This window comes from Salvelinus alpinus, chromosome 17 (genome assembly GCF_045679555.1).
Source record: "Salvelinus alpinus chromosome 17, SLU_Salpinus.1, whole genome shotgun sequence".
Lineage (NCBI taxonomy): Eukaryota > Metazoa > Chordata > Actinopteri > Salmoniformes > Salmonidae > Salvelinus > Salvelinus alpinus.
The window spans coordinates 16,282,623-16,335,695 of NC_092102.1; the positions used below are offsets into that span (position 1 = coordinate 16,282,623).

Here is a 53,073-nt window from a genome sequence, read left to right on the forward strand (position 1 = left end):
CTGCTGCCATCTTGTGGACACTATCGGAATTACAACCAGAGTGATGGCTATTACTGTGATCTTTCTCTTGCATTTCAAAGATGGTGGTAAAAAAACACTGGTTAGTTTTTTCTTTGTATTTTCTTCTACCAGATATATTGTGTTATATTCTCCTACATTAAATTCACATTTCCACAAACTTCAAAGTGTTTCCTTTCAAATGGTACCAAGAATATGCATATCCTTGCTTCAGGGCCTGAGCTACAGGCAGTTAGATTTGGGTATGTCATTTAGGTGAAAATTGAAAAAATGAGGCTATCAAAAAAAAGCTACTTTTGGTAAGAATTAGATATGTGCATACTGGCTATGCTTAGGCAAAAACATTCTGAAGGGAAAAAAGTGGATAATTTATGTTGTTATTCAATAAAAACAGAAATTTTGCGCCACTATAAGGGCAAAACGCCCCTGTCTATGGGGCAAAATGCCCCCTTAAGATTCGTGTGTTAAAATCAATTGTTAAGGAAAGATTTGAATCTGAGAGCAGCACTCCCTTTATTTCGATCCGATCAGTATTGACACATGGTCCAACAACGTCCGTTTTCTCTGCCTACATCTTTCGGTCGTTGTAGGAAAGATCATTAAAAGCCTAAATTCCATCGTTATCGGGAAACCGGGCCCAGAACAGAACACAATACAATAATAAGCATGAAACACACGACGGTGTTTGATTGGCTGTGGGGTGGCTAACTCCATTTTGGAAACAGCTGTTTGAGAAGTACCCTTCCCTCATTGTTTCCCTGAGGTTCCCTGAGAAACATCCCGCTTTCGGATACTTTTTATCACTAATCCAGACCAACATCCTTATAAGATTTACACAACGTGTTGCAGATGAGCCCGGAAACTTAATTGGTGTTTGATCCGATTGTAACAAGTAGATAAGAAAGGCTTGCGAATCAAGGTTAGTAATGTGTATTTTGGTTACAGTATAACACATTGTTGTGAAAATGATTGTAGCGGCACGACCTCGGCGGATGTGCTTTTAGACTAAGAGCAATTAGCCTACAATTCTTATGTTGATGCAGGCCGTGTGTTCGTCAAAGTGGCCAACATTTTGGGACTTGAGGGACGTTTTATTTGATTCTTTGCTCATTGGAGTTCCTATCTATAGCGGCTATATTCTCTGACCCGAAAATACTGTATCGTCTGGTGAAATAGATAGCCTATCAATGCCTATTATTCTCTCAGTATTCTGGGCGATTTATGTACTAGTCCAATATTTCAACACTCGATTCAGTTTTAGCGTATTGCGCACCATAATCAGGTGAACACATAAGTAAATTCAGCACCAATAAACTGATCTTGTACAATGACAATTTCAAAAGAATGGGCGTTTTCACACTTGGCCCCTTTCAGCCAATTTGTTTTAAGTCAGTGCAGTTCGAGTCATGTTTTGTGTGCAGTGTGAACATTCCAAAGGAACCCCGAAAAAACGTGTGCTGTTTTGGGATATTGGTTAGCGACTGTCAAGGATGCACAAAAATACCTAAATATATGTGGTGTTTTGATTAATACATTCAGATTATTAGTTTGCAATGTGTGTTCTATATGGTAAGCGAGCTTCATAAACTGTTTATTCGATTGTGGGGTTTGAATAGTGTGAGAAGAGTACAACATATTTGGTGAGAATCACAAAATAGCGTGCAAAATAAAGGTAATTGCTTTCCGGGATTCCTGGGACCCAATTGAAGTTGACATTTTAAATGGTTAATGTAAAGGGACCTAGGAAGAAACCCAGAGGAACCAGGCTCTGAGGGGTGGCCAGTCCTCTTCTGGCTGTGCCGGGTGGAGATTTAGTACATGGGCATTACTGCCAGATTGTTCTTCAAGATGTTCAAACTTTCATACATGGCCAGCAGGGTCAAATAAGTGTCATCTATTAGCTTCCAAAATGTAAGTAGGTATATCTAGCTGTCCAATAACACGTTCTGACGTAATGGCTTGTCCTGCATTGAGTGAATGTTGGAAAAAGATATTGGTTCCTTTCATAGTGAATGCAAAGGGGACTCAGACAAAAAATTGTGAAGTAAACTGGGAAAAGAGTTGAGTCCTCATTCAAAGGCAAGGGCAGCATCAATGCAAAGAGAACTGAGTTTTTATTTTTGTTTACCCCAGAGTTCACTTTAAAGAGGATTGCTATTGGTGTTTTCACATAGTCCTCTTTAAAATAACCATTCTCAACAAATGCCCTCTGTTAAGATCATGATCATCACATTTGCATATGCAGTTTACAAATTGCCTTGACAGAGGGATTTCTTGTGACCAGGTGCTGCTGGATCTGGTCATCTGTATGACCACATGATTATCATTTGGGTGTGTTGGTGTAAATGGAGATGTTGCCTATTGACCCAGTAGTAGATGAAGGGTGGACCTGGGGTGTATTAATTAGTGCGAACTGTAACCAAAAACAATAATTTCTTAGTGGACAAGTTCCCTTGTCGTTTGGTTTCTAGTGAATACACCCTCGGCATGTTTCTGGTAGAAAAATATAGCCCTCTTGCTTTGGTCAATGTTCCCTCTTGGTCCTGTAGGGATGCAATGTGTATTTGCAGGGTTTTTGTTCCAAGGCCAGCAGCACAATCACTTGATAAACAAGACAATTAGCTGAATCCGATGATATGAACTTGGACAAAAGCCTGCACACACCTCTAAGACCAGGGGTGAAAAGCATGAGTCATTTTCTATCTTTCAGATGAAGTTAAGGCTTCACGGATCAACAATAATGCTAATGTACTGTAAGCCTGTACTGTGTATCTGCAGTAGCACCAGCAGAACCACTCTGTTCTTTCTTTTACAACTCCCACTTCAGCTAATGGATGTCATGTCTGTGTGTATGTTGATAGCTGCCAAGGTAACAGTAACATTATTAGCCAGGAAAAATTCAGATTGAATCCCCTGTAGAGTAGGCCTACTCTGGGTGAGTGTAAAGTACTGTGTGTGTGTTTTGTTGGGTTAGCGATGTGGGTTGGTTGTTGTGTATGGTTGTTTATCGTTTTGGGTGTGGTGGCCATCACTTTCTTCCCTCAGGAAGTACATTATTTTAGTCTCTGGTGTAAATCTGGTTACGTGGGCGATCCCACGCCAGGATAGGCTTATTTTTGGTATCTCGGGTTGTTCTGGCAATTCTCACAGAGAAACCTCATTGGGAGGAAGGATGTTTTAAATACTTTTTACATTTGTATCAGTGTTTGAGAAAATCGTGATGAAAGTGGCCATTTTAGACCCTTTTTAGAGCTATACATGCAAGACCCTATGATCCGTGAACTGTACATGATACAGACAACATCTTGGTGTCATTATACTCCTTATCGTGTGCTCTAAAATATAGAGTATGTTGAGGTTCTTCAATAACAATTTTCACATACATTTTCTCAACATTAAACATTCATATTACTATCTCAAAAGTACCTTTTTTAGACATATTGTTTGGAACAAAATACTTTTCAGACATGTTACATTTCCATAGTGGGCTCTCAGAATATCTTTAATAGTACCTATGTCAATTTCTAAATATAAAATTTGTCATACACCACCGGTCAAATGTTTTAGAACACCTACTCATTCAAGGGTTTTTCTTTATTTCTACTATTTTCTACATTGTAGAATAATAGTCAAGACATTAAAATGATGAAATAACACATATGGAATCATGTAGTAACCAAAAAAGTGTTAAACAAATCAAAATATATTTTATATTTGAGATTCTTCAAATAGCCACCCTTTGCCTTGACAGCTTTGCACACTCTTGGCATTCTCTCAACCAGCTTCACCTGGAATGCTTTTCCAACATTCTAGGAGTTCTCACATATGCTGAGCACTTGTTGGCTGCTTTTCCTTCACTTTGCGGTCCGACTCATCCCAAACTATCTCAATTGGGTTGAGGTCGGAGGATTGTGGAGGCCAGGTCATCTGATGCAGCACTCCATCACGCCCCTTCTTGGTCAAATAGCCCTTACACAGCCTGGAGGTGTGTTGGGTCATTGTCCTGTTGAAAATCAAATAATAGTCCCACTAAGCCCAATCCAGTTGGGATGGCGTATCGCTGCAGAATGCTGTGGTAGCCATGCTGGTTAAGTGTGCGTTGAATTCTAAATAAATCACAGACAGTGTCACCAGCAAAGCACCCACACCGCGTCTCACAAAGACATGGTTGGAACCAAAAATCTTCAATTTGGACTCTAGAACAAAGGACAAATTTCAACCGGTCTAACGTTGATTGCTCTTGTTTCTTGGCCCAAGCAAGTCTCTTCTTCTTATTGGTGTCCTTTAGTAGTGGTTTCTTTGCAGCAATTCTAGCATGAAGGCCTGACTCACACAGTCTCCTCTGAACAGTTGATGTTGAGATGTCTGTTACTTGAACTCTGAAGTATTTCTTTATGCTGGGATTTCTGAGACTGGTAACTCTCAAATAAACTTGTCCTTTGCGGCAGAGATAACTCTGGGTCTTCCATTCCTGTGGCGATCCTCATGAGAGCGCTTTATGGTTTTTGCGACTGCACTTGAAGAAGCTTTCGAAGTTCTTAAAATGTTCCGTATTGACTGACCTTCATGTCTTAAAGTAATGATGGACTCTCGTTTCTCCCTGCTTATTTGATCTGTTCTTGCCATAATATGTACTTGGTCTTTTACCAAATAGAGATATCTTCTGTATACCACCCATACCTTGTCACAACACAACCGATTGGCTCAAACGCATTAAGAAGGAAAGAAATTCCACAAATGAACTTTTAACAAGGCACACCTGTTGGTTGAGAGTGCCAAGCGTGTGCAAAGCTGTCATCAAGGCAAAGGGTGGCTATTTGAAGAATCTCAAATATAAAATATATTTTGATTTGTTTAACACTTTTTTTTTTGTGGTTACTACATGATTCCATATGTTATTTCATAGTTCTGATGTCTTCACTATTATTCTACAATGTAGAAAATAGTAAAAAATAAATAAAAATCCTTGAATGAGTAGGTGTTCTAAAACTTTTGACCGGTAGTGTATGTCATTAACCAATCACATCCCTCCTTTTAGGAGTGTACATTCAGCAAATCACCAGCAGAGTTCTCTTTGAATCCATTTTCCCATTCACTGTGTTGGTGGTGCTCATTTATTTTACCTTCAAAATTACTAGTGAGCCCTCTGATATATGCTCTGTAGTTGGACCAGGCTGGAGGACATTTGGTTGTGTGTCTGTTTTTAGCTCCTTCACTTTCTCATTACCAAATGACTGGCAGGAAGATAAATGTCTCTTACTGCACAAAGACATCATAGATACACACACACACACACACACACACCTCGTCTGTAGACCAGACTTAAGATTTGTCCGAATGTGCTTGTGTGCTGCTTCTTAAGTCTCTAACTTAATCGTGGCATTACTTTAGTTAAGTTGAGTCATGATTTTCATATTATACATCACTTTGTGTTTTCAAACGTTTAAGGAAGTCAAGATGCTAATTGGTTTAGCAAAATAACTACGTAGGCTTAGTCATTTAAGAACATGTAAAGGGTTAGTTAGTGCTAAGCGGGTATGATTGAGGCCCTCTTAGAATAACGTTAATGATTGACTTTAAAAACTCATTAACATGACTGGGTAACCTGGATAAATAACTAGCAACTAAGATTACATTTCTCAATAATCTTCATGTACTACATTAGTAGTTATTATAGTGAAGAGCTGGTTTGATTACTTATAACAAACCCTAATGATTACCCAAGTTTGCTGTTTCAAGGCTTGCTGCTTACGGGGAATGTTTTGCCTTCACTTCCACCCTGCTCATTCTGTACAAAGCAAATCGAATCACTGGACATCCTCATCCTGGTAGATTTGTGGGAGAGGACAAGGCTGAGGCTGCGAGACCTGATGCAGCTGTGGATATGTTTTAGCCCTGGTAAGTGATTGAGATGTGTTTGGTTGGGGAGGACATTTACTGTAACAGGTGTTGGAAAAAAGCTGCACCCTACTCGTTTTTTTTGTGTAGATACCAGTTCAGTCGCTATACACATACATGCATAACAGGGTGTTTTCCAGTATGATCCAATAACAGATTGCCTTATTTGGCCACAACCACAATAATAAACATGCATTCTTTCCTCTCCTCTCTTCCCTCCCCTGTTTATTCTAAGAAGTAAAGCATGGTGGTCCTGTTCAGTCCCATCCTCTTTTTACTTTTAAGTCTGACGGGGTGGTTTGGAGAAGCCAGTCCATAAACAACTCTAGCAGAGTTGTATGTTAAATATGGGAGCAGAAATATACTTAGTCTGTCACCATGATCCCTTTCTACCACTGTGATAGTGAACAGAGCTAAAGAGACTTCTAAATATTCCCACTCTCTTGACTCTCCTTCTCAGAGTTATCTGCTTGTCTCGTCTTTGCAATGGGGCCTGTTTTCGGTTTCCCAAAAAACATCTTAAGGCTAACATGCTGACCAGACCGCGTTCGCCATCGTGCGCAATTTGATTTTGTCCACCCACACCAGACGCGATCAGGACACACAGGTTGAAATATCAAAACAAACTCTGAACCAATTATATTAATTTGGGGACAGGTCGAAAAGCATTAAGCATGTATGGCAATTTAGCTAGCTAGCTTGCTGTTGCTAGCTCCTTTGTCCTGGGATATAAACATTGGGTTGTTATTTTACCTGAAATGCACAAGGTCCTCTACTCCGACAATTAATCCACAGATAAAACGGCAAACCAAATTAGTTTCCAGTCGTCTCCTTCCTTCAGGCTTCTTCTTATTTTGGACTTTATATGGCGGTTGGCAACCAACTTTCGGTGCATTACCACAACCGACTGGAGTGTGGACCTCTTTTTTTTGTTGTTGCTTTATTTAACTAGGCAAGTCTGTTAAGAAGAAATTCTTATTTACAATGACGGCCTACACCGGCCAAACACGGACGACGCTGGGCCAATTGTGCGCCGCCCTATTGGACTCCCAATCACGGCCGGTTAAGATACAGCCTGGATTCAAACCAGGGTGTCTGTAGTGACGTCTCTAGCACTAAGTTGCAGTGCCTTAGACCGCTGCGCCACTCGGGAACCTCAGTTCATCTTTCAATTACCCACGTGGTTATGTGCTACTAACATCCAACGAGGAGATGGGAGAGGCCGGACTTGCAGCGCGTTGAGCGTCACAAATAGAAGCAAGTTCTATTTTAGTGCCTGGCCACTCAGACGCTCACGAGCAATGTGTATGCAATGATTGAATAATATGTATGTGTACAAAATAAAATGTATCGCGTGTGGTGTGGTCAGCATGTAAGTTGACCGTTTAGAACCTTTCGTAGGAGCATCATTAAATCTCAGCGCTGTTTCCCAAAATCATCGTTATTAAAGGGAAATGTCAACGTTTCAACTTCATATCCAGCATCACCCCGACATCAACATATGTGAAAATGGAGCGTTCCTATGTTTTGTAGTAAAAAAGATAGACGATAAGTGTTTCCAATGACATCGGTGTGCATCGTGTAATTTTAACCAATTATGAGTAGGCATTGCCTGGTAATTGCATACTAATTGCACCACAAAACATAATGTGCCATTTTCACATACAGTATGTTGATGTTCGGGTAGTGCTGGAAATTATGAATATGAAGTTTCAATTTTCCTTTAACGTTTCACTTAAATGCTCGTAATCTTACACCTGCCTCAGGCCACTCGTAGAACAGCTGTGCATCATTAGATGCTTATTTGTCCTCCCACGTCACTTCATACACAGAAGATCTCTGCTAAACATAGAATCACATGGTTTAGCCTTCTCTCTGTGACCGCTGTTAACTTTAGAACAAAGTTGACTACAAACACAAAGTTGCCAATGTCTTTGCTATTGATACAAACAAGCAACATTTAAAGAGATGCTTCAAATGAAAACCGATATGACTGCATTCAAATATAAACAGTAGACTCTTGGCCTTTTTCAATCACTATTGCTACATGTAGGCTACTCTCTGTAATTTGTCTCTATTTTTCATATGTGTGTAGCCTAATGTGCGCAATGATGTGCCAAATCTGAGATTTTGTGCATTTTTATTGAGTTAGCATTAGAATAAGACACCTCAATATTTGCAGCCGTAGGTGGTAATATCTCTAGGAGCTGATCCGTCGTAAGTATTGTGAAATAATTATAATGTTAAGGTAAGATTTGAATGGAGATAGCTGATCCGAGAGCAGCACTCCCTTTCTTTCGGTCCTATCAGTAGGGTAACTTGTGGGAAACTGTCCCCCTTAAGGGAAATGTCTGTTTTCTGACAGGAAAAAAAGCTATGTTTGGTAAGACACATTTTGAAGGGAAATAAGGCGGCAATTTTATGTTGTTGTTCAATAAAAACAGATTTTGCGCCACTATAAAGGCAAAACGCCCCAGTCTGTGGCAAAATGCCCCTTAAAGATTAGTGTGTTAAAATCAAAATGACCTGGGGACATTTTGCCCCACTGAACATTTTTTTTCTCTGACCATTTGGAGTATTTATCTTTAGGCTCCCATACTGGTATATATAAAAAACGTTTATGGATCTAATTTATTAGATTATTAATATCTATATATCCACCTATGACAAAATATTAGATAAATGTACCTCGATCTTTTTGTTGGAGTGACTTAAGTTGAGATGAGACATTTTTAGTTGAGCAAAACTAGTGGAAAAATAATTGGTAACAAAGTGGGTTCTGCTGTTGAAGGGAAGATGTTGTCGGGGAAACCCGGGCCCTGCTTGACACCTATACATGTGCATTCTGCTTAAAGTAAACAAAAAAGGGGATTATTGGTAAATGTTTGGAAAAAAACATGTCATACTCAACTTTACTCTTGCACATGTTCAACATTGTTAGGTAGGCCATATCATATTACATTTGGCGGAATCAGATATGTGTTTGTTTAGCTGGCTTAGAAAGATAGCACGATTACATTTACTCTAAAGAAAAGCAGCACAAATTGTACTTTCTATCACGGTTGTTTTAGTCACTGTTGTTTTAGGAACATTTCTTCAGGAGAACTTCAGAGCTTTTCGATTCTATTTAATATCAGGAACATTATCTTCTCCAGTGAGTCCCTGACTGCATCCAAAATGGAACCCTATTTCAGATATAGTGCACTACTTTTGACCAGAGCCGTATGTGGAATAGATTGCCATTTCAGAAGCACCCCTGTGCCTCAACAAATGGGTGGCCTGGCCCGTTAGCTTTTTCCTATAAACTCATTCTGCACCAGTCTCTCAAAGTACATACCTTTTTTTTTTAATCCTCATTAAACTTTTTGATTTACGATGGTAAATCGATGGTGATTTAGCAGCATGGGGGGAGACCAGTTCCAATATGTATGAGGCTTTTCTATGACGTCCAGAGATGAGTGAGTTCTTTGGACTGTTATCATCAGCAGTTTTCTAAAGCTGTTAACACCTGCTTCTGACTCAGCCTCAGCTGTGATTTGTGGCTGTCCTCCACACGCACACACGGACTGGGGAAGCCCCTTGCTGTATAGATCTGGCAGGCCATGTTGCTACAGTACACTTAAAGAGCTCGCCAGCTTGTAGCCCTAAAAAAACTGAAATAAGTTAGTATTTTCTACCTCTGGTTCGTTGGCTATTCCTATGGGGGAAAATAATAGTGTTTTGGGATATACGCCGAAAATAAGGTCTGAGGTTAACACAGGCATAGAAGATCTTATATGTTTTGTTCTATGAGATCAGTCAGTTAACATTAACTTTTTATTAATTATGAAGCCTTTACGTGCTCAAGTTATTTACTAATTAGTCGCTAACGGCCAGAGATATGGAACTTCAACATTAGTCGCATAATTTTTCACGTTACTACGCTGACCACGCAAACTAGTCTACGCTACACTAGTCTGCCAAAAAACGAGTTAGCTTAGTTAGCTTTCTGCTTACCAGCTTGAACGAAAACGCAAGGATGGTATATTGTTTTACTCCAGGCTGCAACCATATTTCTTCAGCGGGAAGGTGCTTGTTTTATCGCTTCCTGAATGATGTTGTCCAGAGGAGACATTGGGTCCGTCTGATAAGGCAAGCGAAGCCTGTTAGCTAGACGTCAAAGGCATGCAACCAGAATTATAGTTTTATTTTTTTAAATGTTAGCACATCGTTAGCGTTTTAATTGTTTTGATTACCTAAATGTTTCAAAATGTACACATTGATGTTAGCTGATGAAGATTATTTTATAGAACAAAACTTATAAGATCTCCTAAGCCTGTGTTTACCACAGGCTTTATTTTAGTCATTTATCCAAAAAAAACATGAATTTCCCTATAGGCTTTGGACACTGAGCCAGGGTGGAGTTAGCCTCGGTTAGTGCCTACAAAAATACGCCATTACTATTGCTCTCTGATCTGACGTGTCTGGCTGACAGGGTGGAGCAGGGTTATAGGGTAATCTACACACGTATCCCTCCAATGTATTCTGGAGAAGAGAATATAAAAGCTTATTTAATTGTACAGCTCCTTTCTCCTCTCTATTTCCACTCATGGACGACATTCATTCACCAGAGGTACTATACACTTTCTGCTTTTGTGCTACTTTGCCCTCAAGATGGAAGTCACTTTATTCCATTGTGGTCATGTGGTGTGGTTGCATTGTGAGAAGACAACCATTATGTATCTCCACGGGCCCTACATTGTTATAATGCATTAAGCCTGTGGTCCACAGGCACTGATATTGACCTAGCTTTAGGTAGCCTGTAACACACTGAACTAGGCCAACATAGAGAACAGAATGGCCTACTGTAAAGAATGTATTCTACCTGTATTGTGAGACTATTTTATTCTTGTTCATGACCTTAACTTTGACTTCTGGTTTTGGGCATCAAGGAGGATTCTGATATGCCTTGGAAGAACCTATGAAGCAAGATTAATAATTCACTTTGTTAGTTCTTTCCACATTACGTGTGGGGTACAATTTGACGTCCTCGGGATCTTTGGCCTACTAGGATTTAAAAAGATTCAAAAGGCTGTTTAGATGTCAATTAATGTATGAGTTTCCGGGTAGTCATAATTCTATAACGCGAGTGGATGTCAGGCCTGCCATTGGTGTGTTACAGTAGATGATGTTGATTTTTATTCATTGGGCCTGGGAGCAGCAAGTTTTTCAGGGAAGCTGTTTTAGTTGATTAGGCGCCTTGAGAATATGTGGAAGTTATGAAGGACTTCCTGAGATGTGGTGAGTCATGTGAGGGACGACGGGTGAAGCCCCAGTGATGTCATCCTCCAGCTGAAGGTCCTAAAGCAGAATGGTTGTGTTGTTCAGTAGAGTCCCTTTTGAAACAGTAAATTACCAGCTGAACTTGTCAAATAAGATCAAAGATTTTGTTTACTGTTGCAAAAATGTTTTGCTACAGCGTGCGCTACTGAACACGAACCAGGCTGCCCACTAGGACTCCACATCCCCTGGGTCTCCCTGTCACTGTTACTCCCTCAGAGCACTACTCAGCTCACCCCACCACTTATTGCCAACACACAATGATCCAAATGATCGTTCAAGAAATGCTAATTGGATATTGCCAATCAACATTGTTTCTACAGCATCAAAAGAGGGAGAAAACAGATTGCATTAAGTAGTGTATTATCCCTTAATGATAGGCTAGGTCTGTAGCTATGGGAACGATTGGGCTAGATTTACATAGGGATTTACATAGTGAGCCACAGGGAGCAATGAGGGCAACTGCAGTTGTGAGGTTCTGAAAAGGCCCTTAGTTACTCTTCTAAATTAAACTTGGCAAAGATGTTAGAGCCTTAGCCTCCCTCTCAGTCAGTCAGGGAATTTGTTACTTCACAAACGCAAACTGCTGCAAGTTCTCCCTCAACTCACACCAGGCTATCTTTCTGATTGAACTTCTATACTTCTCACTACTACCAGGGGAAATTAAGTATTCGCACTAAAGTCCAGCGGCCTCATAAAAAGAGGAAGGATATACAGAGCACATACTTGCCACCAGTTTTCAATAGCCACGGTTTTATTGATTTTATTTATGAAAGAAACGGAAGCGCTGTGTAGAACAACAATGCTAACCCTGTTGCTGGAGGAAATACAACTCCTCAGTGTTATGGAATGGGCTGGTAGTCCACACAGGCAGGCAGTAGCTGCTGACGGCATGAGAACGGCCAGCTCCCAGACTCTCCCAGTGTCTCGGTGAAGCCCTGGCTTCGAGGAGGGGAAGGAGTGGCGGCACTGTGCCATAGCTGAGCCACACTTAGCAGTCCATCGAGGCTCTCTGGGAAAGATAGCTGTCTGCTTTACACACACTGAGTTTGGAGTTCTAAAACTTGGAGTTTGTTTACACTCTTCTTCCGATTTATTTTTGGTAAATTGTAGAACTTTACTATCTTTTTCTGTCTGAAAATTTTGAATGAATGTGGGATATGGTTTGATTATAAAGACTTTTTGGTGTTTGGCTGGACTTGGCATTCCTGTTTAACTTAGGGAAGTTGAGTGTCCTACTCAGCTGGTTGCGCATGGTTTCTCCCTGTTCGTTGTTTTGCATCCCAATATCAGCAAAGCATAACCTTTGTTCTGCTATTTAAAAGGGAAGAGCTCTTGTTGTGATCATTCTTATTGTCTAGCTAACATGTTTAGCCTATAATAATTACACCTTCATTTTTTTCTTCTCCATTACTGTAGCTTAAATATAATGAACAGATCCCCAAAGCAACCAGGCAGGAGATAAGAATAGTCACAGAACAAGTCATAGCTTGTTGCTATGAGGGAGTTGGATTAAGTCATGTGTAGCCTAGGCCTCCTCCCCTCCATCAATAAATGCAGTGAAATAGTTGACCGACTTCAAATTGGGCAGGAGACTGCCCTAATGGGTTTAGAAGACAGCAAGGCGGCTTTTCTTTGTGCAGGTTATTGCAGATAATGTAGAGTTTATTACAGTGATCAGGCTTAAAAGGCTCCGGTGTGATTGGACCAGCATCTCTCCCTAATGGCCAGTGAAAGCACTATGGTCATTCTGCTGACTCATATTAATTCTGTTCCTTGGCTGATCTCACAGGCTACAATAACATCTGCTAAATATGTGTATGTGACCAATACAATTTGATTTAATTTGTTGATGATTATTGGTGCATGCGTGTGTGGCGGTGGTCCTATTACATCATGTTGTCTTGTCGGTGATGTTCATATACTGTAAACAAAGCCCTTTATTCAATCAAGAGCCTTCTCTCGCTCCAGCCTGGTTTGAAAGACATAGCATAGTAAACGTAAACCCAACTGTATGTTACTTTTGGTAAGGGGAATACCTAGTCAGTTGTACAACTGAATGCCTTCAACTGAAATGTGTCTTGCGTTTAATTTGAATCAGAGAGGTGCAGGGGGCTGCCTTGAGCGACATCCACGGCGCCCAGGGAACAGTGGGTTAACTGCCTTGCTCAGGGGCAGAACGACAGATTTTGGCCTTGTCAGCTCGGGGATTCGACCCAGCAACCTTTCAGTTACTGGCCCAAACCTCTAACCACTAGGCTACCTGGTTGCATAAGACAGAAGGTTACTTAAGGCCAAAACGAAAGTACGGTTGGCATCTAGCAACCCAAACGTTGTGTGTTAGAATCTCATCACGAACAACTTTAGCATTTTGTCTAATTAGCAACTTTGCAACAACTTCATCTTACTTTTTAATTACGTCACAACTACTTGGCGTGTTAGCTAACTCTTCCCTTAACCCTTTTACCTAACTCCTAATCTTAACCACTAACCCAGCTAATGTTAGCCACCTAGCTAACAGCTTTAGCCACCTAGCTAACATTAGCCACAACAAATTGGAATTCGTAACATATCATACGTTTAGCAAGTTTTGTAACATTGTACAAATTGCAATTCGTAACAAATACCATACGAAATGGACATCCACAAATTAATATATGCCATGCAAAACGTAACATATACTAATTAGTCTCTCAGATTTACGTTTACTATGTTACATCTACCCCTGATTCCAGGTTGCTCTCTCCCCCTCTCACAAATTCAACTAGTGATGTATTGTAAACGGAGCCAATGAAAGCTCAGCCTCTTGTTCCGAGAATCAAAGCTTCTTCAGAGATTCACAGAACATTGTAAACACACATTAGTGTCTTGCAGTAGAGCGAGCACTGAGCTAAACTAACAGATCACACTGACTGTACTGCACTCTACAGTAGTGATTTCCCGTAGAGATTTAAGGTGTTTTGTCTGGGCTGAAAGCACACATTTGACCTCTGGTAGTGTTAAAAGCTGCAGCTGGGTACAGTTTCCTCTCCTCCCCTGCTCTACCCTTTCAGGGCAATAAGAGAGCCCTTTAGGCTAATGTATAGAGTTACCATTGTGACTTTTAAACTGTGGCACTGGGAAAACAAACTGTTAAACCATAGACTACAGCAAAAGTGAAGTGGTGAACTGAGGTAGAACTTGGTTACGGTAACAAACTGCTTGCCTCAAGCAGACAGTGCCATACATTATAATAACACGTCTATGTATACTCTATGTAGATAATGCGCACACACACACAGTAGTTTCAATAAGATGCTGCAGCGTTCTTAAGCCTCCACAGCAGCGTTGAACAGAGCAGAGTAAACGTGCTAAAGATCAGAACATCCCTCCATGGAAACCAGCTTGTTCATGATCGTGTGTGTGTGTGTGTGTGTGTGTGTGTGTGTGTGTGTGTGTGTGTGTGTGTGAGGCTGAAAAGCAGCATGTGTGGGTAAGTCCTCATTAGACCACAAAAATGGCAATTAGATAAGGTCCCAAACGCTGTTGCAAGGCAGACAATAACAACTGAACATCTTTCACCAAGAAAGTGCTGCATTAGCAAGTTTTCTAATGTTGATCTAAGGTACATTTTAAACACAATTTCTGTCTGCAGAGAAAATAGATTAGAGGAGGTATTTATTTTTATTTTTGGATGGATGTTTTTGTGAGAAGCATGGTCATGGTACTAGCTGATGGGTGGATGATGAGTGCTCTGGCTCAGCCCAGGGAAGCCCTACACTCAGTGACATTTCCTGGGGTGCTGTCCTCTCCTGGAGGGGAGGACGGATAAAACCTTTCAGACCATGACAATTTGACTAATAAGGTCACCGGTCCACCCATTACGGAGTGTTGACTTGAATGGAAATGTCTGTTCTAGTAATCTAATTCTATGCGGCTCTCTCTCTCTCTCCCCTGCAGCTCATTCCTAATTTTTCAAGCAGCACAGACACAGCTGCCCTTATCCCATACCGACGGACACTGGGTACTTATAATATTTATAATATCTGTAGAGAGGAAGCGGTTCTGACTGATGAGCTCCTCTGAGTGATACAGAAGGAATGTGAGTGGAGTTACTGTGTCACTGCTAAAATGGAAGGAGAGAGGGCTGTTGCTGCCAACTTAGTTTTTCTCCAGGAATTCTTCAGAGTTGAATCCGTTGACACGTTGTTTATTGGCAGGCAAAGTTGCTTATTTGTGGCGACGTGACCTTGACTATCAAACTATGTAGAACTTTGTTATGCTCGAGATTGACATTCAGATCTTTTATCAACTCTTTGTAATGCTGTTGGCCGTGCCACGACGAGGCTCTTGACCATAGGCCATCCATGGCTGATTCTTAATGGTGGTTGGAGGAGGAGGGAAGTGTGGGGAGTAGGATAGGTCCACTCGTCCAGCTGTCTGTAATTGTCCGACACACCGGGCCAACAAATTCGTAGCTTGGCGTCCAACATTTTTTGCTACATGTCACAGTTGTTTCAAACAATGGTGAGTGCAGCGTTCAGTCTGGTTTAACCAGCTAATAGATTCAGTCTCCTTTTCCAGAGGAAGGCCCTACTTTGAAAAGTAGCAGATTGTCTTGTCTTTCTGGAGCAGCTTCTTTTCTCCTCCACCCTCCTTTTCTCCTAGGAACCACCAGTTGTATAGTGTTGTAGTCCCTGGCAGGATCCATGACCCAATTTTATATGGGCTAAGAAGAAAAAGACAGAGCAGGGAGGAATCAATAGCTAATGTGAGCTGAGCTCAATGCGCTCTTTACTTGAACTCATTATTTTATTTTTCTCTCCCCCGGCCGGCCTCCGCCCTTTTGAATGGCTTTTTAAGCACAGTCAGACACTTTGGGTCATATTGATCACTTCTTGTGTTTTTACTTCAATAAAAGCTCCTTATTTCCTATAAAGAAGAACTTCCTGCAAGCTTGCGTTGTTTGTGTGGGTAGTTTTTAGACGGCCGTAGTGAGTGATGGGCTTGAAGGTTTGAGTCCCAGATCAACGCTCCTGTTTTTTTGTTTTTGTAATTAGGTTGGTGAATTAACACTGACACTAGCTGAACTCCTTCACTGTTGCTACAGAATGGCACAGACCTGTATGGCTCAACATTGACAGAGTCATGCCCCTCAGACTAGTGTGTCAACCAGAACCAAACTGTGGTGCCTCAGATATTTATTTTCCGTTTTTACACAGTCCCAGCTGCTATGGTGGATGCATAACCAGGCTACTACCGTGTTTGGCAGGACTTTGAAAAGCCCAAGTGTGTATTGATGTCCTTTGCATCATCTGTGTTCTCTCTCTCTTTCCCACTTTCTCCATCTCTTTCCCACTTTCTCCATCCCTCTCACTTTCTCCATCCCTCTCTCTGCAGGTGTAATGAGGTTTCTGGTCATGGACAGATGATGGATGTGGAGACAACAACGTCGTACTCTGACTTCATCAATTGTGATCGTACAGGCCGCAGGAACGCAGTACCTGACATCCAGGGACAGGGGGCAGCAGCCAGCACCAGTGAATTAACCAAAGACATGGAAGGGATGGACCTGAAGGCTACAGGTGAGCATATATGCTATATAACCAGGAGGTGTCTTTATGGTTTATGATTTGATTAGGATCCCCATTAGCTGACGCAAATGGCGACAGCTAGTCTTCCTGGGGTCCAACATATAATAAAAAATACATTAGACAAAAATACTTTACAATTGACATACCTGTAAAACATGAACATAGATATTAGACTTACACAGTGCATTCGGAAAGTATTCAGACCTCTTCCCCTTTTCCACATGTTGTTACGTTACAGCCTTATTCTAAAATAGCAATACCCCATAATGACAAAAACAGTTTTTTAGATTTTTTTGCAAATTTATTACGACTAAAAAAAACGATACCTTATTTACAACAATACGACTAAAGCATAATAATGTGTGTGTGTGTGTGTGCATTTATCGGTTACACATGCATGTCAGTAGACTGTGCACAGTACATAAAAATTAGGTCACATGGAGAGGCATTATGCCGTGAGGTGTTGCTTTATTTGTTCTTTGAAACCAGGTTTGCTGTTCACTTGCGCCGTATGAAACAGTTTATGTGGAAAAAGATCCTTTGTGGTTGCTGTGTTTTTTAATGGACCATGTTTCCTCTGTCTTTCAGAAGGAGAGACTGGTGCATCACCAGCCCCTGAGGGTGAAGGGTCAACCAGCCAAGAGGCCCAGGGAGGCAAGGGCCCATCGTAAACCACCTCACAGGAGAGGAGAGAGGGACACAGACAGGAAGGGACAGCAGGAGACACGGAGAGAGGGGATCTACTGGTTGTCCTGCCTGCCTGAATCCTACTCCTCAACAGTGATGACATAATCTCTCACTGTGTAGCTCTGATGGAGCTTTGCTGGTCCAGTTGCATGATACTTCTTCTCCTTTATCAATTGGCATTGTGGGAAATGGAGTTGACAGAACTTGACAGTTGACAAGTAGGACTACATCTGATCCTGGCCTATAGTTGCTGCTGGAATACAGTGGTAAAGGAAATGTTCTCATATCACTATGAGAAAGCACAGAACTTTGGACCGAACTCCCATCAAGAAGAAGAGCTATACAGAATCTATAATCATGTGTTACTCCTTTTGTTTTGTGTACGTTTGTGGCCCAGTTAAAAATGTTCCTTAGTTTACCCTTTCTTTTACAATAACACATGAAGTTGCAATTACAATGTACTGTAATGGAGGTCATATTTATTTCAAATGGTTCTCTGATACCTTTGTAATAGGAATTTCTTTGTGCAATAAAATGTGTAATAAGTACTAAGCTATATGGAATTGTTTTAACAAAAAAAAATGTAATTTGTCTTTACTGCTATTAGCCCATACAAACTCATTGAATAACAGATTCACTACTAGGAACAACCGTCCCCCCAAAAATCGAAAGGAAGTTTGTTCTGAAGTGCCTATCTTATATCTGAGAGAGATTAAATATATTTTTTACATTGTATTTAACCCATTATTTTGGGCACTAAACAGTCTCCATATATACTTCCATTCTTTTTTCCCCCAACTGGTACCGAGGGACCTTTAGACAAGTCTTGTGTGCATCCTAGAACAAAACAACCGACATATTCGTGAGAGTCACCTTTTCACAGAGTGGTCATATTAGTGTGTAGCCCAAACAGTTCGGAGGCTACAGACAGAAGTTGGCAGATCAGCTGTACTGACTTCAGACGAGTCCCAAGACGCTTGTGGGGGTCGTAGAGCAAAACTGAGAACCCCATGAGTCTCATCTTTCCATCGAGGGGTCATAATAGTTTTGCAGGTCTGTCACCTTTCACCGCAGATGCGGAAGTGCGACATCGGCGGATGCGGTGGATTGAGACACATCCAATGCAAAAAAACGGATGTACTACATGACCAAAAGTATGTGGACACCTACTCGTCGAACATCTCATTCCAAAATCATGGGCATTCATATGGAGTTGGTCCCCCCTTTGCTGCTATAACAGTCTGGGGAGGCTTTCCACTAGATGTTGGAACATTTCTGTGAGGACTTGCTTCCACTCAGCCACAAGGGCATTGGTGAGGTCAGGCACTGATGTTGAGCGATTAGGCCTGGCTCGCAGTCGGCGTTCCAATTCATCCAAAATGTGTTCGATGGGGTTGAGGTCAGGCCTCTGTGCAGGCCAGTCAAGTTCTTCCACACCGATCTCGACAAACCATTTCTGTAAGAACCTCGTGTTGTGCACGGGGGCATTGTCATGCTGAAACAGGAAATTGCCATCCCCAAACTTTTACCACAGAATGCTGTAGCATTAAGATTTCCCTTCACGGGAACTAAGGGGCCTAGCCTGAACCATGAAAAACAGCCCCAGACCATTATTACTCCTCTACCTAACTTTACAGTTGGCACTATGCATTGGAGCAGGTAGCGTTCTCCTAGCATCCGCCAAACCCAGATTTCTCCGTCGGACAGATGGTGAAGCGTGATTCAACACTCCAGAGAATGCATTTCCTACTGCTCCAGAGTCCAATGGCGGCAAACTTTACACCACTGCAGCCGACGTTTGGCATTTCGCATGGGGATCTTAGGCTTGGGTGCGGCTGCTCGGCCATGAAAACCCATTTCATGGAGCTCCCAACGAAAAGTTATTGTGCTGACATTGCTTCCAGCGGCAGTTTGGAACTCCGTAGTAAGTGTTGCAACTGAGGACAGACGATTTTTACACGCTATGCGCTTCAGCACTCGGCGGTTCCGATCTGTGAGCTTGTGGCCTACCACTTTGGGCTGAGCCGTTGTTGCTCCTAGATGTTTCCACTTCACAACAACAGCACTTATAGCTGACCGGGGCAGCTCTAGCAGGGCAGAAATTTGTCAAACTGACTTGATGGAAAGGTTGCATTCTGTGACGGTGCCATGTTGAAAGTCACTGAGCTCTTCAGTAAAGCCATTCTATTGCCAATGTTTGACCAGGGAGATTGCATGGCTGTGTGCTCGATTTTATACATGTGTCAGCAACTGGTGTGGCTGAAATAGCTGAATCAACTAATTTGAAGGGGTCTCCACATCTCTCTTAAATTTACAGATTTTTATGGGGACTTTTGTATTATGCTAATTATACTGAACAAAAATATAAACAATTGAAGACTTTAATGAGTTACAGTTCATATAAGGAAATCAGTCAATTTAAGTAGTCATTAGGCCCTAATCTATGGATTTCACGACTGGGAATACAGAAATGCATTTGTTTGTGACAGATACCTTAAAAAAAAATGGTAGGGGCGTGGATCAGAAAACCAGTCAGTATCTGGTGTAACCACCATTTTCCTCATGCAGCGCAACACATCTCCTTCACATAGAGTTGATCAGGCTGTAGATTGTGGCTTGTGGAATGTTGTCCCACTCTACAATGTCTGTGCAAAGTTGCTTGATATTGGAGGGAGCTGGAACATGCTGTCGTACACGTCGATCCACAGCATCCCAAACATGCCCCATGGGTGAAATGTCTGGGGGGGTATGCAGGCCATGGAAAAACTGGGACATTTTCAGCTTCCAGGAATTGTGTACAGATCCTTGCGACATGGGGCAGTACATTATCATGCTGAAACATGAGGTGATGGCAGTAGATGAATTGAACGACAATGGGCCCCATGATCTCATCACGGTATTTCTGTACATTTCCATTGATATTGATCAAATGCAATGGTGTTCATTGTCTGTAGCTTATGCCTGCCCATACCATAACCCCACCGCCACCATGGGGCACTCTGTTCACAATGTTGACATCAGCAAACCACTTGACTACACAACGCCATACACTTTGTCTGAGGTTGTGAGGCTGGTTGGACGTACTGCCAAGTTCTCTAAAACAACGTTCGTGGCAGTTTATCGAAGGGAAATGGAAATTCTATTATCTTGCAACAGCTCTGGTGGATATTCCTGCAGTCAGCATTCCAATTGCACACTCCCTCAAAAAAAAAAAAAAAAAACAAAGTGGCCTTTTATTGTCCCCAGCACAAGGTGCACCAGTGTTATGAGCATGCTGTTTAATCAGCTTCTTGATATGCCACACCTGTCAGGTGGAGGGATTATCTTGGCAAAGGAAAAAGGCTCAGTAAGAGGGATGTAAACACATTTGTGCAGAGATTTTTTAATTATGGAACATTTCTGGGTTCTTTTATATCAGCTCATGAAACATGGGAACAAAACTTTACATGTTGCGTTTATATTTTTGTTTAGTGTATATTTAGGGGGTTCCACTCTTTTTTCTTTTTTTTTTTAAACAATGGCGTTAGCCCCTTCAAAGAAACACATGACTGGTGGAAGTTTAATATTTGCACTTATAATTATGACCATAAACAGCTTTGTGTGCATTGGAATGGTCACAGGAAGCCAATGTTTACATTTCGGCCAATAGGAAGGAGCACCTGAACTTCCATTTACAGTAAGTCTTTATTCGATAAAGGAGAAGAAGCACGTTTTAGTGAAGTGTTACTCATTAGGAAGCTATCCAAGTGCCTGGGTCCTGCTGATTCTCCATATGTGTGCATTTCCAGTAAGAGATTCAATACGGAGGTTGCCATGAAATGTGGTTTTACATTTGAACTACATTGTGTATAGTGAGGTGATGTCCATGTTGTAGTTTTATTCTGATATGTTTCATGAATGAGAAGACCATTTGATGCAAAAGTGTTTCATTGTAGACATTGCTCGTATTTTAACGTCATTGTCCTCCACAGAAGAGATGTATAATACATTGAATTACTTTCAAATTAGTAAAATGCAAAAATATATAAAATGTGTTACGCTATAAAATCAGAGAAAAACATATTACACAAGTTATTCTTAAAACTGTAAGACCACTTTAGTAGGCGGTCTTACAATGAGATGGCTAGTAGATATAGTTGACCACTAGGTGGCGAACTAACTACAACAACATTAAATGTTTAGAAAAGATTTGGTATAGAGCTGGTAAACCTGATGCATCCCCACATTTTTTAAAGTAAGTCGTGGGCATGGTGATTCGAACGGTCTATAGGGCTCTCTCACTTGACCTAGGCACAACTGATAAAGAGTACACAATAGCTTTCCTTTACCACCAGTAGATGAAAAGTACTTACCTTTAAGCATAAATGGATAGTACACATCTATTACATTCAATTAATGATATATGATTTTCTAAAGGATACAATAAGTACTTTGAGAATTGACTGAGGCATATAAAGTGCTTGTTGTTTGATGAGGGCTGTTTCACTTTGAGGAAGACCAAACAGATTGAACTGTTTACCATCAGGTTGAAATAAATCATTTAAGACCATATTTATATTTCTGCACCAATTCCACAGTACGCTAAACAACTGCTTTATCAGTGGGATCCACAGTTAGATGGAATACTGATTAACAGTTTTTTTTCATTGCAATGAGAGCGTTTAAGCTATGTACAGCAGTACAATAACATATTGCTGGTTCAATGTATGTACACATAGGAGCATAGACATTCCAGAGTGGCTAGTGGGGAAGTAAGTGTTTAAAGTGGTTGGTTCCTGGTTTGTTGTGTTGCCATTTAAGCGGATCTGATCAGTGCTTCATTTCAGAAGACAGTGTCCTCCACCATCCCATAGGCTTCATACAACTCGTTAACAAGATCCTTCTTCTCCTTCTCAGGCAAGAAGCTGGAGTTAGCGGAGTTTATGTTCTGGAAAACAAGGCGAGTGAGAGAGAAACATTCAACAATCCAAAGGTGAGTATACTGTAGTATTTTACATACATGGTATTATCAACAGTGGTAGATAGTATTTCACGGTATTAAACCACAATGCCAAATTGGAATAAGAGTTAAAATGTGCTTTGTACCAGTCTCTTGAATTCCTCCTCAGTGAAGCCCATGTACTCCTGGGCAGTGCTGTAGTCTAATTGCAGGGTGGAGTTGAAAATCAAAGGGTCATCTGTGTTCAGGGAGTAGTTGGCCTTATCCTTCCTGAATCTACACACACCACACACACACACGTCATTCCGAGGCGATGAAGTAAACCTTAACGAAAATGAAACAAGCTGAGCCTGTACTGCGATCTTCATGAATTGGTGAAAACTTGATCCAAAGAAGTATCATTCAAATAATATAGGGAGTGAAAGACAGTTTACGTGATGACAGGATGCTCGGTGAAGTCTGGATGACAGGCTCCAGTCAGTCTGCTGGATATGGGACACACCTGAAATCACACAGCATTCCTTCATGTACCTATAGTCGCCAACCTTTTCCAGAGGTGTGCCCTTGCACACTCCCACTCATTGGTTAAAAAACAACAACATACAATTGGTGTAAGTTTCCACCATTGTCAAATCCATGCCAGAAAGTGTAGAAGTGCACACTTCAAAATAAGGAGTGGTGAATCGGGACGTAGTCAGATGTACGGCTAGCGGATGAGATGTGTGATGTCTCTCCGTGACCACCAGAGGTCCCTGTGCACTAGCTTGCCATACAGGCCTACATGGTAGGATATACACTGAGTGTACAAAACATTAGGAACATGACTACTCTTTCCATGACAGACTGAGCAAGTGAATCCAGGTGAAAGCTATGATCCCTTATTGATGTCACTTGTTAATCCACTTCAATCAGTGTAGATGAGACAGTTTAAAGAAGGATTTTTAAGCCTTGAGAAAATTGAGACATGAATTGTGTATGTGTGCCATTCAGAGGGTGAATGGGCAAGACAAAAGATTTAAGTGCCTTTGAACGGGGTATGGTAGTAAGTGTCAGGCGCACCGGTTTGAGTGTCAAGAACTGCAACACTGCTGGGTTTGTCATGCTCAACAGTTTCCCGTGTGTATCAACAATGGTCCACCACCCAAAGGACATCTTGACAACTGTGGGAAGCATCGGAGTCAACATGGGCCAGCATACCTACGGAACACTTTCAACACCTTGTAGAGTCCATGCCCCGACGAATTGAGGCAAAAGGGGGTGCAAATCAATATTAGGAAGGTGTTTCTAATGTTTTGTACACAGTGTGTTTGGCTTGCTTTATGCGGTATAGTGAGTGATACATCATGTAATATACTGTGTCTACAAAGCTCAATGTAACTTTCATTACATGTTAAAAGTAACGTGCACATTCTTACCTCAAAATGCATGTTCTGCTCCAGGAGCTGTTTGTACAACACTTGATCCTTCAGTGTGTTGTATCCATGTCCTACTCTCTCTGCTTTCAGGACCTCCACAGCCTGAAGAAGACATCCGATATGGGTCACCAAGCAGTTCAAAGGCATGGCAGAAAAATCATGTTAGATGTTTTGGGCTGGGAAGGGGTATTTTTCTCGCTCTGCTCTCAAGTATATTTTTCTCCGCTCATTCGGGAGTAATAAAGACCTAGTGCACAAACTGTGATTATTATAATTTTTTCTATAATTATTTTTCAATATTAATTTTTTCATTGTGATTTATAAATGGGTGCTGCAGAACCCTCACCACCCCTACTTTCCGCGGCTATGCACAAAGGTTAAGGTAAAAATATTTTCATTTACACGTTAACAGAACTACTGGCTATTGGGTAAATCCATATGAATTCAATCACTTTTTGACAGCATCCCTTTTGATTTAAACAAAACCTTCATGGAAGAAGTTCATGGAAGAAGTGGTCAGAAAGTGACTTTTTGGACCTGAATTTCAAAACATAGAAGTGCTTAAAGTTGACCCATTTTGCATACCCCACCATACTAGGAGACATCCATGTCTTCATCACTGGAAAAGATAAATGGTTGAGTTTGATACAGTGCCTTCAGAAAGGAGTCAAACCCCTTGACTTGTTCCACATTTGGTTGTGTTACAGCCTAAATTTAAAATTGATTAAAATTGTATTTTTTTGTGTCATTGACCTACACACAAAACCCAATAATGTCAAAGTGGAATTATGTTTTTCAAAAATTTTACAAATGTATTTAAAATGAAAAGCTGAATTGTCTTGAGTCAATAAGTATTCAACCCCTTTGTAATGGCAAGCCTACAGTAAATAAGTTCAGGAGAAAAAATGTGCATGGATGCACTGTGTGCAATAATAGTGTTTAACATGATTTTTGAATGACTAACTCATCTCTGTACCCCACACACACAATTATCTGTAAGGTCCCTCAGACGAGCATTGCATTTAAAACATAGATTCAACCACAAAGACCAGGGAAGATTTCCAATGCCTTACAAAGAAGGACACCTATTGGTAGATGGGTAAAAAAAATAAGCAGACATTGAATATCCCTTTGAGCATGGTGAAGTTATTAATTACACTTTGAATGGTTTATCAATACACCCAGTCACTACAAAGATACAGACGTCCTTCCTAACGGCGTTGTCGGAGATGAAGGAAACCACTCAGGGATTTCACCATGAGGCCAATGGTGACTTTAAAACAGAGTTTAATGGCTGTGATAGGCGAACACTGAAGATGGATCAACAACATTGTAGTTACTCCACAATACTAACATAATTGACAGAGTGAAAAGAAGGAAGCCTGTACAGAATAAGACATATTCCAAAACATGCATCCTGTTTGCAACAAGGCACTAAAGTAAAACTGCAAAGAATGTGGCAAAGCAATTAACTTTTTGTCCTGAATGCTGTGGAAGCAGGATTACAAGATTGTTATATTTATGCACCAAATGGTTGTTTTATTTAATAGAGTAAGGTTCTCTGTCTCTCTCCTTAGTTAACTGAGAGGAGTATTTATGGAGCTTGGGCTGATGGCTTGGTGATATAAAACCTACAGCTGGCATTCCATAGATCAGATGTGGTGGGTGTCACCGAGAGAGAGAGCCTGGAGGAACATAAGGCCTCAGTATTCCTAATTATCCTGGCATCTGGGAGACAGCACCAGAGGCAGATGACAACAGGATGAACCCAGTGGCTTATGGTGCCCCCAATCTATACGGGGAGGGGGGGGGGGGTGTTGAACCAGCTATGACTGAGCAATCTTGGTACGAGGTATATAAGGAACAGCATGGTCTGTAAAGGGTAGGCTCTCAGTCAAGGCTGTTGAGTCGACAGCTTCTATATTGCAATAATTAAATCAATATTGAATAAAGATTACTGTTTGAAGAAATGACAAAGTCTCTCTCACTTGATTAGAATAGTCCACCACAATATTTGACGACCCAGATGGGACATCAAACTCCATCTGCTGACTGCTCCTGAGGACCTGGTTTTAACCATGCACGGGGCCGGAAGAGGGACACTAGCAAAGCCATAAAAACACTAATAGAAGCGCATGGCCTTCTACCAATCTTAGAGAATTCAGGGATGTAATTGTGAGTTGGCAGAAGAAGAATCATTAGCCCAATACACCAGTGTATTGATGTTAGAGTTCTATCAGCGTAATCGCACTAGCCGTACTATTTGTGAAGTAATTTGAGTATGGACATTGTTAAATGGGGTACTTGGTAAATTCGCTCTGGCTATTGCCGGTTGAATATATCCGGCGTCAGTAAACATTAGGGAAATAACGTAATTTAAATTATTGCCAGCAGCACAGTTAGTCACCAACGTTTCAAATAAACATGAAAAAAGCCTAACCAGCTCTGCTAGATGAGTAGAATGGAGAGGGAAGATGTATTCTCTTGTTTGTGTCTGGAAGTAGTGTTAGCTAGCAAGCTAGCCAACTTTAGCCAGTTAGCTTGGGTGTGAGGCAAGAAAAGTATTATATTTTGTGAGATCAGAGAGTTTGGATCAAACCTGCTCCTTAGCAGATTTTGGGGTTGAATAATCTTTGTTAGAATCAAGGACAGTGGATATTACGTACCATATTAAAATTGGCAATATAAACTCAGAAAAAAAAGAAATGTCCTCTCACGGTCAACTGCGCTTATTTTCAGCAAACTTAATTAACATGTGTAAATATTTGTATGATCATAACAAGATTCAACAACTGAGACATAAACTGAAAAAGTTCCACAGACATGTGACTAACAGAAATGGAATAATGTGTCCCTGAACAAAGGGAGGGGTCAAAATCAAAAGTAACAGTCAGTATCTGGTGTGGCCACCAGCTGCATTAAGTACCGCTGTGCATCTTCTCCTCATGGACTGCACCAGATTTGCCAGTTCTTGCTGTGAGATGTTACCCCACTCTTCCACCAAGGCACCTGCAAGTTCCCGTATATTTCTGGGGGGGAATGGCCCGAGCCCTCACCCTCCGATCCAACAGGTCCCAGATGTGCTCAATGGGATTGATATCCGGGCTCTTCGCTGGCCATGGCAGAACACTGACATTCCTGTCTTGCAGGAAATCACTCGCAGAACAAGCAGTATGGCTGGTGGCATTGTCAAACATGCTGGAGGGTCATGTCAGGATGAGCCTGCAGGAAGGGTACCACATGAGGGAGGAGGATGTCTTCCCTGTAACGGACAGCGTTGAGATTGCAGACAATGACAACAAGCTCAGTCCGATGATGCTGTGACACACCGCCCCAGACCATGACGGACCCTCCACCTCCAAATCAATCCCGCTCCAGAGTACAGGCCTTGGTGTAACGCTTATTCCTTCGACGATAAATGCGAATCCGACATCACCCCTGGTGAGACAAAACCGTGACTCGTCAGTGAAGAGCACTTTTTGCCAGTCCTGTCTGGTCCAGCGACGGTGGGTTTATGCCCATAGGTGACGTTGTTGCCGGTGATGTCTGGTGAGGACCTGCCTTACAACAGGCCTACAAGCCCTCAGTCCAGCCTCTCTCAGCCTATTGCGGACAGTCTGAGCACTGATGGAGGGATTGTGCATTCCTGGTGTAACTCGGGCAGTTGTTGTTGCCATCCTGTACCTGTCCCGCAGGTGTGATGTTCGGATGTAAATCAAATAAAATAAAATTTTATTTGTCACATACACATGGTTAGCAGATGTTAATGCGAGTGTAGCGAAATGCTTGTGCTTCTAGTTCCGACAACGCAGTAATAACCAACAAGTAATCTAACCTAACAACTCCACAACTACTACCTTATACACACAAGTGTAAAGGGATAAAGAATATGTACATAAAGATATATGAATGAGTGATGGTACAGAACGGCATAGGCAAGATGCAGTAGATGGTATAGTGTACAGTCTATACATATGAGATGAGTAATGTAGGGTATGTAAACATAAAGTGGCATAGTTTAAAGTGGCTAGTGATACATGTATTACATAAAGATGGCAAGATGCAGTGGATGATATACAGTACAGTATATACATATGAGATGAGTAATGTTAGGTAAGTAAACATTATATTAAGTGGCATTGTTTAAAGTGGCTAGTGATACATTTTTACATAATTTCCATCAATTCCCATTATTAAAGTGGCTGGAGTTGAGTCAGTATGTTGGCAGTGGCCACTAAATGTTAGTGGTGGCTGTTTAACAGTCTGATGGCCTTGAGATAGAAGCTGTTTTTCAGTCTCTCGGTCCCTCCTTCTGGATGATAGCGGGGTGAACAGGCAGTGGCTCAGGTGGTTGTTGTCCTTGATGATCTTTATGGCCTTCCTGTGACATCGGGTGGTGTAGGTGTCCTGGAGGGCAGGTAGTTTGCCCCCGGTGATGCGTTGTGCAGACCTCACTACCCTCTGGAGAGCCTTACGGTTGTGGGCGGAGCAGTTGCCGTACCAGGCGGTGATACAGCCCGACAGGATGCTCTCGATTGTGCATCTGTAGAAGTTTGTGAGTGCTTTTGGTGACAAGCCGAATTTCTTCAGCCTCCTGAGGTTGAAGAGGCGCTGCTCTTCAACACCACACTCCGAGGGCCCTCACCTCCTCCCTGTAGGCCGTCTCGTTGCTGTTGGTAATCAAGCCTACCACTGTAGTGTCGTCCGCAAACTTGATGATTGAGTTGGAGGCGTGCATGGCCACGCATTCGTGGGTGAACAGTGAGTACAGGAGAGGGCTCAGAACGCACCCGTGGGGCCCCAGTGTTGAGGATCAGCGGGGTGGAGATGTTGTTACCTACCCTCACCACCTGGGGGCGGCCCGTCAGGAAGTCCAGGACCCAGTTGCATAGGGCGGGGTCGAGACCCAGGGTTTCGAGCTTGATGACGAGTTTGGAGAGTACTATGGTGTTAAATGCTGAGCTGTAGTCGATGAACAGCATTCTCACATAGGTATTCCTCTTGTCCAGATGGGTTAGGGCAGTGTGCAGTGTGGTTGCGATTGCGTCGTCTGTGGACCTATTGGGTCGGTAAGCAAATTGGAGTGGGTCTAGGGTGTCAGGTAGGGTGGAGGTGATATGGTCCTTGACTAGTCTCTCAAAGCACTCATGATGACGGAAGTGAGTGCTACGGGGCGGTAGTCGTTTAGCTCAGTTACCTTAGCTAACAGGAACAATGGTGGCCCTCTTGAAGCATGTGGGAACAGCAGACTGGGATAAGGATTGATTGAATATGTCCTTAAACACACCAGCCAGCTGGTCTGCGCATGCTCTGAGGACGCGGCTGGGAATGCCGTCTGGGCCTGCAGCCTTGCGAGGGTTAACACGTTTAAATGTTTTACTCACCTCGGCTGCAGTGAAGGAGAGCCCGCAGGTTTTGGTAGCGGGCCGTGTCAGTGGCACTGTATTGTCCTCAAAGCGAGCAAAAAAGTTATTTAGTCTGTCTGGGAGCAAGACATCCTGGTCCGCGACGGGGCTGGTTTTCTTTTTGTAATCCGCGATTGACTGTAGACCCTGCCACATACCTCTTGTGTCTGAGCTGTTGAATTGCGACTCTACTTTGTCTCTATACTGGGACTTGTTTGATTGCCTTGCGGAGGGAATAGCTACACTGTTTGTATTCGGTCATGTTTCCGGTCACCTTGCCCTGGATAAAAGCAGTGGTTCGCGCTTTCAGTTTCACGCGAATGCTGCCATCAATCCACGGTTTCTGGTTTGGGAATGTTTTAATCGTTGCTGTGGGTACGACATCGTCAATGCACTTTCTAATGAACTCGCTCACCGAGTCAGCATATTCGTCAATGTTGTTGTTGGACGCAATGCGGAACATATCCCAATCCACGTGATCGAAGCAGTCTTGAAGCGTGGAATCAGATTGGTCGGACCAGCGTTGAACAGACCTGAGCGTGGGAGCTTGCTGTTTTAGTTTCTGTTTGTAGGCTGGAAGCAACAAAATGGAGTCGTGGTCAGCTTTTCCGAAAGGAGGGCGGGGGAGGGCCTTATATGCGTCGCGGAAGTTAGTATAACAATGATCCAAGGTTTTACCAGCCCTGGTAGCACAATCGATATGCTGATAGAATTGAGGGAGTTTTGTTTTCAGATTAGCCTTGTTAAAATCCCCAGCTACGATGAATGCAGCCTCAGGGTGTGTGGTTTCCAGTTTACAAAGAGTCAGATAAAGTTCGTTCAGGGCCATCGATGTGTCTGCTTGGGGGGGAATATATACGGCTGTGATTATAATCGAAGAGAATCCCCTTGGTAGATAATGCGGTCGACATTTGATTGTGAGGAATTCTAAATCTGGTGAACAGAATGACTTGAGTTCCTGTATGTTGTTATGATCACACCACGTCTCGTTGATCATAAGGCATACACCCCCGCCCCTCTTCTTACCAAAAATATGTTTGTTTCTCTCGGCGCGATGCGTGAAGAAACCCTCCGTTAGCGTCTCTCGAGTGAGCCATGTTTCCGTGAAGCAAAGAACGTTACAATCCCTGATGTCTCTCTGGAATGTTACCCGTGCTCGGATTTCATCAACCTTATTGTCAAGAGACTGGACATTGGCGAGTAGTATGCTAGGGAGTGGAGCGCGATGTGCCCGTCTCCGAAGCCTGACCAGGAGACCGCCTCGTTTGCCCCTTTTACGGCGTCGTTGTTTAGGGTCACCGGCTGGGATCAGATCCATTGTATTGGGTGGAAGGCAAAACACAGGATCCGCTTCGGGAGAGTCATATTCCTGGTTGTAACGATGGTGAGTTGACGTTGCTCTTATATTCAGTAGTTCCTCCCGACTGTATGTAATGAAACCTAAGATTACCTGGGGTACCAACTTAAGGAATAACACATAAAACAACAAAATACTGCATAGTTTCCTAGGAACGCGAAGCGAGGCGGCCATCTCGGTCGGCGCCGGAAGTTGTGAGGCCTTGTACCGATCCTGTGCAGGTGTTCTTACACGTGGTCTGCCACTGCGAGAATTATCAGCTGTACATCTGTATTTTTCTGTGGCTAAACCAACTAGGCTCATAATTTTACAATTTTATTTGTATTTACAGATTGCATACAAGTTTGTTATTAAGGCACATGAAAGTTAACATGTTCCACAAGGCATTTCTTCCCCCAAAAAACACATTTTGATCAACTAAATAAATAAAACTTCAAATGTCTCTCCTGTGCAGTAGTGACGTGCAACATAAGCCTAGCTTATTGAAACGGGTCACATTTAAAAAAAATAATAATAATAATACTTTTTGTAAAAACAGTTTTACCACCCTGTTTCTAAGCTTTTAAATACCCATAGACTTCCAATCATTGCGCTAATGTTAGTTAGCATTGCCTTGCAAAACTACCTCCAACTTCCTTCATTCTGGACACAGAGACATAAAAATGGTATCCACAAAATCACCTGACTCTGGGGAAGTAGATAAAGGGCCTCATTGCCAAAATTCCGAAGTATCCCTTTAAGAAAAAAAGTCACTTTCTGAGCACATCTACAATGGGCAAATAGGTATGGAAGGCTTCGTTCAAATCAAAAGGGGTACTGTCAAAAAGTGATTGAATTCAAACGAGTTCACCCTATACCTGGTAATATGCTGTCTTTGGTTGCAACATTTTAAAAGATGGCTTCCATAGAAAGGAAGTCACATAGGCTAGCGAAGAATTTCGGGGAGACATGAAATTGGATAGTTTGCTGTGTGTACTGAGTTGTTTAGTTGTTTCTATCTGAAATACATATTTAAGTTGTTATAAAAGGGGAGGGGATATGTTTTCACAATGCAATCACTTATAACATAATAATGCTGCTGTGTGTTGAGTAGTAGAGGAAGTCTTGGGTCAAGCTGAACAGCCATTAGACATATCATTTAAAATTGATATATTTAGTGTTCCCCAAAGACTATAGAGGAAAGGAAAGCTCACCTCTTTCACCACAGAGGCAGGGCCCACCTCTCCTGCATGGACTGTTCTGTGGATCCCACATCTCGCTGCTTCCTGTCAACAAGGTCAATCATGAAAAGCATCAACACCAAGTTAACCAGAGAACTATCTGGGTTTTACATTAGCAATGCAGTTAGTTCCGACTGAAATACTTTTCATTGTCTTGAAACTATGTAATTATACATGGATGACCTACAGTCACAACATTATTCCAAGACCTCAGAGATTCCAAGAGCTTGTGCTGCTGTCACGAGTAGGGAGTTATTATTTATTTTTTTGCCAAGGGCTAGACTGAAAAGGACTACATTTGAGAAATGTCTGATTTTGACAAACCCCAGCATCGCGTCTAAAAAATCTATCAAGAGCTTGTTCAGTTATGTTAACAGTCTGTATTAGTGCAGTGCTCCCTTTTAATACTCTCTTAAGGCCAGTTGCCCAGAATGCAGACGGAGCCTATTCCTGGTCTAAAAGGCATGCTTATATTCAATGGAGATTCTCCATTGAAAGTGCCATTTAGTCCAGGACGAGGCTTAATCTGGTTCTGAGATACCAGCCCCTAGTATTTTGCCCTGGCATGTCCAAATGTATCACTCCAGCCTCTGGTCAACCTTACCACAGTGTTCCCAGATATTGTCGTGAGGGAATGATTTAACGGTCTTGTATTTATATTCAACACAAACATGGAAAATAGATCTATGCAAGCAGTACGAACTAAATGCTTGTTGAAATGACGTATGCCAACTTTTGGTCAGCTTGTTATTACTACATTTATTACCAATTTATAGTATTTCTAAAGTTGGTCCACTTTACCACAGCACGAATAGTTTTATTGCTGAAGTAATTTGTTATTCTTAAGAAAGTTTTTTGTTTCAAGAAATGGCTCACAAGAATGATCTCTCCATCAAATGTGTCTCTAAAGTGACCTTCAGGTCTCTATGTACTGAATGGGTTCTACTACAGAGTAACTCCATTCATTATAATGATAAGAAAGGTGCAAATAATTGGCCCGTTATAAAATAAATCAACCAATTGCAGGACTTAAATGTCTGCGGTTCTGCAACAGGCCAACAGTGTCAAATGTGAAGAATTTTTTGTGTTTTCAGCACACCTTTGCTCTATGCTCCCACTCCTTTAACTTTTGAGCAAGTTGGAGTTTGATCTCTCACCTTTAAGCCATAAAACTTAGCATGGTATGCTGCATGATAGTAGGACAGTGGTTAGCCTCATATCCTGCACGCTATGTGCTAAAGACAACTCTAGACCTTTAGCATTTCCGTTAACCATGCATGCTTGCATGACAATGATAAAACAGTTGACTAGAGCACATACAGTATGAATTGGATATGAGGGGTTCAAAGTTAGGCAGTTACCTCATAGGCCATCCTGTGTCCTGGGAAGGCCTCACAGTTGAGTGACTCGTCTCCTGCCAGATCAATAGCCACCACTCCGTTCTTCTTATACTTCTTACACAACTCCACCACGTCCATGGACCAGCCTGTGCAACGCAACACACACGTTTATTGGCAGTAGCAACCCAGTAAGGTCAAACAGATTTGATTTTAAAAAACGCATAATGTTTGATTTGTGGGGATGTTTCTGAAATGTTTTCATGCTAGATTTATGACCTAATGGTTATCTAAATGGTCTGCTGCAGTCCACGAATTAGAGATGCCAATGTATCATGCCAAGCATTTCAGCAAAAGCTAAAAGTAATAGTTGAAAAGGTCAAATTGTCCAGTTAAAAACTTAAAAGCAGAATCAAAATCCCCAAAACTGACTACAGAGCACTGTTCACTGGAATGTCTGACTAAAATAGCCACTGACATTTCGTTACATATAATTACAAAAACAGATACTAAGCTCTGGTAAGTCAGAAAGTTACATCAATCCAAATGACTTAACTAATACCTGCAGCGTTTCCCAAACTCGGTCCTCTGGACCCCTAGTGATGCACGTTTTGGTTTTTGCCCTAACACTACACAGCCAATTCAAATAATAAACTAATCAGCAAGCTTTGATATTTTGAATCAGCTGTGTAGTGTTAGGGCCAAAACCAAAACGGGCACCCCTTGGGGTCCTGAGGACCGAGTTTGGGAAACCCTGAAAGGGGATCTCTTGTATGGGAGACAATGCTAGCTCCATTCTGTACTGTAACATAGGAGATGAGACTTGCAATTGTTCATTCAGTGATACAATACACAAACAAGAGCCCCTTTTTACTGTCAGCATTGGGTCAGCAAATGGTAACATTAACTAAGGAGAAAAATAAATAATGTGCACAGTATCACACCATCGTCAAGTATAGATCAACGCAATTGAGTGGGGATGGAATGAAACGAGAGACAGTCAGAAAATGACCACAACAGGAAGTGTTTTTAAATGTGAGATTTTTGGCTTGCAACCTTCTACAGTGTGATAAGGATCACAGACAAAACTACAGACAATGAGGAGGGGATGAGTTGTGCCAGACAGACAGGGCAGGAGCATGAACAGGACAGTGAGGGCATTACTTGGCATGTGGCGCATGCAGCACAGAATGGACCTGGCTTTGATTTTGTATGCCTTCTCTCCCTCGGCCAGTCCCTGGTTCACCAAGTGAACCACCTCATCTGGGCTCAGGTCACCTCTGGGAGAAGAGAGAGTGAAATCAAGACAGAGAGAATTCTTGAATGTATTTCTATGTTTAATGTTATACGTTTTGAGCTCTAAGAACAAGAACAGATACCTACAAATGATATGAACAATACAAAAAACTCTGCCGTTGGAGAGCACAAGGAACTCAAAGAAGTACTGTATTGCACATGTCCATATATTCACACTTTTCTGTCAGCTACCTTACCAACTCAGAAAAATATAATATCATCCACTTACTCTTTTTGGTTCCATGGAATGGGTTCTACGTCAGTGTTAGCCAGCAAGTGTGGGCTGTATCTGACTTCAACGTAGATGACCCCTTCTTTGGCTTTGTCCTCCACAAACTCATAAGCTATCCTCTTGATCGCCTCTCTGTCGCCACTGGAAAGGTAATTCAAAATCAGTGGAAGACTAAGAGAAACAACATGAATATTTACTCAACGATGGCAGGTAATGCAAATTATTAGTCAGCAACAAAGGCCCTACATTTTTGGGTGATTTCCTCAAATTATGCTCATCCAGATACAAATACATTTTTAAAACAACTTGATTTAGGACACACATAAAACAAAGGAAATGTTCTAGGAACAGCCAGCTATTCTTTGCGTCTTTTCCCTCTTTGCCTGCAGGGTTAATACAGGGTAGTAGTGTGTCTCTGAATGGCAGAAGGGTAATCTGATCGTACATCCTCAGCACACCACAGCAGGAGGACTATTACTGTCACAGAGTCAGAGCATAGCAAGCCGATAAACCAACACTCCACGTGACCTCTGAACTGCACTTGAATTTACACTGAGCAATTAACTGCTACTGCCAATTAGGACTGACTATCTGGAGGAGAAAATGACTATCATTATCCCTGTAATTATCATTATCCCTGTAATGACGATAAAGGACATAAGATCAGCCTGTGTACAGTATTTGAAGAATGACATAGGGGATAATAGAATATTATAGTCATTTGTAATAGTAGTAGTTTCATTGGATTTTGAGTGCATATCATTCCGTTATATTGTGCACATTTCTGTAAAAGTCCCTGTGGAGTAATGGGTATGTTGGAGTGGTGGGAAATGTCTGCAAACTCACTCAGCTGTTCCTAGCGTCGTTTCCCTTTCTGTTGCTTTTTGACTTCACAACACAGATTCTGTTTCACATCACATGATTGGTCCGAATGCTTGTTGTTCCCCCACCCCCATGCTTATCCATCCACCTACACACATAAAAATCCTGCATGAGCCAAACGCAGCTAACAAGTTCCCCTATTTTGTTGTTGTCGTGTAAGGGGTCGCACCAGACGCAACAACAAGGTTTTCAAGCGAAGGACTTCATAAAGAATGCTTTATTCAGCATAACTGCTAGCTAGCAGCTGATCTGTCCTGGCTAGAGGCTACGACTACAAACCATTGTTCTTTCTGTTCTTTCTTGGTTAGCCTGGCAGAGAATTGAAACATCACGTTACCCATTAAAAAACACCATATAGTCTAAGCAGTGGGTGAGATTTGAGTTTAGATTTTCACTAGGATTTTTTCAAAAGTACCATCTGGGGGCCAAAATGTGAAATATGTTGGTACTGTAGATTTTGGGTTAAATATAAGGTAGTGTTGTAATGGGAATGGAATACATAACAACCTTGACTCTGTCTGAGTTCAGTTGTTTGCCAAAGAGACACCTGCTCGCATCATGACGTGCTCCTCTGTGCTGCATGATCTGCATTTCAACTAACTGACCCCCTAGTCTGGCCACCAGAGGAAACATTGCATAATACTGTCTCTGTCCGCGTTACATTCACTCACTAACCAGGAAGAAGACCTATCAAGCCCTGGTCTTAAAGTGAAGGTACCTCAAATTGGGCTGCTATTTAACTCACGCAATTCACAATCATTACAAATGACAGTTCCAATACAAAGCTCCCCCTCACTTCCATATTTTAGCCGTAATTTAACAAATTAGGTGATCACGTGTTCTTTAAAAGCTTGTTGATTGCATTGCGTGTCATGCAAATACATTTAAATTCCTGACTCCTAACACACTGTACAGCAGTTATGATTCTTGTTGAAATAAAACAGGGAGGTAACAGTACATGTCATCTCCGTCATGGCTCTCTACAGATTGAACTTTCATCTCCATCTAAGAGCCATCTGCAATAATAAAGCTGATTAAAGAGCTTGGTGGAGCACAACCTCCTGTAAACTGAACATGACACAAATTGGTAGTGTAGCACCTTGATGCCATCTTGTGCTGTAACACATAAAGTACTTAAGTAAAAACACTTTAAAGTACTACTTAAGTAGTTTGGGGTATCTGTACTTTACTGTACTATTTTTTGATTACTTTTACTTTACTACATTCCTTAAGAAAACTATTAAAGTACTCGTTACATTTTGAATGCTTAGTAGAACAGGAAAATGGTCCAATTCATGCAATTATCAAGAGAACATCTCGGGTCATCCCTACTGCCTCTGATCTGGCGGACTCACTAAACACAAATAATTTGTTTGTAAATTATGTCTCAGTGTTGGATTGGGCCTCTGGCTATCCATACATTTTAAAACAAGAAAACAGTGCCTTCCGATTGGCTAAATATAAGGGATTTAAAATTATTTTGATACTTAAGTATATTTTAGCAATTACATTTACTTTTGATACTTAAGTATATTTAAAACCAAATACTTTTAGACTTGTACTCAAGAAGTATTTTACTGGTTAACTTTCACTTTTACTTGAGTCATTTTCCATTATGGTATCTTTACTTTTTCTCAAGTATGACAATTGGGTACTTTTTCCACCACTGCTTTTGAGTTTGACATCTTGAGACAACTTCTCCCGGTGATAATTACAGTATGAAACCAAAAGCTCAGGGGATTAGTGCAGTAGTCAGCATCTCATTATCTCAGCCATCTTCATGTTCAGGGTACTTACGCAATAACGTGCATGTACACTGCGAACTTGCCGAGGAACTCTGTGAGGGTGGCAGGCTGGTGTATTACACAGATTTGTCTCATGTCCTCCACTGTGCTTGCAGGCAGGGTGATCCCACGTCGCCTGGGACAGACATACAGAAACAGAGGACTTTAAAAGTACAAGCAGCAATAGGTAGCTACAGCTGCTCAATGTTATTTTCAATTAATTATATTAATGACTTAAAGGAAATTGCTAGTTCAAAAATAGCCCCATAAATAGGCCTACGTGTTCCAAACGCAGATACTGAAAGAACAATGTGTCACCTGAACCTAATAAACCATCTAATAACCCTTTTACCAAAGGTAATTGACAGTTAATGTTTAAAGAGAACTTGCAAAACCTGTTATAAAGCACACTATTTAAACAAAATACAAAGAATTCAACAGGTTTATAAACTTACTTGGCAACGTCTAGGATGGTCTCCACTCGGAGAGCGCCATCAAGATGCACATGCAGCTCAATCTGAAGACGAGACACAATTCAAAATGTAAATGTACTTTAACCTAATGACCTATAGAGTAATTTAGCCTGAATTGAAGTACAGACAATCAGGATGAACTCGAACAAATCAATAGACTAAACATTGGCAAATGAGAGAGTATGTGTTGTTGTGTGATGTGGTTCAATGCAATGTGTTGGCTGGACCACATCTATAACGAATGCAGTGTGCAATTTGGGCACCGTAGTTGTTGCAGTCGGTGAAAAGGCCAGGGATGCCAGAGAAGGTTCAAAGAAGAGCAACTGAGTGCTCGGCCCTTATTCCATCAGAGCTGACAGATGAAAGTGCTAAACCTTGCCCAGCTACTCTACACCAGCTGACTACAGGGCAGATTGACTGTGGTCACCCCAACCCTCAGTTACAACTAATAAAACATGACCAGAGGATTCGATTGTAAAGGGAAGGTATATAATGTATCGATTTTGTTATCTTTTGACCGTCTGAGGCACATACTGGATGAGATGAGATTGAAAATATAGGTAATGTATTCCTAAGAAATAACAAATCTTCCAAGAAGAGCAACAGGAAAGAACCTTGAAAAGTTCTAAGCCATATTTATCATCTTACAGTTTACAGGTGTAGGATCTTAATTTGATCACTCTGTTATTGCTGGGAATTTTCCCTGCACCATAGGATTTATTGAAAACCCGCACTAACAAATGGTTATTTTTACAGTATTGCACTGTTCATGTAGCTTACATTTTGGCTAGCTAATAGCCTAACCACTGATCAAGCAACATTACGTTGGCGGAAAGTACGTATGGACTAAACGTTAAAATCCTGTTGCTGCAGTACTATTTTGTTATGACAATACTGGTCAAATTAAGGTCCTACACCTGTATGTGTCTGACAGGTTGGCTCTTGAAGGGAATACAATTACGGTTATTACATATTGAGTTTAGTATGAGTGTGATAATTATGGTATGATCCCGGCCACTAACAATGGTATGACAGGAAACCAACGCCTTGAAATACTAATTTGTTTTCTATAAGAAATGTGAAGGTAGTCTACTTTGCAGTATAATTTAATGTATGTAATCAACAGTGCGAAAATCACTGTAGGCCCTATGATGTTAAAGTCAAGTCACGACACAATCTGAAGACTGTTATTTATCTAATTAACTAACTATGTTTAATTGTTACCCAATTTTAAATTAATCATGTAACAATTAACTCATTAGGATCTGGGGCACCACGAGAGCGGTTCTTTAAAGAGTTACCATTAAACTCCCGAATTAAACTCTAAAAAGGTCTTTACCCATCACATCTATAAACAGTCAACTTATTAATCATAACCTTGTATCATATCATCATTCTGAACAGTCGTAGCCTCCTGGCATCTGCAAAAACCTGAGGCTTACTTATGATTCAGTACTACACAAATTGCTTTAATTATTTATTTACTAGCTAATTAAATGGGAACACAGGATAAACATACACACTCCGCACCGGTTATTGACTGGAGACGTAATATGCTGATAACAGGTCCATAGCGAAATGACAACAACATTGATGCTTGTTAAAGAAGAGATGGCGAGGAAGAGGGTGTCACGCCCTGACCATAGAGAGCCTGTTATTCTCTATGTGGGTTAGGTCGGGGTGGGACTAGGGTGGGTCATCTAGGTAATTATATATCTATGTTGGCCACTCTCGTGGTGCCCCAAATTACACTATTAATTAAAATTGGGTAACAATTAAACATAGTTAGTTGATTAGATAAATAGCAGTCATCAGATTAATGAAAGTAAAGTAACGATACATTGATCATCCTTGAGATGTTTCTACAATTTGATTGGAGTCCACCTGTGGTCAATTTAATTGATTGGACATTATTTGGAAAGAAACACACCTGTCTATATGAGATCCCACAGTTGACAGTGCATGTAACAGCAAAAACCAAACCATGAGGTTCAAGGATTGGTTCGCAGAGCTCCAAGACAGGGTACCAAAACATTTTTGCAGCATTGAAGGTCCCCAAGAACACAGTGGCCTTCATCATTCTTAAATGGAAGAAGTTTGGAACCACCAAGACTCTTCCTAGAGCTGTCCGCCTGGCCAAACTGAGTAATCAGGAGAGAAGGGCCTTGGTCAGCGAGGTGACCAAGAACCCGATGGTCTCTCTGACAGAGCTCCAGAATTCCTCTGTGGCGATGGGAGAACCTTCCAGAAGGACAACCATCTATGCAGCACTCCAGAAAGCAGGCCTTTATGGTACAGTGGCCAGACGGAAGCCACTCCTCAGTAAAAGGCACATGACAGCCAGCTTGGAGATTGACAAAAGGAACCTAAAGGACTCTCAGACCATGAGAAACAAGATTCTCTGGTCTGATGGAACAAAGATTGAACTCTTTGGCCTGAATGCCAAGTGTCACGCCTGGAGGAAACCTGGCACCTTCCCTATGGTGAAGCATGATGGTGGCAGCATCATGCTGTGGAGATGTTTTTCAGCAGCAGGGACTGGGAGACTAGTCAGGATAGAGGGAAAGATGAATGGAACAAAGTACAGAGAAATCCTTGGTGAAAACCTGCTCCAGAGCGATGGTTCACCTTCCAACAGGACAACAACCCTAAACACACAGCCAAGGCAATGCAGGAGTGGCTTTGGGACAAGTCTCCGAATGTCCTTGAGTGGCCCTGCCAGAGCCCGCACTTGAACCTGATCGAACATCTCTGGAGAGACCTGAAAATAGCTGGCAAGTGACGCTCCCCATCCAACCTGACAGATCTTGAGAGGATCTGCAGAGAAGAATGGGAGAAATACCCAAAATACAGGTGTGCCAAGCATGTAGCGTCATACCCAAGAAGACTCAACGCTGTAGTCACTGCCAAAGGTACTTCAACAAAGTACTGAGTAAAGGGTCTGAGTACTTATGTAAATGTGATATTTCCATTTTTTTTATGCATTTGCAAAAAATAAAAAATTAACTGTTTTTGCTTTGTCATTATGGGGTATTGTTTGTAGATTGATGAGGGGGAAACAATATTTAATCCATTTCAGAATAAGGCTGTAACGTAACAAAATGTGGAAACGGTCAAGGGGTTTGAATACTTTTCGAATGCACTGTAAATAAAAATGTGTCTCCAACAGGGTTACCTTTGGCACAGTATTGGCCTACAGTACGCAGGCTAAATCCTAACTAGTTGAACACAACAGCCATTTTTCTCTAGATGTCACCTTATGGAATATAGGGAAATAATCAGTTCCTGTGAAACATTTCAATCATGTGACAAACTCTTTCCACAGAGGGCCGAGTGTCTGCGGGTTTTCGCTCCTCCCTTGTACTTGATTGATGAATTAAGGTCACTAATTATTAAGAACTTCCCTCACCTGGTTGTCTAGGTCTTAATTAAAAGGAAAAACCCACAGACACTAGGCCATCCATGGAATGAGTTTGATTTACGTTCTTTGAAAAAATGTAGAGCCTGTCTGAACACGCTATGACTAGGTAGACTTCACAGTGTACTACACACCCTAGTAGAACTATGTCAGAGTACACCAAAAGGCCTTCATGAATTTACAGCAACAGCTGTAATCTTGTCTCACAGAGCCATTAGGTTTTGTGTTAGGCTTGAAACCTGAAACCTATCAGTCAATACACATGTATTATTCAATTTCCAGCACTAGAGTGGCTTAAATGCAAGACTGAGTAGAATGCAGTTATTTACCACCAATGTGCTCCTCAGCTGTATAGAGGTTCCTATAATAAGGTTTTGTCAACAACCACTTTTCACACTGACAACATGTCCAGGGTGTAAGTCTCCCATGACTGTTACAGCATCTCTATTCAATACACTCCTCCATGCGTGTGAGCATGTGCCTGTGTACGTGTACATGCCTATGAGACAAAGAAACAGACGAAAGGATGAGTGAATATGTGCTTAGATAATGTGTAATGTGTATAATTTGAAGAATGAGTTATACATTACAGTGTTGAAGAAGACAGTGTCGAAATAACATTAGTGAGTTAAGAGTACAGATATGAGCAATATCAACAGGGACATACAGTTGTGGCCATATATATTGTATCCCTTGCACTTTGCTGCATCTTTCAACTGGCAATTTGGCCCACTTCTAAGCAGCAAACTTCTCTAATTCTTCAATGTTTGAAGGGTGACCTCCACCAACTGCTGTTTTCAGATCTCGCCATAGGTTATGGATGTGATTCAGATCGGGCCACCCCAGAACCTCTTCTTGAACCATCCATGGGTGTTTTTTTTATGTGTGTTTGGGGTCGTTGTCCTGCTGGAAGACCCACAACCTTCAACGGAGACCCAGTTTTTGGACACTGGGTTGAACATTGGTCTCCAAAACACCTGATAATCTGCTGATTTCATGATGCCTTGCACGTTTAAGGATCCCAGTACCAGAGGCAGAAAAATCAACCCCCACAGCATTAGAAAACCTCCCCCATTTGATTGTAGGGAGGGTGTTATTTTCATTGAATGCTACATTTGGTTGTCAGTAAACACAGCGCTGATCTGTATTGCCAAAAAGCTCAACTTTTGTTTCACTGGTCCACAGAACATTTCCCCCGGGATTTAGGCTTGTTTGAGTGGGTTTTTGAGAAGTACAATCAGGCTATCTTTTGTCATCTTCAGCAGTGGGGTCTTCCTATGTTTACCAATGACCAAATGAGCCATTCATACACTCTCCCTACAATCAAACATGGGGAGGTTTGATAATGCTGTTTCAAAGAGAGTACATTATGAAGATTGGAGAAGCAGTTTCTGCCTATAGTTATCCCCGATCACGCTAGGCGATATCCTGGCGACGTTGGCTAGCTAAGCTCACGCGCAGAAACATGTCCTCAGTCAAACGGTCGTCTCACGCCAAACTGCGCATGTGCAGGCCGTCAAATCAAAGGCACTCCTTCAATATAAAAGATGTTTTCACTAAAACACTTTCACAAGGTTGAAGTAATAACATGTTCAACTACTTAAGACATTGGCTCCAATCTATCTTGTGCCTTTTTAGATTTAGATAAAATGAACAACTTAAGGAAGAATGTTTCACTTCTCAAACCCCAAACCCCGGCCTCATCTGCTTAGTCTGCTTCGCAAGCATTTCTGGAAATCTTGCGCCTGGTTTTAGAAACTCTGTGGCTGTTGGGTCACATTGCTGCCTCTGTCACTGGAGGCCTTGAATGTGTGCAGGATATCATGAACTCAGCAGATTATCAAGGTGTTTTGGAGTGCAATGTTCAGGAATTATTTAGGAAAAGTGCAAGGGTGACAATTTATTTGGCCTCAATTGTACATGCAATGGAAAGGATAGTTATTTATAATCTGTGTTCTTGCCGCTTACATAGATACAGGAACTGAAAGAAAATGTCTTTAACAACTTTATTTTGTTAGCTTGTGTAACAGGCGTGCATGGCAGTAACAGAATACACAATCAAGACTCATTAAACAACACAACATGTTATGTAATGCACAGTATATGTTTATCTCACACGGATAGTTGACCTATGGTAGATAAGAGAAAAAGTGAATGTGTCAAGTCATTGTCCTGCCCCTTTCTTACGGTCTACCTCCTTACACAGTCAGTGTAACATAATAAAATGGACATACAGGGTGTCTATACACACACACACACATTGGAGTTGTTCTACCTACATCTAATAATGGTATACTGTGAAAAACTATTGGTCACTAAATCTGGCGGGATGAAGGACCATGTAAAAAACTGTTGGTAGCTAAATCCTTCTAGAAGGACCATGTTGAAACGGTTGGCTGGTGTGCCCTCACCTTCTGAGCGGTCGGCTATGAATGGCCCCATATTGGTTTGGTTCTGCCCACTATAGTACTGTCTGGTCAGAACATGATGTTGAGGCCCATACTGAACACTTGGAAACAGCTATGTGTGTTGGCGACCATTTGAAGATGTTTATACACTACAATCACCAAAGGTATGTGGACACCTGCTCATCGAACAGCTCATGTTAGTCGATTAGGCCTGGCTCACAGTCGGCATTCCAAATCATCCCAAAGGTGTTCGATGGGGTTGGAAGCACAGAATCGTCTAGAATGTCATTGTATGCTGTAGCGTTAAAATGTCCCTTCACTGGAACTAAGGGGCCTAGCCTGAACCATGAAAAACAGTCCCAGACCATTATTACTCCTCCACCTAACTTTACATTTGGCACTATGCATGCAGGCAGGTAGCATTCTCCTGGCATCTGCCAAACCCAGATTCGTCCGTCGGACTGCCAGATGGTGAAGCGTGATTTATCACTCCAGAGAACGTGTTTCCACTGCTCCAGAGTCCAATGGCGGTGAGCTTTACACAACTCCAGCCGACGCTTGGCATTGAGCATGGTGATCTTAGGCTTGTGTGGCTGCTCGCCCATGGAAAACCATTTCATGAAGCTCCCTACAAACGGTTGTAGTGCGGATGTTGCTTCCAGAGGCAGTTTGGAACTTGGTAGTGAGCGTTGCAACCTGAGGACAGACGCTTCAGCACTCGGTGGTCCCATTCAGTGAGCTTGTGTGGCCTACCACTTCGCGGCTGAGCTGTTGTTGCTCGTAGGTGGCCTCCTATGAAGGTGGCAGGTTGAAAGTCACTGAGCTCTTCAGTAAGGCCATTCTACTGTCAATGTTTGTCTATGGAGATTGCATGGCTGTGTGCTGGATTTTGATACACCTATCAGCAACGGGTGTGGCTGAAATAGCCGAATCCACCAATTTGAAGGGTTGTCCACATACTTTGGTATATGTATGATTGTGGTAAATCGAATGACTTGGAATCTTATTGTTGTGATTCTAGAAGACAAATATCTGCACACATGTAAACAGTATTAGTCAAAAGTTTGGACGCACCTACTCATTCAAGGGTTTTTCTTTATTTTTACTATTTTCTACATTGTAGAATAATACTGAAGACATAAACTACGAAATAACACATCTGGAATCATGTACAAGTATTTTATATTTGAGATTCTTCAAAGTAGCCATCCTTCGATAACTTTGCACACTCTTGGCATTCTCTCAACCAGCTTTACCTGGAATGCTTTTCCAACCGTCTTGAAGGAGTTCTTACATATGCTGAGCACTTGTTGGCCGCTTTTCCAGCACTCTGCGCTCCAACTCATCCCAAACCATCTCAATTGGGTTAAGGTCAGGTGATTGTGGAGGCCAGATCTGATGAGGCACTCCATCACTCTCCTTCCTGGTCAATTAGCCCTTACACAGCCTGGAGGTGTGTTGAGTCATTGTCCTGTTGAAAAACAAATGATAGTGGGACTAAGCGCAAACCAGGTGGGATGGCGTATCGCTGCAGAATGTGCCTTGAATTCTAAATAAATCACTGACAGTGTCACCATCAAAGCACCCCCACACCATAACACCTCCATGCTTCACGGTGGGAACCACACACGCGGAGATCATCTGTAAACCTACTATGCGTCTCACAAAGACACAGCAGTTGGAACCAAAAATCTCAAATTTAGACTCATCAGACCAAAGGACAGATTTCCACCGGTCTAATGTCCATTGCTCGTGTTTCTTGGCCCAAGCAAGACTCTTCTTCTTCTTTTTGTCCTTTAGTAGTGGTTTCTTTGCAGCAATTTGACCATGAAGGCCTGACTCACAGTCTCCTCTGAACAATTGATGTTGAGATGTGTCTGTTACTTGAACTTTGTGAAGCATTTATTAGGCTGCAATTTCTGAGGCTGGTAACTCTAATGAATTTATCCTCTACAGCAGAGGTAAATCTGGGTCTTTCTTTCCTGTGGTTCTCATGAGAGCCGGTTTCAACTTTCAAAGTTCTTGAAATGTTCCAGATTGACCTTCATGTCTTAAAGTAATGATGGACTGTCGTTTCTCTTTGCTTATTTGAGCTGTTCTTGCCATAATACACCTACTCATTCACTCATTACCAAATAGGGCTATCTTCTGTATACCACCCCTACCTTGACACATCACAACTGATTGGCTCAAACGCATTAAGAAGGAAAGAAATTCCACAAATTAACTTTTAACAAGGCACACCTGTTCGTTTTAAATGGATTCCAGGTGACTACCCCATGAAGCTGGTTGAGAGAATGCCAAGACTGTGCAAAGCTGTAATCAAGGCAAAGGGTGTCTACTTGGAAGAATCTCAAATATAAAATACAATGTAGAAAATAGTAAAAATTAAACCCTTGAATGAGTAGGTGTGTCCAAACTTTTGACTGGTACTGTATGAATAAATGACAAACAGCATTACACTTACAACATGTTTATAAAGGGCTATAAACACAGCATCAACAAACATAAACATTCACTCTTGGAGAGAGAGAAACAAATTACTTGGATTGACAACCTCTCCCCCCAGCCTGGTGCGAGAATCTGCCATTTTATCAGATCTGGCAAGGTGCCACAGGGTCATAAATTACTCAGAGCATGAGCAAGCTCCAAGAACAGTCTGTGATGACTTTAGAAGATCATCCAAGGCAGTACAATAAACCCCCTCATTAAAAAAAACTAGGCAAGTCAGTTAAGAACAAACTGTTATTTACAATGACAGCCTACGGTGGCCAAACCCAGACGATGCTGGGCAAATTGTGCGCCGCCCTATGGGACGACTCCCAATCACGGCCAGATGTGTTACAGCCTGGATAATAAAAGGCAACTATGGAAAAAGCTGAGGTAGCGTGTGCATGCAAAATACTATGTTTATTAGGGGTGAAACGGTTCGTGTATTCTTATCGAACTGTTCGGTACAGTGTCCACGGTGCACGGTATGCACTGCGAACCGAACATTACATTAATCATATAGCTAGGAAAATATATACATATTTAATTGTAAAAAAAAAGATTATTGCCTAAACCAATGGCGTATAAATTAACGTGGGAAAAATATCCACATAGTAATAAAGGTGTCTTAAAAAAAGAAAAAATTGTCTTGTAGCTGTATGCAGCTCCGCTCATTAGTTATTTCACTCCAGCGAGAAGAGAGCTGAGAGACCGTTGTAGCAGCAATTAGCTTATGAAGGAATTAGCAGTTAGCTAAATGCAAAGGAGCAACATAGCAAGCATTGAGAGCCAGAACAAGACGCCCCAGTATCATTCAGGTCTGCCGTCTGGGAACATTTCGGTTTCCCTGTAAACTATAACGAGGATGGCCAACGAGTGGTGGATAAAACTTCTACAACATGTAGGCTCTGTTTATTTCCAATAGCCTATTTAAGTGACAATACGAGTAACATGACTACTCATTTACGCTGGCATCACCCTAAAGTGCCAATCGGTGGGACTTGGCGAAAAAAATTTAACGGCAACCAATCGGCAACCACTTCTCCCCAAATCAACGCAGCGATAGCAAAATTCATAGCGGCAGATATGAGACCCTTCCCTGTGGTAGAGAATGCGGGGTTCAGAAACATGTTTAAAGTGGCCGCGCTTCACTATTCCTTCCCACACACATTAATACCTGCCTTGTACAAAAAAAACGAAAGAACATCTTGAGTTTCCCTTAAATCCCGTTAGGTTTGCTGCTCAGCCTACCTTAGTTATCCTAGCCCTGCCATTCCCAACCAATTAGAGCGGGCAAGTGGGCCATTTGGTTTCCATTGGGTGGTCGATTATTGTTACAATATTCGCTGGTGCGTGCGAGTACCTGTTTTTGTGCCATTGAGGATCGCGCAGATGACTACGGGTCTCGTCCCGTGTGTTAATCATTGTGCGCGTGTGTTATTTATTCGAGCCTACACAAAACAGCCCTTATTGTAAGTGTTTCTAAAATCCCCTATGGGAAAAATGAATAGTGGAAAAACGATTAGAACCATTTCCCTGTTTGCACACTGGGTTTTATTGGTACTATGACTCATACTGTGGTACTCTATTGCTTAAGTACACTATATGCTATGTAAAACCTCAGTAAGTGACTGACAAAATATATCAATAGAAAATGTAGACTATCTAGGCCAGTGGAACTCATTGCACAGCCCGCAGGCCGAGCCATTAATTTGTGGCTCGCTCTGATTTTCCTATTTTCCATTCATAATACATAACAATGATGTAATTTCAATTAAATGTGTTTAATGCAGGCCTGAATCACTTTGTTGAATATATATATTGTTCCCTTGACGGCAGATAGATAGCAGTATAGCACAGCTGTTGAACATAAAGGCCGAAATAGAACACAACTGCTCAGCTACAGCGACTGACACATATCAGTTTGCTACTGGCTAATTTTGCAGTCTGGTCGACATGGATCGATTTATTGTAAAAAAGAAACATAAATGTATTGACAATGAAAATGAGGCGGAAGCTATGAACAAACAACCACCGGAGAACCAGGAAAATCAGGAAGATGGCGGCGGGGAAATGCAGCTAGCTAATGCAGCTAACGTAGCTAACGTGGCTAAGAGAAGGATACGGTCGATTCAAGAAGAACACAGAAAGTTCCAAGAGAAATGGACAGACAAGTATTTTTTTGTACTGCATGATGGAACTAGCTCACTGTCTCATTTGCCAGAAGGCAGTCAATTGTTTTAAACAAGCAAATTTAGAGAGTGACTGTCATGACTTCCACCAAAGGTGGCTCCTCTCCCTGTTCGGGCGGTCCTCGTCACCGGTCTACTAGCTGCCACTGATCCCTTTTTTCTTTCTGTTGGTTTTGTCTGTTTTCACCTGTTGCTCATTAGTTTGTCTATTTAAACTTCTAGTGCTCGCTTGCTGTTGTGCGGGCTTATTCCTTACTGTCAGTGGTGCTGTTGTTTTTTTCGCCTGCGTATTATGTTCTTCCCTGTTTTGGAGACATACGTGTTCATTGGGCATTGCCTGTTTGTTTGGCTAGACTACGCGAAATAAAACGCATTTCTTTGAAATTTTGCTCTCTGCGCCTGACTCTACACCCACCACTCCTAGAAATACGTGACAGGGACATTTCCAGTCAAATCATGCCCACTTTGACAAAACATATCTGCCACAACGCAACCTCAGAAACAACCAAATAGCGCAACTCAAAGGACAACAACAAACGATGGACAGATCTAGCACTGTTGCAGAGAAAACGACAGAGGAAAAATAGGAGATTGCTTGGATACTCGTGAGAAACAAGAAGGCCTTCACAGATGTGGAGATAATGTAAATAATGTATATTGGCCTCAGCCGAAATATTGTATGCTGATTTCACAAACAAGGAAGCTATTTTAAAGCAAATTAAGGGACTGCAACTCTTAGACTCGACCATAACAAGACATGGGTGAAGACATCGGTAAGCAACTGATTACTGACATATCCCAAGCACCGTGTTTTAGTATTGCACTTGGCGAAAGCACTGATGTAAGTGACATTCCCCAATAATGTGCTTGGGTCCGCTTCTCTCAAAATGAGTCGTTCAGAGAGGAACTTTTATGTTTACTGCCTCTTCAGGGACAAACACGAGGAGAGGATATTCTGAAAGCCCTTGTTACATTTTTTGCTGATAATAATATTGACTGGTCAAATCTGGCATCTGTGTGCAATGACAGCGCCCCAAACATGTGAGGGAAGGAGTAGGGACTCATGGGGCCTGATGAGAGAGAGGATATTCACAAATTTGATACGTTTTATTGTATCATTCATCATGAAGCACTTGTGGCTAAACTCAAAGATTGTGACTAACAGAATGTGATGCAGCAAGTCGTGTGCGTGGTGAACATTATTATTGCGAGGGCACTGAATCACCGGCAATTCCGTGAGTTGCTGGAGGAATACCAGACAGAATACGGCGACTTGATATTTCACAATGAGGTGAGATGGCTGTCTCGTGGCAGAGTTTTGGAAAGATTTCTCTCTTTCTCCATCAAATCCGTGAATTTGTTGCAAGAAAAAGGAGAGAGGAACCAGAGTGGATGATCCACAGTTAATATTAAAGCTGGCTTTTTTAACTGACATCACCTGCCCCCTGAACACGGTGAATCTCCAGCTCCAAGGGAAAGCTAAAACTCCGGACAAAATGCTGCGTGTGGTCACAGCATTTCAAAATAAAATCACCACTGTTCATACCTGACAGACAGATTGTTCATTTCCCAAAACTCAAGAGTAGTCACCACATCCAACCCAGACATACCGCCACATTTTAGCTATGATGCATTTGTGCGTGTGTTGGAAGAGTTTAAGTTGGAGTTTGAGTCAAGATTCAAGGATATGATGGAGTACAAGGAGTTTTTCAACTTCATTGAGAACCCCTTTCATGTGCCAGTGGCATCTCTGACCCCAGTCATCACAGCCCTCGGTCCTGACCATGCTGGCATAGAGAGTGAGATAGTGGAGCTGCAGGCAAATGACACATTGCAAGGTGAACTAAGATCAGGTGTTACCCACTTCTGAAGCAGTGTGTGCAAAAGGTACATTTTTTGTCAGCACTTATTTATGTGAAGCAAAATTTTCAACAATGTACATTGTGAAACAAAAACAGAGAAACAGACTGACCAATGTACACCTGGATTGCCTCACAAGGATAGCAACAACAGACTATACATTTAGAATGAATTCAGTCAACGAGCAGAAGGGACATTTTCGCTCATCCAACTACTGAGGTAACCCTTAATATGGGTCTTATACATGTGATGTAGCCTATTATATGTGTGTGTATGTAAAGTCGCTTTATCAGGACCCTGTCTTTCAAAGATAATCCGTAAAAATCCAAATAACTTCACAGATCTTCATTGTAAAGGGTTTAAACACTGTTTCCCATGCTTGTTCAATGAACCATAAACAATTAATGAACATGCACCTGTGGAACGGTCATTAAGACACTAACAGCTTACAGACGATAGGCAATTAAGGTCAGTTATGAAAACTTAGGACTCTAAAGAGGCCTTTCTACTGACTCTGAAAAACACCAAAAGAAAGATGCACAGGGTCCCTGCTCATCTGCGTGAATGTGCCTTAGGCATGCTGCAAGGAGGCTAGAGGACTGCAGATGTGGCCAGGGCAATAAATTGCAATGTCCGTACTGTGAGACGCCTAAGACAGGTAGACAGGACGGACAGCTGATCGTCCTCACAGTGGCAGACCACGTGTAACAACACCTGCACAGGATCGGTACATCCGAACATCACACCTGCGGGACAGGTACAGGATGGCAACAACTGCCCAAGTTACACCAGGAACGCACAATCCCTCCATCAGTACTCAGACTGTCCGCAATAGGCTGAGTGAGGCTGGGCTGAGAGCTTGTAGGCCTGTTGTAAGGCAAGTCCTCACCAGACATCACCGGCAACAACGTCGCCTATAGTCACAAACCCACTGTCGCTGGACCAGACAGGACTGACAAAAAGTGCTCTTCACTGACGAGTCGCGGTTCCAGATTTGCATTTATCGTCGAAGGAATGAGTGTTACACCGAGGCCTGTACTCTGGAGCGGGATCGAGGTGGAGGTGGAGGGTCCGTCATGGTCTGGGGCGGTGTGTCACAGCATCATCAGACTAAGCTTGTTGTCATTGCAGGCAATCTCAACGCTGTGCATTACAGGGAAGACATCCTCCTCCCTCATGTGGTACCCTTCCTGCAGGCTCATCCTGACATGACCCTCCAGCATGACAATGCTACCAGCCATACTACTCGTTCTGTGCGTGATTTCCTGCAAGACAGGAATGTCAGTGTTCTGCCATGGCCAGCAAAGAGCCCGGATCTCAATCCCATTGTGCACATCTGGGACTTGTTAGATCGGAGGGTGAGGGCTAGGGCCATTCACCCCAGAAATGTCCGGGAACTTGCAGGTGCCTTGGTGGAAGAGTGGGGTAACATCTCACAGCAAGAACTGGCACATCTGGTGCAGTCCACAAGGAGGAGATGCACTGAAGTACTTAATGCAGCTGGTGGCCACACCAGATACTGACAGTTACTTTTGATTTTGACTCCCCCCCTTTGTTCAGGGTCACATTCCATTTCTGTTAGTCACACATCTGTGGAACTTGTTCAGTTTATGTCTTAGTTGTTGAATCTTGTTATGTTCATACAAATATTTACACATGTTACGTTTGCTGAAAATAACGCTTTTCTTTTTTTTACTGGGTTTATATATTTGTGATGCGCTGTAAATCAAATCAATTGCATGTGCTCTTCTGCTCCGAATTTGCTCTCAATTGATAATATTGCAAGAAAAAGTACGACAAATTTAAGTTCTGTGCCGGCCTCTGAATGATTGTCTCAACCCAAAGTGGCCCCCTTACAAAAAAATAGTGAGTAACACTGATCTAGGCTATGCATTCTCTATTTAACGTGTTGCTCGGCGAGGCTTGTGCAAATGAATAGGTTAAAAGCGCAAAGACGGCAGTTCTGCTGTAGTAGTAGACTGGGACTCCTTAAAAACATGCCACTTTGTCTGAAGTGATTTTCGTAGCAGTGTTAGGAAAGCATTGTCGCTAACCTTAACCTAATTCTCCCAACCTGCTGCGTGAGTACTCCTAACCTGTAGACTACATTTCGTTTCTTCTAACCACGTGCATCCGGGGTTTTAGAGTCAAACAGATGAATAAACGACGTGAAACCTTACCATATAAACAAAGTAGCCGAGTGAACTGGTATATTTCCTCAATACAATAACGTGGTTGAGTAATACGAGTGAATCATTTACTGCAAAATTCGCTTTGCCTGATACATTATGTTCTTAATTTGTAACTTACCTTTGGTTTGTTAAATACTATTTGCTCAGTAAAGTGTTCTGCCATTGTGAAAGCTCTCCTGTGACTGCCGACGAATGTGAAACTGCTGATAGCACAGAATGAGTGGCGGGACTTCAAGCTTCTCCCGGTCAGGACTAGCATTTCCAATAATATAGGCAGACCTACATGGCTAGCGCGACACGCCTTAATCCAACCCACCACGACACTGAGCACAGATGTGAATTCAACAGGTATTCCACGTTCCAGTCGGTATTGGCATAAACGCGCTCGTAAATCGAGTTTATCCACCTCTATACATCTATTAAGACCTATGGATACATTTCATGGTTACAATGTTTCCACGATGTGTTTCCACGATGGACCAGTAGAATAGTTGTGGTGTGTAGGATTAGCAGCACAGGTTAATCCTATGTTTAGAGGGTTAACAATGTCCTGATTAGGCCTATATCCTGTCCAGAGCTACTATAGCCAGGACTATACTTCTGGTAAGGAAACACATAAAGGCCTAATGATGATGATGAATAAATCAATGTTACATCAAAACCATTACATTTGTATTT

The 53,073-nt window shown here is 41.9% G+C and overlaps 2 protein-coding genes across 4 annotated transcripts; one reads left to right on the forward strand and one right to left on the reverse strand.

The window, feature by feature from the left end:
* Positions 1 to 497: 497 nt before the first annotated feature.
* Positions 498 to 18,043, forward strand: LOC139542299 (cAMP-dependent protein kinase inhibitor gamma-like). 2 transcript variants are annotated; one of them, XM_071347550.1, is made up of 3 exons: positions 498 to 937; positions 16,615 to 16,799; positions 17,397 to 18,043. In XM_071347550.1, the coding sequence occupies exons 2-3, from the start codon at positions 16,643 to 16,645 to the stop codon at positions 17,477 to 17,479; spliced, it is 240 nt and encodes a 79-aa protein (XP_071203651.1). In that variant the 5' UTR covers positions 498 to 937; positions 16,615 to 16,642; the 3' UTR covers positions 17,480 to 18,043. The 2 variants fall into 2 exon arrangements, with proteins under 2 accessions (XP_071203651.1, XP_071203650.1); XM_071347549.1 differs by lacking the exon at positions 498 to 937 and adding an exon at positions 12,219 to 12,337.
* A 2,818-nt stretch (positions 18,044 to 20,861) lies between these two features.
* Positions 20,862 to 52,660, reverse strand: LOC139542298 (adenosine deaminase-like). Of its 2 annotated transcripts, XM_071347547.1 has the most exons (12): positions 52,514 to 52,651; positions 44,918 to 45,132; positions 37,818 to 37,879; positions 37,376 to 37,498; positions 34,694 to 34,837; positions 34,333 to 34,448; positions 33,193 to 33,317; positions 31,805 to 31,876; positions 23,850 to 23,951; positions 22,869 to 22,936; positions 22,581 to 22,710; positions 20,862 to 22,422 (listed from the first exon to the last, which is right to left on the reverse strand). In XM_071347547.1, the coding sequence occupies exons 2-12, from the start codon at positions 45,071 to 45,073 to the stop codon at positions 22,318 to 22,320; spliced, it is 1,203 nt and encodes a 400-aa protein (XP_071203648.1). In that variant the 5' UTR covers positions 45,074 to 45,132; positions 52,514 to 52,651; the 3' UTR covers positions 20,862 to 22,317. The 2 variants fall into 2 exon arrangements, with proteins under 2 accessions (XP_071203648.1, XP_071203649.1); XM_071347548.1 differs by lacking the exon at positions 44,918 to 45,132 and having other exon boundaries at positions 52,514 to 52,660.
* Positions 52,661 to 53,073: the final 413 nt, after the last annotated feature.

Bases quoted from the DNA above. Each gene is read 5' to 3' on its own strand.
- LOC139542298 (XM_071347547.1), bottom strand. From the start codon at position 45,073: ATGGAGTGCCTCATCAGATCTGGCCTCCACAATCACCTGACCTTAACC. The intron at 22,937-23,849 runs GTAAGAATGTGC...GTGTGATTTCAG, and splicing joins AGCAGAACATGCATTTTGAG to GTGTGTCCCATATCCAGCAG. The intron at 22,423-22,580 runs GTACAAAGCACA...CTTGTTTTCCAG, and splicing joins AGGAGGAATTCAAGAGACTG to AACATAAACTCCGCTAACTC.
- LOC139542299 (XM_071347550.1), top strand. From the start codon at position 16,643: ATGATGGATGTGGAGACAACAACGTCGTACTCTGACTTCATCAATTGT. The intron at 16,800-17,396 runs GTGAGCATATAT...TCTGTCTTTCAG, and splicing joins GATGGACCTGAAGGCTACAG to AAGGAGAGACTGGTGCATCA.